Below are 72089 nucleotides of genomic sequence, written 5' to 3'. Positions count from 1 at the left end.
GGGCTGAGAGGGAAAATTGATCAGCCATGATGAAATGGTGGAGCGGTTTCAATGGACTAAATGGTCTAATTCTGTTCTTGTATCTTATATCTTATATCTTATGGTCTTATGATTCTGGGATTGAAAGGTTGATTGTATAAGGAATGTTTGGTGGCTCTGGGCCTGTACATACTGGAATTCAAATGGGGGTGGGCCTCATTGAAACCAATGTTGAAAAGCTTGATAGAGTTGATCTAAAGAGGATGTTTCCTATAGTGGGGAGTCCAGGATCAAAGGATACAGCCTCACACTAGAGGGACGTCCATTTAGAATGGAGATGAGGAGGAATTTCTTTAGCCAGAGAGCAGTGAATCTGTGGAATTCATTGCACAGGTGGCCATGGAGGCCAAGTCATTGGGTATATTTAAGGCAGAAGTTAGTGGATTTTTGATTAGTCAGGACATTTTGATCACCTACTTACGGGAAGATGTAAACAAGGTTGAAAGTTGAATGTTCGGAGATTTATGTGACTGGATGTACATTAGTCTCCTTCAGGTTTTCAGTGTTTTCTTCCTCGTGGCTAATTGGTGGGTGGGTGATCTGTTCCTTGTGTGTCAGGGGGGAGCTGAAGGTTTTTAATGCTACTGTTGCTGTTCTTTTCTGTGATTGAGAGGTTCGGGGATTGCTATTGTCGCTATTTATATTCTCTGCGAGTGGGGATCGTGGATTGTTACTGTCACTGTTTATATTCTCTGTGAGTGAGGGGGTTAGGGATTGCTATTGTCGATGTTTTTTCATGTAAGGGAGGGATTGAGGACGTGTTGCTATTGTCACTCTGTTTTTCTCTGTGATTGAGGGGATCGGGGATTGTTATTATCGCTATGTATATTCTCTGTGATTGAGGGGGGGTCAGGGATTGTTCTTGACAGTGAGGACAATATGAGTGAGGTTGATGTTCTGGAGCATGTTGATATTAAGGCAGAGGAGGTGTTGGAGTTATTAAAATACATTAGGACGGATAAGTCCCTGGGGCCTGATGGAATATTCCCCAGGCTGCTCCACGAGGCGAGGGAAGAGATTGCTGAGCCTCTGGCTAGGATCTTTATGTCCTCGTTGTCCACGGGAATGGTACCGGAGGATTGGAGGGAGGCGAATGTTGTCCCCTTGTTCAAAAAAGGTAGTAGGGATAGTCCAGGTAATTATAGACCAGTGAGCCTTACATCTGTGGTGGGAAAGCTGTTGGAAAAGATTCTTAGAGATAGGATCTCTGGGCATTTAGAGAATCATGGTCTGATCAGGGACAGTCAGCATGGCTTTGTGAAGGGCAGATCGTGTCTAACAAGCCTGATAGAGTTCTTTGAGGAGGTGACCAGGTATATAGATGAGGGTAGTGCAGTGGATGTGATCTATATGGATTTTAGTAAGGCACTTGACAAGGTTCCACATGGTAGGCTTATTCAGAAAGTCAGAAGGCATGGGATCCAGGGAAGTTTGGCCAGGTAGATTCAGAATTGGCTTGCCTGCAGAAGGCAGAGGGTGGTGGTGGAGGGAGTACATTCAGATTGGAGGTTTGTGACTAGTGGTGTCCCACAAGGATCTGTTCTGGGACATCTACTTTTCGTGATTTTTATTAACGACCTGGATGTGGGGGTAAAAGGGTGAGTTGGCAAGTTTGCAGATGACACAAAGGTTAGTGGTGTTGTAGATAGTGTAGAGGATTGTCAAAGATTTCAGAGAGACATTGATAGAATGCAGAAGTGGGCTGAGAAGTGGCAGATGGAGTTCAACCCGGAGAAGTGTGAGGTGGTACACTTTGGAAGGACAAACTCCAAGGCAGAGTACGAAGTAAATGGCAGGATATTTGGTAGTGTGGAGGAGCAGAGGGATCTGGGGGTACATGTCCACAGATCCCTGAAAGTTGCCTGATAGGTAGATAGGGTAGTTAAGAAAGCTTATGGGGTGTTAGCTTTCATAAGTCGAGGGATAGAGTTTAAGAGTCGCGATGTAATGATGCAGTTCTATAAAACTCCGGTTAGGCCACACTTGGAGTACTGTGTCCAGTTCTGGTCACCTCACTATAGGAAGGATGTGGATGCATTGGAAAGGGTACAGAGGAGATTTACCAGGATGCTACCTTGTTTAGAAAGTATGCATTATGATCAGAGATTAAGGGAGCTAGGGCTTTACTCTTTGGAGAGAAGGAGGATGAGAGGAGACATGATAGAGGTATACAAGATATTAAGAGGAATAGATAGAGTGGACAGCCAGCACCTCTTCCCCAGGGCACCACTGCTCAATACAAGAGGACATGGCTTTAAGGTAAGGGGTGGGAAGTTCAAGGGGAATATTAGAGGAAGGTTTTTTACTCAGAGAGTGGTTGGTGCGTGGAATGCACTGCCTGAGTCAGTGGTGGAGGCAGATACACTAGTGAAGTTTAAGAGACTACTAGACAGGTATATGGAGGAATTTAAGGTTGGGGATTATATGGGAGGCAGGGTCTGAGGGTCGGCACAACAATGTGGGCCGAAGGGCCTGTACTGTGCTGTACTATTCTATGTTCTATGATGTTTATATTCTCTGTGATTGAGGGGTCGGGGATTGTTATTGTCAATGTTTATACTCTCTGTGATTGAGGGGGTCAGGATTGTTACTGTTGTTGTTTATATTTTCTGTGAGTGAGGGGGTCAAGGATTGTTATTGTCGATGTTTATATTCTCTGTGATTGAGGGGGTTGGGTTTGTTATTGATGCTGTTTTTTCTCTGTGAGTGAGGGGGTCAGGATTGTTACTGTTGCTGTTTGTTTCTGGGAGGAGGCAGGGGTGGAGATTTGTTGAGCTTTGACCAGTGGCCAATCTGGACATCAGAAGTTTGGAGGGGAGAGGACCTCAATCAGGTCCTCTGCATGAGGATAAAAGGCAAGAAGAGGTGGTGGCAGTGTAATAGAGCTTTGACCAGCGACCAATCCGTGTTTGGGATTGATTAGTAAGAGCAAATTAAAGGAAGGCAGGAGCAAGTGCAGTGGCAGTCATCTGGGTGGACAGAGTCAGAGTGGTGATTTAAGACTTTTTGAGGTTTCAGTGAAGAAAGGCTTCAGTCAGAGAAAGCAAAGGAAAGAAAATCTCAAGTGTTTTCCTTCTCTTCTTAACATTTGCTCAGCTAGGACAGTAGCAATGCCAGGCAGGATAATGAAATGCTCCTCTTGCAGGATGTGAGAAGGTAGGGATGACTACAACTGTGCATCCAACTGCAGCTTCTAACAAATCGTGTTAAGGAGCTGGAACTGGAACCAGAACCGGATGAACTCCCGATCACTCGGGAGGCTGACGGGGTGATATACAGGATATATAGAGAGGTAGTAACACCCAAGGTGCAGGACACTGGAAACTGGGTGACAGTCAGGAAGGGGAAAGGGGTTAAGGAGCCAGTAGAGAGTACCCCCGTTGCCATCCTCCTCAACAGCAGGGAAATCACTTTGGATGCTGTTAGGGTGGTTGACCTAACAGAGGAAAGTCACAGTGGGCGAGCCTCTGGCATTGAGCCTAGCTCTGTGACTCAGAAGGGAAGCGGGAAGAAGAGACTTGCTGTGGTGATAGGGGACTCTTTAGTTAGGGGAATGGACAGAAGGTTCTGTAGGCAAGAACGAGATTCCCGGGTGCAAGGGTCTGGGATATCTCAGATGAAGTCTTCAGTGTTCTTAAGTGTGAGGGTGAACAGCCAGAAGTCGTGGTCCATGTTGGTACCATCGGTAGGTTGAGTAATGAGATTCTGCAGAGGGAGTTCTGGGAGTTCGGTGCTAAGTTAAATGACAGGACTTCCAGGGTTGTGATCTCAGGATTGCTACCCATGCCACGTGCTAGTGAGGCCAGAACTAGGAAGATTATACAGATTAACACATGACTAAGGAGTTGGTGTAAGAGGGAGGGCAGAAGATTTTTGGAATATTGGGTTCTCAGGCATGGTTTGCACCTGAACTGGAGTGGGACTTACATCCTAGGGGAAAGGCTTGTTAATGCTACATGGTGGGGTTTAAACTAGAGCCGCAGTGGGGTGGGAACCAGAGTGGCAGAACAGTTAGTGGAGAGATTGTAAAGACAGATGTTGGTAAGACCTCAGACAAAGTTAGGAATCAAAAGGTTGATCATGGTGTGACAAAATCAAAAAGGGTGAATACAGGACTGAAGGTGTTCTATCTGAATGCACACAGTATACGGAAAAAGTTAGATGAACTTACAGCACAGTTACAGATTTGCAGATTGTGATGTTGTAGCCATCAGGGAATCATGACTGAAAGATTACAACTTAATGTCCAAGGATACAGATTATATTGAAAGAACAGGCCAGAGAGCAGAGAGGACAGTGTTGCATTGTGGATAAAAATGAAACCAAATCATTAGAAAGAAGTGACATAGGGTTGGAATCATTGTGAATAGAGCTAAGGAACTTGATGGGAGTTGTATTAGAGTACAGTAGTAAGGATGTGGCCTACAAATGGAAGAGAAAATGCATGCAAAAGGGCAATGTTACAATAGTCATGGGGAATTTTATCTCCATATGACAGGAGAACACACATCCTAGTACAATAGTCTCTATTACTTTGTGCATGATTATTGCCCAGTATTTCACAGTCTTGCACATTGGTAAATTATTTTCATGTATATTATTATTTTGTATGTTATTTTTTATTAGTTCAGTCTGAACACTACTAAGTGTGTTTTTAAATGTGGCTGCTCTAATGAAATAATTTCCTACTCGGGATCAATAAATTATGATGATGATGATGATGATTATTATTTCAATATGTAGGTAGGTTGAGAAAATCAGGTTGGTGTTGGATTCCAGGAGGGGGAGTTTTTAGAGTGCCGACAAGATGACTTTTTAGAGCAGCTCGTGGGTGAGCCTACTGGAGGATCAGCTATTCTGGACTGGCTGTTGTGCAATGAACCAGAATTGATTATAGAGCTTAGGGTAAAAAAACCCTGATGGGCAAGTAATCATAATATGATTGAATAATTTGAGAAGGAGAAGCTAAGGTCAGATGTATTAGTATTACAGTGGAGTAAAGGGAGAGGAGTTGTCCAGAATTGATTGGAAAAGAACACTGGCAGGGATGATGGCAGAGCAGGAATGGCTGGAATTTCTGGAAGCAATTCGGAAGGTACAGGATGTATACATCCCAAAGAGGACTATGTATTCTAAAGGAAGGTGAAACAGCCTTGGCTAACAAGAGAAGTCAAAGCCAACATAAAAGCCAAAGAGAGGGCATATAATAGAGCAAAAATTAGTGGGAAGTTAGAGGATGGGGAATCTTTTAAAATCCAGCAGGAGGCAACTAAAAAATTTATCAAGGAGGTAAAGATAGAATACTAAAGTAAGCTAGCCAGTAATATTAAAGAGGATACCAAAGGTTTCTTCAGGTGCATAAAGTGTAAAAGGGAATAGAGAGTGGATATAGGACCGCTGGAAAATGATGCTGGAGAGGTAGTAATGAGTGATGAACTGAATAAGTATTTTGCATCAGTCGTCACAATGGAAGCTCTGGGTGTCGGGGGTCATGAAGTGTGTGAAGTTACCAGAACTAGACAGAAGGTTCTTGGGAAATTGAAAGGTCTGAAGGTCTGAAGGTCTGAAGTCACCTGGGCCAGATGGAATACATCCCAGAGTTCTGAAAGAGGCAGCTGAAGACCATAAGAGAAATCGCAAGAGAGGGAGTTTGCTGAATGCCTGTGAGATGGCTTTTTAGATTAGCTTGTGCTTGAGCCTACTCAGGGAAAGGCTATCATAGACTGGGTGTGTGTAATAACTCAGATCTTATTAGGGAGCTTAATGTAAAGGAATCCTTCGGAGACCATGATCATCAAATTATTGAATTCATACTGCAATTTGAGAGGGAGAAGCATAACTCACAAATATCAGTATCACATGGAATAAAGGGAATTACAGAGGCATGAGAAAGGAGCTTGCTCAGGTGGATTGGAGGAGGATACTGGCAGGGATGACAGCAGAGCAGAGATGGCTGAAGTTTCTGGGAATAGTTCACAAGGCACAAGATAGACATGTCCCACAGAGGAAGAAATTCTCAAATGGCAGGGGTAGGCAACCATGGCTAACAAGGGAAGTTAAGAACTGCATAAAAGTCAGGGAAAGGGCATATAAGGTAGCAAAAGTGACTGGGAAGTTGGATGATTGGAAAGCTTTTAAAATCCAACAAAAGGCAACTAAAAAGCTATAAGAAGGGAAAAGATGAAATATGAGGGCAAACTAGCCAATAACATAAAGCAGGATACTAAAAGTTTTTTTCAGTGAGATAAAGAGTAAAAAGGGAGTGACAGTTGATATTGAACCACTGTAAAATGATGCTGGTGAGATATTAACGGGTACAAAGAGATAACAGATGAACTTAATGGGTACTTTGCATCAGTCTTCACTGTGGAAGACTCTAACAGTGGCCAGAAGTCTGTGAGTGTCAGGGAGCAGGAGTGAGAGCCATTGCTATAGCAAAGGAAAGAGTGGTAGACAAACTGAAGGGTCTTAAGTTGGAAAAGACACCTGGACCAGACGGATTATATTCCAGATACCTGAGAGAGGTTGCTGAAGGGATAATAGATGCATTGCTCATGATTATTAAGGACGACGTTTCCAGGTACTTGGAGACTAATGATAAGTCAAAGTCAGTATAGTTTCTGTAAAAGGAAATCTTGCCTGACAAGTCTGTTCTTTGAGGAAGTAACAAGCAGGGTGGACAACGGAGAGGCGGTGGATGTCATTTACATGGATTTTCTGAAGGCCTTTGGTAAGGTGCCACACATGAGGTTGCTTAACAAGATTAAATCCAATGGTGTTAAAGGAAAGATACTGGCATGTATAGAGGAACAACTGACAGGCAGGAGGCAGTTATTAGGAATAAAAGGGGCCTTTTCTGGTTGGCTGCCAGTATCCAGTGGTGTTCCTCAGGGGTCAGAATTGGGACCGCTACTTGTCACGTTGTTTGTCAATAGTTTAGATGGTGGAATTGATGGCTTTGTGGCAAAGTTTGCGGATGATACAAAGATAGGTGGAGGGGTAGGTACTGCTGAGGAAGCAATGCGATTGCAGCAGGACTTAGACAAATTGGAAGAATGGGCAAAAAAAGTGGCAGATGGAATACAGTGTTGAAAAATGTATGATAATGCATTCTGGTAAAAGGAACAGTAGGGCGGACTATTATCTAAATGGGGAGAAGGTTCAAACATCAGAGGTGCAAGGGAATTGGGAGTCTTCATGCAGTGATCTGAAGGTCGCTAGTTTGAGCCTTGGCTGAGGCAGTGTGTTGTGTCCTTGAGCAAGGCACTTAACCACACATTGCTCTGTGACGACACTGGTGCCAAGCTGCCCTTCCCTTGGACAACATCGGTGGCATGGAGAGGGGAGACTTGCAGCAGGGGCAACTGCTGGTCTTCCATACAGCCTTGCCCAGGCCTGCGCCCTGGAAACCTTCCAAGGCGCAAATCCATGGTCTCACGAGACTAATGGATCCCTATAAGATATTGACTTGATAGTCAGGCTCCACTTAGAGTATTGTCAAAAGTTTTAACCATATATAACCATACAACAATTACTGCACGGAAACAGGCCATCTCGGCCCTTCTAGTCCATGCCGAACTCTTACCCTATCCTATTCCCACCGACCTGCACTCAGCCCATAACCCTCCATTCCTTTCCTGTCCATATATCTATCCAATTTAACTTTAAATGACAACAACGAACCTGCCTCAACCACTTCTGCTGGAAGCTCGATCCACACAGCTACCACTCTCTGAGTAAAGAAGTTCCCCCTCATGTTACCCCTAAACTTTTGCCCTTTAACTCTCAACTCATGTCCTCTTGTTTGAATCTCCCCCACTCTCAATGGAAAAAGCCTATCCACGTCAACTCTATCAATCCCCCTCATGATTTTAAATACCTCTATCAAGTCCCCCCTCAACCTTCTACACTCCAAAGAATAAGGACCCAACTTGTTTAACCTTTCTCTGTAACTTAGGAGATGAAACCCAGGCAACATTTTAGTAAACCACCTCTGTACTCTCTCAATTTTATTGACATCTTTCCTATAATTCGGTGACCAGAACTGTACACAATATTCCAGATTTGACCTTACTAATGCCTTATACAAATTCAACATCGCATCCCAACTTCTATACTCAATGCTCTGATTAATAAAGGCCAGCATACCAAAAGCTTTCTTCACCACCCTATCCACATGAGATTCCACCTTCAGGGAACTATGCACCATTATTCCTAGATCCCTCTCTTCTACTGCATTCTTCAATGCCCTACCATTTACCATGTATGTCCTATTTTGATTAGTCCTACCAAAATGTAGCACCTCACATTTATCAGCATTAAACTCCATCTGCCATCTTTCAGCCCACTCTTCTAACTGGCCTAAATCTCTCTGCAAGTTTTGAAAATCTACCTCATCATCCACAACTCCACCTATCTTAGTATCATCTGCATACTTACTAATCCAATTTACCACCCCATCATCCAGATCATTAATATATATTACAAACAACATTGGACCCAGTACAGATCCCTGAGGCACACCGCTACACACCATCCTCCAATCTGACACACAGTTATCCACCACTACTCTCTGGCATCTCCCACCCAGCCACTGCTGAATCCATTTTACTACTTCCATATTAATGCCTAACGATTGAACCTTCCTAACTAACCTTCCGTGTGGAACCTTGTCAAAGGCCTTATAGTCAACATCCACCGTTTTACCCTCGTCAACTTTCTTAGTAACCTCATCAAAAAATTCAATAAGACTTGTCAAACATGACTTTCCACGCACAAATCCATGTTGACTGTTCCTAATCAGACCCTGTCTATCCAGAAAATTATACATACCATCTCTAAGAATATATTCCATCAAGTTATCCACCACTGACAGGCCGATAATTGCTAGGTTTACTCTTAGAACCCTTTTTAAACAATGGAACTACATGAGCAATACACCAATCGTCTGGCACTATCCCCGTTTCTAATGACATCTGAAATATTTCTGTCAGAGCCCCTGCTATTTCCACACTAACTTCCCTCAAGGTCCTAGGGAATATCTTGTCCGGACCCGGAGACTTATCCAGTTTTATTTTCCTTAAAAGCGCCAGTACTTCCTCTTCTATAATCATCATAGTTTCCATAACTACCCTTCTTGTTTCCTTTACCTTACACGATTCAATATCCTTCTCCTTAGTGAATACCGAAGAAATGAAATTGTTCAAAATCTCCCCCATCTCTTTTGGGTCCGCACATAGCCGTCCATTCTGATTCTCTGCGGGACCAATTTTATCCCTCACTATCCTTTTGCCACTAGCATAACTGTAGAAACCCTTTGGATTTATTTTCACCCTACTCGCCAAAGCAACCTTGTATCTTCTTTTAGCTTTTCTAATTTCTTTCTTAAGATTCTTTTTACATTCTTTACATTCCTCAAGTACCTCATTAACTCCAAGCTGCCTATATTTATTGAAGATCCCGCTCTTTTTCTGAACCAAGTTTCTAATATATCTTGAAAACCATGACTCTCTCACACTTTGTACCTTTCCTTTCAACCTAACAGGAACATAAAGTTTCTGAACCCTCAAAATTTCACCTTTAAATGACCTTCATTTCTCTGTTACATCTTTCCCATAAAACAAATTTTCCCAATCCACTCCTTCTAAATCCTTTCGCATCTCCTCAAAATTAGCCTCTCTCCAATCAAAAATCTCAATCCTAAATCCAGTCCTATCCTTCTCCATAATTACACTGAAACTAATTGTATTGTGATCACTGGACCCGAAATGCTCCCCAACACATACCTCTGTCACCTGACCTATCTCATTCCCTAACAGAAGATCCAACACTGCCCCTTCTCTAGTTGGTACCTCCATGTATTGCTGCAAAAAACTATCTTGCACACATTTCACAAACTCCAAACCACCCAGCCCTTTTACAGAATGGGCTTCCAAGCCTATGTGTGGAAAATTAAAATCTCCCACAATCGCAGCCTTGTGCTTGCTACAAATATCTGCTATCTCCTTACAAATTTGCTCCTCCAGTTCTCGGTCCCCATTAGGTGGTCTATAATACACCCCTATAAGCATCACTACACCTTTCCTATTCCTCAATTCCACCCAAATAGCCTCCCTGGACAAGTCCACTAATCTATCCTGCCAGAGGACTGCTGTTATATTTTCTCTGACAAGCAATGCAACACCTCCCCCTCTTGCCCCTCCTATTCTATCACACCTGAAGCAACAAAATCCTGGAATATTTAGTTGCCAATCTCACCCGTCCTGCAACCACGTTTCACTAACAGCTACAACATCATATATTCAGGTATCAATCCATGCTCTAAGCTCATCCACCTTTCTTACAATGCTCCTAGCATTAAAATAGATGCATTTAAGAAACTCTCTACCTCCCACTCTCTGTTTATCCTGAATTGAGCAAACAACTTTGTTATCATTTTCTTCCTTTTCCCCTACATCAACCTCCCAACTCCTAGTCTCCTTGATTTGATTCCCTCCCCCCAACCGTTCTAGTTTAAAGTCACCCCAGTAGCCCTCGCAAATCTCCCCACCAGGACATTGGTCCCCCTAGGATTCAAGTGCAACCCATCCTCTTTGTACAGGTCACGCCTGCGCCAATAGTGGTCCCAATGATCCAAAAACCCGAATCCCTGCCCCATTGCTCCAATCTCTCAGCCACACATTTATCCTCCACCTCATTGCATTCCTACTCTCACTGTCGCGTGGCACAGGCAGTAATCCCAAGATTACTAACTTTGTCGTCTTTTTTCTCAACTCCCTTCCTAATTCCCTATATTCTCCTTTCAGGACCTCTTCCCTTTTCCTACCTATGTCATTGGTACCTATATGTACCACGACCTCTGGCTCCTCTCCCTCCCACTTCAGGATATCTTGGACACGATCAGAAATATCCCGGACACTGGCACCAGGGAGGCAAACTACCATCCGGGTCTCCTGACCTCGTCCACAGAATCTCCTATCTGACCCCCTTACTATCGAGTCCCCTATCACAACTGCCCTCCTCTTCCTTGCCCTACCCTTCTGAGCTACAGGGCCGGACTCTGTGCCGGAGGCACGGCCACTGTCGCTTCCCCCAGGTAAGCTGTCCCCCCCCAACAGTACTCAAACAGGAGTACCTATTGTCAAGGGGCACAGCCACTGGGGTACTCTCTATTACCTGACTTTGCCTCTTCCCCCTCCTAGCCGTGACCCACTTGTCTGCCTCCCGTGGCCCCGGTGTGACCACCTGCCTGTAACTCCTCTCTATCAACTCCTCACTCTCCCTGACCAGACGAAGGTCATTGAGCTGCAGCTCCAGTTCCCTAACGCGGTCCCTTAGGAGCTGCATCTTGGCACACCTGGTGCAGATATGGACGTCTGGGAGGCTTGGAAACTCCAGGGCCTCCCACATCTGGCACCGAGAACAACAAGCTGCCCTCACACTCATACTGTCCCTCTCCGCAAATAACAACAAAAAATGAATATCAAACCCTCTTCACCTCGCCCGTTTCCGCCCGTTTAGCCAAAGTCCTTAAGCCTTCACTCTGCTCCCGGCTCACTCCGCAGCCCGCAAACTACGCTTTTGGGCCCCATTTCCCAGAAAGGATATGTTGTCATTGTTTGAGTCCAGAGGAGGCTTACAAGGATGATTCCAGGAATAAAGGGGTTAACATATATAATACATTTGGCAGCTTTGGGCCTGTACTCACTGGAATTTAGAAGAATGTTGGGGGGAATCTCATTGAAACCTGTCGAATGTTGAAAGGACTAGACAAGGTGGATGTGGAGAGGATGTTTCCTATAGTGGGACTGTCCAGAACTAGAGGGCTCAGCCTCAAAATTGAGAGGCGACCCTTTAGAACAGAGGCAAGGAGGAATTTCTTTAGCCAGAGAGCAGTGAATCTGTGGAATGCCCTATCACAAACTGCAGTGGAGGCTAAGTCCGTGGGTATATTTAAGGCAGAAGTTGATAGTTCCTGATTGGTCAGGGCATCAAAGATCAGGTGTATGGCCTTGAGTGGGATCTGGGATCAGCCATGATGGAATGGAGGAGAAGGTTTGATGGGCTGAATGGCCTAATTCTGCTCCTATGTCTTATATGATAACCTTTTCATTCCTGGAATCCTCCTTGTGAACCTCCTCTGAACCTTTTCCAGTAAGGATTTGGGCCCCTTATCTCAGAAAGGATGTGCTGACACTGGAGAGGGTTCAAAGGAGGTTCATGAAAATGATACGGGATTGAATGGCTTGAAATACGAGGAGTGACTGATGGCTCTGGGCCTGTATTCACTAGAACTCGGAAGAATGAAGGGTCACTTCATTGAAACCAATCGAATGGTGAAAGGCCTTGATAGAGAGGATATAGAAAGGATATTTTCTGTGGTGTGAGAGTCTAAGACCAGAGGACACAGTCTTAGGATAGAGGGGGGTCCTTTTAGAATGGAGATGTGCAGGGTTTTTTTTTAGCCAGAGAGTGGTGAATCTGTGGAATTCTTTGCCACAGGCAGCTACAGAGGCCAAGTCTGTATGTACATTTAAGGCACAGGTTGATGGATTCCTGATTGGTCAGGGCACGAAGTGATACAGGGAGAAAGTAGGAGATTGGGGTTGAAAGGAAAATTGGATCAGCCACGATGAAATAACGGAGAAGACTCGAACAGCCAAATTGCCTAATTCTGCTCTTATGTCTTATGGGCTTATGGTGTATTTTCGCTGTTTTTTTCTGCTGGGGAGGGGTTGGAGGATCTTTCTTGCGGGGGAAGTTGGTTTATGGTCTTTCTGTATTTCATGGCTACCTGGGGAAGACAAATATCAGAGTTGTATTGTACATGCAATCAGAGTTGTATTGTACATGCATACTTTGACAATAAAATGAACCTTTCAACCTTCTGAACGTTTGAAAGATTAGAGAGGAAATTTACAAGGATGTTGCCTGTTCTGGAGTACCTGAGTTACAACGTAAGATTGAATAGGTTCAGACTGTATTCTTTAGAACATAGAAGTCTGAGAGGAGATTTGACAGAGGTTTACAAAATTATGAGGGGTATCGGTAGGGTAAATGCGAGCAGGTTGGTTATGACTACAACCAGAGGTCATGGGTTGAGGGTGAAAGGTGAAAAGTCAAAAGTCTAAGGGGAACATGAGGGTAATTTTCTTCACTCAGGGTGGTGAGATTGTGGAATGAGCTGCCAGCACAAGTGGTGCATGCGAGCTTGATCTCAACATTTAAGAGAAGTTTGGATAGGTACATGATGGGAGGGGAATGGAGGGCCATGGTCCCGGTGCAGGTCGATGCGAGTAGGCAGGTTAAATGGTATCAGAATAGACTAGATGGGCCAAAGGGCCTGTTTCTGTGCTGTACTTCTCTATAACTCTATGAAGGGGTACAGGGAAAAGGCAGGAGATTGTGGTTGAGAGGGAGATGGATCAGCCATGATGAAATGGCCTAGTTCTGCTCCTTTTTCTTATGGTCTTATGAAATCAAGGCTTTACAGAGGAATGTTGTTGCAACGTATGGCTGATTCACGGAATGCTGGACAAGAATTGACAGTATCATTTCTTGCCCTTAAATTGGAACCACAAACTGCAGAGTCTGTAGGAAAGTGAAGCCTGTTTACCTCTGGAGTTCATTATGGCTTCACAGCACAAAACAATCTTCGGGAATGTTGCTCATTTTTGGAAAATGACAGCTATTGAATACCAGTTGGAAATTATTGCTTTTTTATGATCATTTTTACTGAGAGGGGGAATAAAAGCAATGTAAATAATTCATGAGAAAAAATACATGCTTAATTATAAGCACAGGAGATTCTGTAGATGCTGGAAATCCAGAGTAACACACAAAATGCTGGAGGAACTCAGCAGGTCAGGCAGCAGCTCTGCGGGGGTTGAGGGGGAGTAAATAGTCTATGTCTCAGGCCAGGACTGGAAAGAAATGAGGAAGATTCTTGAATAAGAAGGTGGGGGGAGGGGGAGGGGAAAGGAGGACAGACTAAAAGGTCATAGTTGAGACCAGGTAGAAGTCAGTTAAGAAGCTGGGAGGTGATAGGTGGTAAAGATAAAGGGCTGAAGAAGGAGGAACCTGGTAGGAGAGGAGAGTCGACCATGGGAGAAAGGGAAGGAGGAATGGCATGAGGAGCACGTGATAGGCAGCCGAGGAGAAGAGGCAAGAGGCTGGAGTGAGGAATAGGAAACTATTACCAAAAACAAAGATAGCAGAGCACATCTACTTCTGAGAAGAAGAGGTAATAGGCCTGAGTGGGAAAAAGAAGAAGATTTTTTAGGTTATGAGGATACACAGTCCTCTTTTATTGTCATTTAGTAATGCATGCATTAAGAAATGATACAATGCTTCTCCAGAATGATATCATAGAAACACATGACAAACCGACTGAAAAACTGACAAAAACCACATAATTATAACATATAGTTACAACAGTGCAAATCAATACTGTAATTTGATAAAGAACAGACTATGGGCATGGTAAAAAGTTTCAGAGTCTCTCGAAAGTCCCATCATCTCACGCAGACAGTGAACCTCCAGTGCCGCCAACTTGCCGATGCAGCATCCTGGCAGCATCCGTCCACAGTCTGACTCCGAGTCCGTCAGAAAACTCCGAGCCTCCGACCGGCTCTCCAACACCGAGCACCATCTCTGTTGAGCACTTCGACCCTGGCCCCAGCAATAGGCAAAGCCGAGGATCTGGGGCCTTCCCCTCCGGAGATTCTCGATCGCACAGTATATATACTTATCGTAATTTATAGTTGTTATCATTATGCTTTGTACTGTTGCATAGCAACAAATTTCACGACAAATGCCAGAATATTAAACCTGATTCTGATACCTTGATGAAAGAGCATTAAATGTGTTGGACATCGAGCCTGACCCAAGTATCTCCGCAGTTCTACATTGCATGACTTGAGTTTCACATCTGCAAGCACTCAGTGACATGGTGTTCTATGTTTTTGGAGAAATACGCGCTAAAACACACCAGCAAGACTCCAAGCATTTTCTTTCAATTCCCAAACCTACATAATATTTTTAACATGCATGGTGAGCATGCAACTTTTAAAATAAATTACCACACTTCAAAATGTTTTTAAGAAAATTCTTCTTTACTGACTCACAAACTATCATCTTAGATTTGCTGGAAGCAAGTTACTAAATCAGGACTAGAATTCAAGACTCCTAGTGGATTTGAGCTTATGCCCAAATGTACATGCCAGGGTTCCAGAGTCGGAGCTCCATGTAGGCAGGTGGATTGAAGCCTAGTTACCCTGGGTTTGCAAGTCGGTGATTCTGGACTTCCAGGCCTAGTGCTCAGGTACCCATCATCGGCGAGTCCAAGTTCAAGGCCTGGTGTTCCGGGTCCCATCAACGGTGACTTCTGGAGTTTGAGGCCGAGTGTTCGTTGGTTGGCAGGTCCTGAATCGATGTTAAGGATCAAGACCTGAGGGTGGATTCGTATGTCCAGAAGTTGAGGCCTATTGACCAGAGTCGAGGGTCTGTGAATCTCTGTGAGCCCACTGGAATCATCGAAGGCCTATGTCTGCACGTCTGCATCTGAATCTGGGTCCACAGCAGGCTGAAGGATGTAGAAGGCTGCTTGTCTTGCAATTAGACGACTGTGTATAGTATCTGCTTGTGCGGGAGGAATGGGGACATGTTTTGTCGGCTGTTGTGTTCTGTGTTATTCTGCTGAGCAGTGTGAACGTGCTAAGCTGATGCCGGATGGGTTGGTCCTTAATGCAAACGACGCTTTTCAAAGTCAAAGAAGTAGGCAAAGTTCAAAGTAAAATGTATTCTCAGGGTACAAACTTGCCTCCACGCACAACCCTGAGATTCTCCTTCTGCGGGCATACTTAGCAAATCTATAGAACTGTAAACAGGGTCAATGGGCAGCAAACTGTGCAACTGCAGATATAATAAATAACAAGCATGAAATAACAAGATAAAAGAGTCCTTAAGTGAGTGTGGTTACCCTCTTTTGTTCAAGAGCCCAGTGGTTGAGGGGTAGTAACTGCTCTTGAACCTGGTAGTGTGAGTCCTGGGGCTCCTATACCTTCTACCCGATGGCAGCAGCGAGGGACAGCATGGCCTGGGTGGTGGGGATCTCTGACGATGGATACTGCTTTCCTGCTTTCGCTGAATGCTTCACAGTACGTGGATCCAGAGCTGAACAGCACTTTCACCACTGGACACACACCTCCACACGGTCACCTATTCCTTCTCCTTCAAGTGGAAACAAAATTTCACTATACATCCTCACATATCCATCAACAAATATGTTACAAAGTGTATTGTCTGTAATTTGCATATGCAAATTGGCTTCAGACATTTCTAATACTCCTGTAGGAAACAAACAACACGACATGGGGAATTTTATGTTTAAGAAAAACCGTAACAATTCATTTATTGTACTCCAAACACTGAACACAAAGCACGGTAAAAGTATCATGTCAGCATGTCAAACCAGCCTCTTCATGTGAACCCCAACTCAATGTCAGTGGATGTGAATTATGTACATTTCCACCAATTACATTACCCTACACGGGCTCCCCCAGAATTCTCAAAAGCATCATTGTGAGCCTGTCTGGAACTCGGACAAACTACCCAGATCGGGTCTTATGTTCCAGTTGAGTGAACTTGGCCTTTTCTCCTTGGTGGGACGGAGGGTGAGAGGTGACCTGATAGAGATGTATAAGATGATGAGAGGCATTGATCGTGTGGATAGTCAGAGGCTTTTTCCCAGGGCTGAAATGGCTAACACGAGGGGGCACAGTTTTAAGGTGCTTGGAAATAGGTACAGAGGAGACGTCAGGGATTAATTTTTCACACAGAGAGTGGTGTGTGCATGGAATGCACTGCCAGTGAAGATAGTAGAGGCAGATATGATAGGATCTTTTAAGAGACTCTTAGATAGGTACATGGAGCTTAGAAAAATAGGGGGATATGCAGTAGGGAAATCCTAGGCAGTTTCTGGAGCAGGTTACATGGTCGGCATAACGTTGTGATCCGAAGGGCCTGTAATGTGCTGTAGAGTTCTATGTTCTATGTCCATTTGGCATTGTTGCAGTGCAGACCAAGGGTCTGATATTTTGGCCATTGTGTGCATGAGGAGCTTGTGTTTAACAAATGCTATGAAATGGCGACCCTCTAGAAGTAAACAAAAATGGTGGACAGCCAGATAGAGACCGGGAAGCTCTTGGCACTTCCTTACTAGGGGACGGAGCTGTCGCCAAGAGAGGGTGGTGAACGGCTGCCATATGCCTCCAACCAACTGTTTGTGCACAGCACCCGCAGCACAGTCCGACATGGCTATGGGTGTGTTGGAGAGAGGGTGTGGCAGTAGGGTCGCGTTAGAAAGAGCCATTTGATATCATCAAATGCCCTGACCAGTCAAACACTGATCAGGTACTGCCTTTAAAAGCACCATACATGGGGACCAGAAGCTCAGTGGCACGCCAAATGAAGCGGTGATAAAAATTCACCATACCCAAAAACTTTTTATAGTTTTCTAGAAGTGCGGGGTGGTGGGAAATCGATAGTAGTGCTTACTTTCGATGGGATGGGTTTTGTACCTTCTGAGAAGACGTGATGGCCAAATAAGTCAATGGTTGATAACCCATACGAGTGTTTAGCAAGGTTAATAATCTACCCGCATTGGTTTAAGCTCTCAAAAAGTGTGTGGAGCTGAGATACATGTTCAGATTCGGGTGCACTGGCAAGAAGTTTGTCATCCAGATGAACTAAAAGAAAATCTAAATCTTTTAATACAGTATCTACCAGCTATTGGAAAGTCTGTGCTGCATTTTTCACTCAAACGGCATGCCCAGAAACTCGGAAAAGGCCATACTGTACCGGGTTATCACAGCCATGTTGGGAAGGTTCTCTGAGCGCACAGGCACCTAACCAGATCGATTTTGGAAAAAATTAACTTCCCGGCTAAACGGGCTAAGAAGTCTTGGATGTGTGGGAATGGGTAACAAGCGGGAGTGATGAGGTCAATAATTGCCACGTGGGCAGCAGGCACCATCGGAGTTGGCGGGCGAGCTGTGGAAATGTGTTGCTCAAGCCCATGTTTTGTGACTGTAGTGGAGAATGTGGGCTTGGTGAGGTCTGGGAATCACCCGTAGACTCTCATGTGGTGGTGCGTGTGCTTGATAGACTCATTGTGGGGAACGTGATGGGGGAGCAGTGTAATAACCCAAAGTCCTTGACATCTACAAGCTGGCAGTTAAGATTTCGGGCACAAGGCAGATCTGCACTGAGCAGAGGTCTAGCCAACGTTACCTATGTGTAACATTGCCCACTGAAGCAGAGTGTCACCCACCATGTCCCGTAAGTCTGGATCGTGCTGCCAGTGAGGTTTTGTCACTCGTTGCCTTCTCATCAATAGACAGTGCTGGCAGCACACTCACTTGAGCACCCGTGTCACACAGGAAGCGTTGCTCTGAAAGGGTGTCTGTAACTAACAACAGATGACCTTGGCAGCTGGAACCCAAGGTGCTCACAAACCCCTTATGTCCCGATGCACTGGCACTGTCAAAGCTGCAAGGCCGTCGTCACTTCCTAGCATTCGTACCAAAGCAAGTGTGGTAAAAACACAGACCTGGCACTGTCTGCTTCTCAGCTGTGGGCATCCTTGTGCTGGGGGCCTTGCTGTCTGGGCTTACTGAGGAGGGAAAGGAGGAGGAACAGACTATCAGCCATTTCAGTAAGCTCCCTACAGTCCTTCATTAGCGAGGGTTATGCAAACTTGATCAGGTATTTGCTGCATGAAAGGTTCTTTAAAAGTAAATCAAGGATGGTGATTTCCCAGGAGAGGCAGGATGTGGTCCTGTGGACCATCAGCTCCAAAGGCCCAGCGTCGCCAAGGCCAGGTAGGAAAGTGACTGTCTGGCTCGCTCAGACTCCAACAGTCCAAAAGTCTGGAAAGGGTGAGTTTTAGCAATCAGTATTTATCGTGTTCAGGCTCGTGTTCTAGTAGACTCACCACTCTGGCAGCCGTGGATTTGCTGAGTGATACCACCACAATTTAGAATCTGGTGTTGCCAGCGGTGATTTCTCACGGTATGAATTGCATGTTGGATTGTACAAACCAAGTGACAGTGTTTTACTTCTAAACTCTGGCAGTTTCGAAGCGACTGCGTTTGCCGATACGTTCAATAACTCTGGAATTTTCCTAGAGCATCAGGGTCACCAATGTAGATTTTCACAAATAAAATGGCAAGAGATGTTTTGTGCTTAAGAAAAAATGTAGCAACTTATTTATTGTATTCCAAACACTGAATGCAAAGCGCAGTAAAAGTACTTTAAGTCACGACGTCCGACGAGCCACTTAAAGTGAACCCAACTCAACGCTGGTGGCTGTGAATAAGGTACGTTTCTACCAATTCCATTACCCTGCACTCCATTTTTTATTCATTTCGAGAAGATTTGAACACAAAAGCAAGGATGTAATGCTGAGGCTATATAAGACATTATTCAGACCGCACTGGGATTATTGTGGCAGTTTGTATACCCTTATTTAATAAAAAATGTACTGGCATGGAGGAGTGTCCAAAGGATGTTCAGAGGAATGATTCCAGGAATATAAGGGTTAATGTGTGGGGAGCATTTGATGGCTCTTGGGCTGTACTCACTGAAGATTGGAAGAATGAGGGGGATCTCATTGAAACCTTTCGAATATTTAAAGGCCTGGCTAAGAGTCGATAGGGAGAGGATATTTCCTACAGTGGGGGAGTCTAGGATCAGACAGCACAGCCTCAGAATAGAGGGGTATCCATTTAGAACAGAGATGGAGGATTTTTTTTTATCCGGAGGGTCGTGAATCCTGTTTTTTTTTTTTTGTTTTGTTTCTTTTCGGATATATAGAGGGAACAGGTGCTTCTGGCCAACTGAGTCGTGCTGCCCAGGTACACACCCAGCAGCCTAATGACAGGACAGTTTACAATGACTGACCAATTAACCTATTAATTAGTACATCTTTGGAACGTGGAAGAAACTGGAGCATCCAGAAGAAACTCCTGCACTCAGGGCATGAACGTACAAACTTCTTACACAATCGGGTTTATTATCACATGTGACATGAAATTTGTTAACTTAGCAGCAGCAGTTCAATGTAATACATAATCCAGCAGAGAGAGAAAAATAATAAATAAAGCACAATAATGAATAAGTAAATCAATTGCATATATTGAATAGATTTTTTTTTTAAATGTGCAAAAACAGAAATACTGTATATTAAAGTAGTGAGGTAGTGTCCAAAGCTTCAAAGTCCATTTAGGAATTGGATGGCAGAGGGGAAGAAGCTGTTCCTGAATCGCTGAGTGTGAGCCTTCAGGCTTCTGTATCTCCTACCTGATGGTAACAGTGAGAAAAGGACATGCCCTGGGTGCTGGAGGTCCTTAATAATGGACGCTGCCTTTCTGAGACACCTGTCTCTAAAGATGTCCTGGGTACTTTGTAGGCTAGAGCCCAAGATGGAGCTGACTAGATTTACAACCTTCTGCAGCTTCTTTCAGTCCTGTGCAGTAGCCCCTCCATACCAGACAGTGATGCAGCCTGTCAGAATGCTCTCCACCATACAACTATAGAAGTTTGAGTGTATTTGTTGACATGCCAAATCTCTCCAAACTCCTAATAAAGTCTAGCCGCTGTCTTGCCTTCTTTATAACTACATTGACATGTTGGGACCAGGTTAGATCCTCAGAGATCTTGACACCCAGGAACTTGAAGCTGCTTACTCTCTCCACTTCTGATCCGTCTGAGGATTGGTATGTGTTCCTTTGTCTTATCCTTCCTGAAGTCCACAATCAGCTCTTTCATCTTACTGACGTTGAGTGCCAGGTTGTTGCTGCGACACCACTCCACTAGTTGGCATATCTCACTCCTGTACGCCCTCTCGTCACCACCTGAGATTCTACCAACGATGGTTGTATCATCAGCAAATTTATAGATGGTATTTGAGCTATGCCAAGCCACACAGTCATGGGTATACAGAGAGTAGAGCAGTGGGCTAAGCACACACCCGAGGTGCACCACTGTTGAACTCTGATGCCCCAAGCTGTAATAGCATCGCACTAACTACTGGGCAACATCACTGTTGTTATTAGTGTTCCTTGTGTTATTCTGATGAACACTGTGGGAATGTTACATACAAGAGAAAGTCTGCAAATGCTGGAAATTCGAGCAACACACACAAAATACTGGAAGACAGAAGCGGGTGAGTTTATTATGGGGAACATGGAAATGGCAGACGAGTTGAACAGGTACTTCACTAGGGAAGACACAAACAATCTCCCAGATGTAATAGTGGCCAGTGGACCTCGGGTAACGGAGGGACTGAAGGAGATTCACATTAGGCAGAAAATGGTGTTGGATAGACTGATGGGACTGAGGGCTCAAATCCCCAGGGTCTGATGGTCTGTACCCCAGAGTACTTAAGGAGGTGGCTCTAGAAATCGTGGATGCATTGGTAATTATTTTCCAATGTTCTATAGATTCAGGATCAGTTCCCGAGGACTGGAGGGTAGCTAATGTTGTCCCACTTTTTAAGAAAGGAGGTAGAGAGGAAAACAGGGAATTATAGACCAGTTAGCCTGACATCAGTGGTGGGGAAGATGCTGGAGTCAATTATAAAAGATGAAATAGCGGCACATTTGGATAGCGGTAACAGGATCGGACCGAGTCAGCATGGATTTATAAAGGGGAAATCGTGCTCGACTAATCTTCTGGAATTTTTTGAGGATGTAACTATGAAAATGGACAAGGGAGAGCCAGTGGAGGTAGTGTACCTGGACTTTCAGAAAGCCTTTGATAAGGTCCCACATAGGAGATTAGTGGGCAAAATTAGAGCACGTGGTATTGGGGGTAGGGTACTGACATGGATAGAAAATTGGTTGGCAGACAGGAAACAAAGAGTAGGGATTAATGGGTCCCTTTCAGAATGGCAGGCGGTGACTTGGGGTACTGCAAGGCTCGGTGCTGGGACCGCAGCTATTTACAATATACATTAATGATTTAGATGAAGGGATTAAAAGTAACATTAGCAAATTTGCAGATGACACAAAGCTGAGTGGCAGTGTGAAATGTGCAGAGGATGGCGAGATAATGCAGGATGACTTGGACAGGTTGGTTGAGTGGGCAGATGCATGGCAGATGCAGTTTAATGTGGATAAATGTGAGGTTATCCACTTTGGTGGCAAGAACAGGAAGGCAGATTATTATTTGAATGGTGTCAAGTTAGGAAAAGGAAGTACAACGAGATCTAGGTGTCCTTGTTCATCAGTCACTGAAAGTAAGCATGCAGGTACAGCAGGCAGTGAAGAAAGCTAATGGCACACTGGCCTTCATAACAAGGGGAGTTGAGTATAGGAGCAAAGAGGTCCTTCTGCAGTTGTACTGTGCCCTGGTGAGACCACACCTGGAGTATTGTGTACAGTTTTGGTCTCCAAATTTGAGGAAGGATATTCTTGCTATTGAGGGAGTGCAGCATAGGTTCGCGAGGTTAATTCCCAGGATGGTGGGACTGTCATATGTTGAACGATTGGAGTGACTGGGCTTGTATACTCTGGAATTTAGAAGGTTGAGAGGGGATCTGATTGAAACATACAAGTTTATTAAGGGATTGGACACGCTAGAGGCAGGAAACATGTTCCTGATGTTGGGGGGAGTTCAGAGCCAGAGGCCACAGTTTAAGTATAAGGGGTAGGCTATTTAGAACAGAGTTGAGGAAAAACGTTTTCACCTGGAGAGTGGTGGATCTGTGGAATGTTCTGCCTCAGAAGGCAGTGGAGGTCAATTCTCTGGATGCTTTCAAGAAAGAGTTAGATAGAGCTCTTTATGATAGCGGAGTCAATGGATATAGGGAGAAGGTAGGAATGGGGTACTGATTGTGGATGATCAGCCATGATCACAGTGAATCGGAGTGCTGGCTCGAAGGGCCGAATGGCCTACTCCTGCACCTATTGTCTATTGAAACTCAGCAGCCAGGCAGCATCTATGGAAAAAAGTACAGTCAACGTTTTGGTCTAAAAACCTTCAGCAGGACTGGAGAGAAAAAGCTGAGGAGTAGATTTGAAAGGTAGGGGGAGAGAAGAGAGAACCACCAAGTGAAAGGTGAAACCTGGAGGGGAGGATGAAGTAAAGAGCTGGGAAGTTGTTTGGTGAAAGAGACAGAAGGCCATGAAAGAAAAGGGGGAGAAACACCAGAGGGAAGCAATGGCTGGGCAAAGGGATAAGGTGAGAGAGGGAAAAGGGGATGGGAAATGGTGAAGGGGTGTGGGCATCACCACAAGTTTGAGAAATCAATGTTCATGCCATCGGCTTGGAGGCTACCCAAATGGAATACAAGGTGTTGTTCCTCCTCCCTGAGTATGTCGTCATCACGACAGTGCAGGAGGCCGTGGATGGACATATTGGAATGGGAAGTGGAAGATCCACTGGGAGATCCTGCTTTTTTTGGTGGTTAGAGTGTAGGTGCTCAATGAAGCAGTCTCCCAATCTACTTCAGGTCTCACTGATATACGGAAGGCCACACCAGGAGCACCAAACACAGTATATCACAGTATATAACCCCAACGGACTCATCTGTAAGGACTGTTTCGGGCCCTGAATGTTTCAGAAAAAGTGGTATCTCCCAGTGGCCACCCATTTTAATTCCACTTCCCATTCCCATATGTCGATCTATGGCCTCCTGCACTTGCGGGCGATTCCAGCTCATCCATGGGTTGCTAACACAAATGGTACACTTCATCCCGTGCTTCGATGTGCACATGATAGGTAAATCAGGATATAGTGTACCCGGCTGAGTGAACAGGAACCCAGTGGGCATTCAGTTGTCCTGTACTGTAAGGAGATGGTGAGGAACAGCTATTTCCCTCTGCCATCCGATTCCTAAATGGACATTGAACCCTTGGACACTACCTCACTTATTTAATATACAGTATTTCTGTTTTTTGCACAGTTTTTAATCTATTCAATATATGTATACTGTAATTGATTTACTTATTTTTTTTCTCTTCTATATTACATTGAACTGCTGCTGCTAAGTTTACAAATTTCACATCACATGCCAGTGATAATAAACCTGATTCTGATTCTAATTCTGAGCTCTTAACTTGGTAAGCAGCCTCATGTGTGGCACCTCATCAAAGACCTTCTCTAAGTCCAAATATACAACATCCACTGCATTGCCTTTATCAGTCCTACTTGTAATCTCCTCGAAGAATTCCAATAGGCTCGTCAGGTAAGATTTTCCCTTAAGGAAACCATACTGATGTTGTCCTGTCTTGTCCTGTGTCACCAAGTACTCCATAACTTCATCCTTAACAGTTGACTCCAACATCTTCCCAATCACGGTGGTCAGGCAATTGGCCTATAATTTCCCTTCTGCTTCCTTAATCCTTTCTTAGAGAGTGGAGTGACATTTGCAATTTTCCTGTCCTCTGGCATGGTGCCAGAGTCCAAAGATTTTTGAAAGATTATTACTGATTCCTCCACAATCTCTACTGCTACCTCATTCAGAACCCAAGGGTGCAGTTCATCTGGTCCGGCTGCCTGATGTACCCTCAGGTCTTTCAGCTTTTTGAGCACCTTCTCCCTTGTAACAGTAACTGCACTCACTTCTCTTCCCTCACACCCTTCAACATCTGGCACACTGCCAGTGCCTTCCACAGTGAAGACTGATGTTAAGTACTCATTTAGTTCATCTGCCATCTGATATCTGCTATACTCACTCTCATCTCTTATTTTATACATGCTTGAAAAAGCGTTAACTATCCACTTTGATATTGTTTGCTAGCTTGCTTTCATATTTCATCTTTTCCCTAATGATTATTTTAGTTACTCACTGTAGGTTATTAAAAGCTTCCAAATCCTCTGTCTTCCCGTTAATTCTCCCTTTGTAGTATGCCTTCTCTTTCGTTTTTACGTTAGCTTTGACTTCCCTTGTCAGCCACTGTTGTACATTTTGCCATTTGAATATTTCTTCATTTCTGGAATACATCTATCCTGCACCTTCCTCATTTTCCCCAGAAGCTCATGCCATTACTGCTCTGCTGTCATCCCTGCCGGCATCTCCTTCCAATTTACTTTGGCCAGCTCCTCTCTCTTACCACTGTAATCTCCTTTACTCCACTGAAATACTGCTATGTCAGACTTTTCTTTCTCCCCATCAATTTTCACATTGAACTCAGTCATATTTTGATCACAGTCTCCTAAGGGTTCTTTTACCTTAAGCTCCCTAACGTCTCTGGTTCATTACATAACACCCAATCCAGTAAAGCTGATCCCCCAGAAGGCTCAACGATAAACTGCTCTACAAAATCCATCTTGTAAGCATTCAATAAACTCACCCTCTTGAGATCCTGATTTTTCTCAATCGACCTGCATTTTGAAATCTCCCATGACTCGACCATAAGACATAGGAGCAGAATTAGGCCATTCAGCCCATCTAGTCTACTCCATTTCATGAAGGCTGATTGCGGATCCCACTCAACCCCAAACCCTGACTGATCAAGAAACTAGTGTTATTTATTTATTTTCTCTCTTCTATATTGTATATTGCATTGAACTGCTGCTGCTGAGTTTAAATTTCACATCACACGTCGGTGATAATAAACTTGATTCCGATTCTGAGATCACTTGAATCCTTTCTGAATCATTCAAATTCAGGCACTGGTAATTCTCCTTTGGTATGCATTTGAGACCATTTTCAAATCTTCAAAAAAATTGAAATTTGTAAATATATTTTGATTGTCTAACATTGCTGTTCTTTTCAGATATTGCAAAACTAGCCCCCAAGTGTTCAAAAAAAGACCCTCCTTCCGATGTGTGCTGACATCTCAGCAGCATTCCCCAGCTGATTTCTGACTTCATAATATTTAGATGTGTTTTGTTCCATATTACGTCTGTCAGCAGCTATTTGCTTTGCGATCATCCCTGGCCCCTTCCTATATCTTCAGTACTGTGTCTTACCACCATGGCGACCTGCACAGATCTGTAGTTTAGACCATAAGATATAGGAACAGAATGAGGCCATTTGGCCCATCGAGTCTGCTCCGCCATTTCATCATGGCTGATCTGATTTTCCTCTCAGCCCCAACCTCCTGCTCTTTCCCTTCATGGCCTGACTAATCAAGAATCTACCAACTCGGTCTTAAAAACTTGGCCTCCACAACTGCCTGTGGCAATGAATTCTAGATTCACCACTCTCTGGCTGAAGAAATTCTTCTTCATCTCCATTTTTATAGGACACCCCTTTACTCTGAGGCTGTGTCCTCTGGTCTTAGACTCTCCCACCATAGGAAGCATCCTCTCCACATCCATGCTATCAATGCCTCTCACCGTTCAATAGGTCTCAGTTAGGTCACCCCTCATCCTCCTGAATTTCAGTGAATACAGGCCCAGAGCCATCAAACGCTCTTCAAATAACAAGCCATTCAATCCTGGAATCATTTTTATGAATCTCCTTTGAACCCTCTCCAGTTTCAGCACATCTTTCTAAGAAAAGGGGCCAAAAACTACTCACAATTCTTCAAGTGTGGCCCCAGCAGTCTTTATGAAGTCTCAACATTACTTCCTAGCTTTTATATTTTTAGTCCTTTTGAAATGAATTTTAAGATCGCATTTGCCTTCCTCACCACAGACTCAACCTTTAGGGAATCCTGCACAAGGACTCTCAAATCCCTTTGCACCCCAGTTTTTTGCATTTTCTCTCCATTTCGAAAATACTCAACCCTTTCATTACTTCTACCAAAGTGCATGACCATTCAGTTCCCAACAGTGTATTCCATCTGTCACTTCTTTACCCATTTTCCTAATTTTTCTAGGTCCTTCTGTAGCCTCTCTACTTCCTCAAAGCTACCTGCCCTGCATCTATCTTTGTATCATCTGCAAACTTGGCTACAAAACCTTCATTTCCATCATTCAAGTCATTGTGACATATAACGTACAAAGAAGTGGTCCCAACTCAGCCCCTGTGGAAAACCATTTGTCACTGGCAGCTAGCTAGAAAATGCTCCACTCTTTATTCCCACTCTTTGCCTCCTGCCTATCAGCCATTACATTATCCATGCTAGAATCTTTCCTTTGACATCATGGGCAACTTGTTAAGCAGCCTCAGGTGTGGCACCTTGTCAAAGGCCTTCTGAAAATCCAAGTAGACAACATCAACCGATTCTCCTCTGTCTATCCTATTTGTTATTTCTTTAAAGAATTCAAACAGATTTGTCAGGCAAGATTTTCCCTCAAGGAAACCATTCTGACTACAACGTCCAATTACCCCAACATGATATCCTCAATAATCAACTTCAACATCATCCCAACCACTGAGGTCGGAATAACTGGCCTATAATTTCTTTTTTCTCCCTCCCTTCTTGAAGAGTGGAGTGACATTTGCAATTTTCCAGTCTTCCACAACAATTCCAGAATCTAGTGATTCTTGCAATATCATTACTAACACCTCTATAATCTCTTCAGCCACCTCTTTCAGAACCCTGGGTCCAGGTGACTTATCTGCCTTCAGACCCTTTCAGTTTCCCAAGAACCTCCTGTCTAGTTATGGTAACTTCGCACACTTCATAATCCCTGACACCTGGAACTTCCACCATCTTCCACAGTGAAGACTAAAGCAAAATATTTATTCGGTTCATCTGATATTTCCTTGCCCCCAATACTACCTCTCCAGCTTCATTTTCCAGCAGTCCAATATGCTCTCTCACCTCTCTTTTACTCTAAGTATCTGAAGAAACCTTTGGTCTCCTCTTTATTATTGGCTAGCTTACTTTCATATTCCATCTTTAAACTCTTAATTGCTTTTTTAGTTGCCTTCTGTTGGTTTTTAGAAGCTTCCCCATCCTCCAACTTCATACTATTTTTTGATCTATTATATGCCCCCTCTTTGGCTTTTATGTTGGCTTTGACTTCTCTTGTTAGCCAAGGTTGTGTCATCTTTCCTTTAGAATAATTCTTCCTCTTTGTTCTGTATATATCCTGTGCCTTCCAAATCCTATCTAGAAATTCCAGCCATTGCTGCTCTGCCATCATCCCTGCCAGTGTTCTTTTCCAATCAATTCTGGCCAGCTCCTCTCTCACGCCTCTGTAATTTCCTTTACTCCACTGTAATACTGATACATCTGACTTTAGCTTCTCCTTCTCAAATTTCAGGGTGAATTCGATCATATTGTGATTACTTTCCTCTAAGGGTTCTTTTACCTTAAGCTCTCTAATCAATTCTAGTTCATTGCAGAACACCCATTCCAGAATAGCTGATCCTATAGAGGGCTCATACAAAACAGCATAATTAGGCCATTTGGCCTTTCAAATCTGCTGTGCCATTCCATGATGGCTGAATTATTGACCCTTTCAACCCCATTCTCCTGCCTTCTTCCCAAAACATTTGATTCCCTGATTAATCAAGAGCTAATCAGTGTCTGCATTAAATATAACCAATGACCTGGCCTGCACATCCATTTGTGCCAATGAATTCCACAGATTCACCATCCTATGGCTCAAGAAATTCCTCCTCATCTCTGTTCTAAATGGACGTCCTATATTCTGAGGCTGTGCCCCCTAGTCCTAGACGCCACAATATAGGAAACATCCTCTCCACATCGTTTCTATCTGAGCCTCTCAATATTTGATACATTTCAGTGAGATCTCCCCTTGTTTTTCTAAACTCCAGTGAGTACAGACCCACAGCCAACAAACACTCTTCATACATTAACCCTTTCATTCACTGAATCATTCTTATGAAGGTCTGGGACTATTCCCACTGTATCTCAATAAGTAAATAAATAGAATTAAACTTGGCCAATTAGTCTTCAAATCCTTCATCCAAATCATTGATATGTAAAGTAAAAAGAATCGTTCCCAACACTAGCCACTGTGGAACACCACTAGCACCCACAACGAACCAGAATAGGTCCCCTTTATTGCCACTTTTTGCCTCCTGCCAGTGAAATATTCAAAGTTCAAAGGAAATTTATTGTCAAAGTACATACAGTAAATGTCACCATATACAACCACAGTACGTGTGCTTGCAACACTGTGTCTGACAGAGTGATCAACAGCACTGGGGCTCCACAGGGGACTGTCTTGTCTCCCTTTCTCTTCACCATTTACACCTAGGACTTCAACTACTGCACAGAGTCTTGTCACCTTCTGAAGTTTTCTGATGACTCTGCCATAGTTGGATGCATCAGCAAGGGAGATGAGGCTGAGTACAGGGCCATTGTAGGAAACTTTGTCACATGGTGTGAGCAGAATTATCTGCAGCTTAATGTGAAAAAGACTAAGGAGCTGGTGGTAGACCTGAGGAGAGCTAAGGTACCGGTGACCCCTGTTTCCATCCAGGGGGTCAGTGTGGACATGGTGGAGGATTACAAATACCTGGGGATACGAATTGACAATAAACTGGACTGGTCAAAGAACACTGAGGCTGTCTACAAGGGTTAGAGCCGTCTCTATTTCCTGAGGAGACTGAGCTCCTTTAACATCTGCCGGACGATGCTGAGGATGTTCTACGAGTCTGTGGTGGCCAGTGCGATCATGTTTGCTGTTGTGTGCTGGGGCAGCAGGCTGAGGGTAGCAGACACCAACAGAATCAACAAACTCATTCGTAAGGCCAGTGATGTTGTGGGGATGGAACTGGACTCTCTCACGGTGGTGTCTGAAAAGAGGATACTGTCCAAGTTGCATGTCATCTTGGACAATGTCTCCCATCCACTACATAATGTACTGGTTGGGCACAGGAGTACATTCAGCCAGAGACTCACTCCTCCGAGATGCAACACAGAGCGTCATAGGAAGTCATTCCTGCCTGTGGCCATCAAACTTTACAACTCCTCCCTTGGAGGGTCAGACACCCTGAGCCAATAGGCTGGTCCTGGACTTATTTCCTGGCGTAATGTACATATTACTATTTAACTATTTATGGTTTTATTGCTATTTAATTATTTATGGTGCAACTGTAACAAAAAAACAATTTCCCCCAGGATCAATAAAGTATGACAATGACTATACAACCCTGAGATTCGTTTTCTTGCAGGCCTACTCAATAAATCCAACAACCATAATAGAATCAATGAAAGACTGCATCATCAGGGCGGACAATCAACGTGAAAAGACTATACAAATATAAAAATAAAAATAAACTAGATAAGCAATAAATATCGAGAACCTGAGATGAAGAGTCCTTGGGTTGTGGGAGCAGTTCAGTGATGGAGCAGGTAAGCTGAGTGAAGTTGGTTCAAGAGCCTGATGGTTGAGGGGTAATAACTATTCCTGAACACGATGGTGTGGGTCCTAAAGCTCCTGTACCTCCTTCCCGATGGTAGCAGCAAGAAGTGAGCATAACCTGGGTGCTGGGGGTCCTTGATGATGGATGCAAGTTTCCAAAGTTGAGGCACTACTGATTTCTTCATAATTGTCCTTATGTACTGGGCCCAGGACAGGTCCTCTGAAATAGAAACGCAGAGGAATTTAAAGTTGCTGACCCTCTCCACCTCTGATTCCCCAGTGAGGACTGGCTCATGAACCTCTGGTTTACTTCTTCTGATGTCAATATTCAGCTCCTTGCGTCTGCTGGCTATGAGTGAGAGGTTGTTGTATGACACCACTCAGTCAGATTTTCAATCTCCCTCCCATATGCCATTTTGTCCCCACATTTGAATTGGCCTACGACAATGGTGTCATCAGCAAACTTGAATTCAGCATTGGAGCTGAGCTTAGCCACATAGTCATAAATATGAAAGGAGTAAAACAGGGGGCTAAGCACACAGCCTTGTGGTGCACCTGTGCTGATGGAGATTGTGGTGGAGATTTTGTTGCCAATCCAAACTGACTGTGGTCTGCAAGTGAGGAAATCGAGGATCCCATATTATAAATAAATGATGCTGAATCTGACTGATATACTGAGCTGCCATCCCCCAAGCTCTTTGGTTCATGATGTAGTGAGAGTATGAGGCTCCCTGACCCTACTCTCCCACCTCATTACCACTCATCACATCTTCGTTCTCCAACACTCCACAGGGATGTCCTGGATAGTGTGCTTCATGTGAGGATACGGCAGGACACTGAGTCTGGTCCCATTTCTGACCCTATTGCCAACAGGCTGTCTCCTCCCATTTTCCAAAGACATATGGTTAGGGTATGCTGTGTTGGCACTGCCTGTGTGGTGACATTTGTGGCCTGCTCCCACATGATCCTCACTGATTTGATGCACATCACTGTATATTTCAATGTACAGAGAATGCTTTGGGTATATGCAAGTAGTTGTTTTTTTTTTAAAGTGGCGGGTCAGATCAAAAAAAGTTGGTAATATTACCAACAGGATCTTAATCTTTACAAAGAGTCACTGCACACAAGAGTATAGATCTAAGCCCATCACTGAGTTTGCTGATGTCAGTTGCCTCCTCATCAACGACGATAAGTCGGTGTACAGGGAGAATGTAGAGCGGCTTGTGGGTTGGTGTGAACACAACAACTTGAGTTTCAATGTGGACAAGACTAAAGAGATAATGGTGGACTTCAGGAAGGTACAGGCCGACCACTTCTCACTGCATGTAAACTGCACTTCCGTAGAGAGAGTTAGGAGGACCTTTCTTGCCATGCACATCACAGATGATCTCACATGGTCCCTCAACACCAACTCTTTAGACAAGAAAGCACACCTCCCACCCGTCCCACAATCCCTTTGACATCCTATCATCATGGAGAAGGAACCACAGGATGAGAACAAGGCCTGTTAGGCAGGGTAACAGCTTCTTCCCACAGGCTGTGAGACATCTGAACACCGTTACCACCCAGTACACATTATTTATGACAGCGCCAGTAACAGTAAAACTGTTGGTGAGCTGCCAGCACAAGTGGTGATTTAATTTACAAATAAGACAAAATCTGCAGATGCTGGAAATCTAAGTAACATATGCAAAACGCTGGAGGAGCTCATCAGGTCAGGCATTTATGGAAAAGAGTACAGTCAACGTTTCAGGCCAAGACCCTTCAGTAGGATGGGAGAAAGAAAGATGAGGAGTCAAAGTTGAAGAAACAGAGGAGGAGATGAAGAAACACAGGATGATAAGTGAAACCGGGAGGGGTGGGGGAAGTAAAGAGCTGGGAAGTTGACTGGTGAAAGAGATACAGGGCCAGAGAATGGGGAATCTGATCGGAGAGGGCAGAAGACCATGGAAGAAAGAGAAGGGGAAGAGCACCAGAGGGAGGCGATGGGCAGATAAGGGAGGAAAATGAGAATGGGGAATGGTGAAGGAGAGGTGTGGGAGCATTACCTGAAGTTGAAGAAATTGATGTTCATGCCACCAGGTTGGAGGCTACCCAGACCCGAGTGTGCCCTGATCATGACAGTAGAGGAGGAATATTGTGAGCAGAATTATCCAAGAAAGGATGAGCTGACATTGGAGAGGTTCCAGAGGAGGTTCACGAGAACAATCCCAGAAATGAAAGGGTATCGGGAATGTTTGATGGCTCTGGGTCCATACTCACTTGAGTTTAGAAGAATGAGGGGGGATCTCATTGAAATCTATTGGATAAAAATAGACAGGAACTACAGGAAGATAGTTACCCCAGAGCTACAGGAGACAGATAAATGGGTGTCTGTCAAGAGAGGGAAGAGGGAACAACAGATAGTGGAGAGCACCCATGTGGGCATCCCCCTCAACAATAAGTACACCATTTTCAGTACGACTGGGGGGTGGTGGTGGGGGAACCTACCAGGGAAAGCAACAGTGACCATGCCTCTGGCATGGATTCTGGCCCTGTGACTCAGGAGGGAGGATGAACAGAGAGGATGGCAGCAGAAATAGTGGACTCTATGGTTAGGTGGACAGACAGGTCATTCTGTGGATGCAAGGAAACACGGATGGTAGTTTTCCTCACAGATGCCAGGGTCGGCGAGGTTTCTGGACGTGTGCACGCTATCTGGACAAGGGAGGGTGAGCAACCAGAGATCATGGTACGTATTGATACCAACAACATAGGAAGAAAAAGGGAGGAGGTCTTGAAAAAGGAATACAGGGAGTTAGGAAGGAAGCTGAGAAGCAGGACCTCAAAGGTAGTAACCTAGGGATTGCTGCCTGTGCCAAGTGACAGTGAAGATAGGAATAGAATGAGGTGGAGGATAAATGCGTGGCTGGAGAATTGGAGCAGGGGGCAGGGATTCAGATTTCTGGATAATTGAGATCTCCTCTGGGACAGGTGTGACCTGTACAAAAGGGAGAGGTTGCACTTGAATCAGAGAGGGGCCAATATCCTGACAGGCTGTTGGGAGTGGTTTAAACTAATTATGGCGGGAGGATAGGGACCAGTATGACAGAGCTGAGGATAAGCCAGTAGGTTTACAAGTAGATGATGTAATATGTAATATGAACGCAAGGAAGGGCAAGATAATGATTGGGTACAAATGTAGACAGAGCAAAAAGTTAAATTGTATCACAGAGGCAAAATTCAAAACTCAAGAATGCAAGCCTGAAGGTGCTGTAATTAAATGTGTGTAGCATTCAGAAAAAGGTGGACAAACTCGACACAATTAGAGATCGGTTGGTATAACATTGTGGGCATCACTGAGTCGTGGTTGAAAGAAGGTCATTGTTGGGAACTTAACATCAAAGGATATATTTTGTATCAAAAGGACAGACAGAAAGGCATAGGCTGTGGTGTGGCTCTGTTGGTAAGAGATGGAATTACATCTTTAGAAAGAGGTGATAAAGAGTCAGAGAATGTTTAATCTTTGTGGGTGGAGTTAAGAAATTTCAAGGGTAAAAAAACAATTTGGGAATTATATATAGGCCTCCAAGTAGCAGCCAAGATGTGGGGTTGAGATTGCAAAGGGAGCTGGAAAGGGCATGCAGTATGGGTAATGACAGAATTGTAAATGGGGGAATTCAACATGCAAGGTGATTGGGAAAATCAGATTGGTATTGGATGGCAAGAGAACTTTTTTTTGAATGCCTGCGTGATGGCTTTTTAAGAGTAGTTTGTGTTTGAGCCTACATGGGAAAAGGCCATCTTAAATTGGGTGTTGTGTAATAACTCAGATCTTATTTGGGAGCATAAGGTAAAGGAACCCTCAGGAGACAGTGATCATAATGAGATTGAATTCATACTGCAATTTGAGAGGGAGGAGCATAAGTCACATGAGTCAATATCGCAATGGAATAAAGGGAATTACAGAGGCATGAGAGCAGACCTTGCCCAGGTGGATTGGCGGACACTGGTGGGGATGACAGCAGAACAGAGGTGGCTGAAGTTTCCGGGAATAGTTCACAAGGAGCAGGATAGATATGTCTCAGAAGAAGTTGTTCTCAAATGGCAGGGGTCAGCAACCGTGGCTGATAAAGTTAGGGACTGCATCAAAGCCCAGGAAAGGGCTACCTTTGCTACCTTATATAAAATGAGTAGGTGGTTGAATGACTAGGAAGCTTTTAAAATCCAACTAAAGGCAACTAAAAGAGATACAAGGGAAAAGATGAAATATTTGGGCAGACAAGCCAAAAACAAAGCAGGATACCAAAAATTTTCAGTTATATAAAGAATAAAAGGGTGGTGAGAGATGATATTGGAGAACTGGAAATTAACTCTGGTGAGGTAGTAATGGGGGACAAAGAAATGGCAGATGAACTTAATGGGTACTTTGCATCAGTCTTCACTGTGGAAGACACTAGCAGTGTGCCAGAGGTCCATGAGTGTCAGGGAGCAGGAGTGAGTGTCATTGCTATTACAAAGGAGAAAGTGCTAGGCAAACTCAAGAGTCTTAAGGTGGATAAGTTACCTGGGCCAGACCCGGATAGACTTCATCCCAGAGTTCTGAGAGGGGTTGCTGGAGAGATAGCTGATGCATTGGTCATGATCTTTCAAGAATCACTTGATTCTGGCATGGTCCTGGAGCACTGGAAGTTTGGAAATTTAACTCCACTCTTTAAAAAACGAGGAAGGTAAAAGAAAGGAAATTACAAGAGAGTTAGCCTAACCTCAGTGGTTGGGAAAGTGTTGGTGTCTATTGTTAAGGATGAGGTTTCGAGGTACTTGGAGACTAATGATAAAGTCAGTCAAAATCAGGAAATCCTGCCTGACAAATCTATTAGAGGTCTTCGAGAAAGTAACAAGCAGGGTGGACAAAGGACAGGCAGTTGGATGTCATTTACTTGATTTTCAGAAGGCATTTGATAAGGTGCCTCACATGAGGCTGCTTAACAAGATAAAATCTGATGGTGTTACAGGAAAGATACTGGTATGGATAGCAGAATAGCTGACAGGCAGGGGGCAACAAGGGCCCTTTTCTGGTTGCCAGTGGAGACTAGTGGTGTTCCTCAGGGGTCAGTATTGGGACTGCTACTTTTCACATTGTTTGTCAATGTTTGTCAATGATTTAGATAATGGAGGTGATGGTTTTGTGGCAAAGATTACGGATGATACAAAGGTAGGTGGAGGTGTAGGTAGGGCTGAGGAAGCAATGCGATTACAGCAGGACTTGGACAAATTGGAAGAATAGGCAAAAAATGTGGCAGTGTTGGGCAATATATGATAATGCATTTTGGTAAAAGGAATAATAGTGCGGACTACTATCTAAGTGGGGAGAAGATTCAATTATCAGAGGTGCAGAGGGACTTAGGAGTCCTCATGCAAGACTCCCAGAAGGTTAATTCAGAGGTTGAGTCTGTGGTAAAGGCGGCAAATGCAACGTTGGTATTTATTTCAAGAGGAATAGAGTATAAAAGCAAGAAGATAATGCTGAGCCTTTAGTACTCACTGGAATTTAGAAGAATGCAGGGAATTTCACTGAATCCTACTGAATATTGTAAGGACTAGATAGGATGGATGTGGAGAGGATGTTTCCTATGGTGGGGAACAAGAACAGAGAGCACAGCCTCAAAACTGAGGGGGAAACCTTTTACAACAGAGGTAAGGAGGATTTTTTTTTTTTTTTTTTTTTAAAAAGCCAGAGAGCAGTAAATCTGTGGAATGCTCTGCCACAGACTGTGGTGGAGGCCAAGTCTGTGTGTATATTTAAGGTGGAAGTTGATAGTTTAAAACAACACTCACAACACGCTGGAGGAACTCAGCAGGTCGGGCAGCATCCATGGAAAAGATCAGTCGACGTTTCGGGCCGGAACCCTTCGTCAGGACTGTGAAGGTTTCAAAGGTACATTTAATGTCAGAGAAATGTATACAATATAAATCCTGAAATGCCTTTTCTTCTCAAACGTCCACTGTTACGTACCCTGTAACTGGGTTGCCAAACCAACAGAAATGGATCACTCAGTTGGAGTCTGGATTACTGGAACTAAGAAAGTTTTATTAAAGAAATAAGCAACACAGTACTCTAATCAAAAGGATATAAATGCAACAGTTTAGCAATGATAAAACACACATGTACACAGAACTAGGATAATAGGATCAATCAAGCTCTATCGCAGTCTAGGGGTAAATGATCAGTTTCAAGTGATGCAAAGTTCAGTTCAGTTCGCAGTAATCGCTGTTGTGGTGAGGAGGGGAGAGAGAGACAGAGAGACAGAGAGACAGAGAGACAGAGAGACAGAGAGACAGAGAGACAGAGAGACAGAGAGACAGAGAGACAGAGAGACAGAGAGACAGAGAGACAGAGAGACAGAGAGACAGAGAGACAGAGAGACAGAGAGAGAACGAACAAATGAATATGCAAATCGGATTCCAAACAGACCTTCGATATTCCTCGCAGTTAGCTTTCGGGCGAGCCCTTTGTAATGTCTTCTGAGGTCACCGACGGTGACCCCTCCGTTCCAGATACGATCGTTTTTCTGCGGTGAACCAGGCACCCAGGCAAGGGCGGACACACACACCAGGTTCCCACCCGACCGTATCTTTCCACGCTGTGCGTCTATGGCTGGTCCCGCGATCAGACTTCCAAAACTCCCACCAACTTGTGGGGGGGGGGCACACCGCTTCCAAGGTCTCGTTTCCTTGTGGAGTCGTGTGTCTGTTGTCTTAGCGACCCTGTCCCTTTTTATCCCCCTGCTGGGGTATCGCCTGTCCATCAAACTTCAAACAGTTCAGGGTTCAAAGCCACCGGTCTCTGACAATACTCGGAACCGTGTCTCCTTTCGGTAATCTCTCTCGTCTCTCTCTTATTATCACCTTGCATGTTCCCCCATTGTCCTCTTATCGGATCAATCTTCTGATAACTGGCTCTTTTGTCACACCACAAAAACAGAGGAGTGCCCTGAAGGAATGAAGGACCCGAGAGTCTCAACAGGACCAATAACATCAGACTGGTGCAGGCTGGAGATTGGTATCATCACAGGCTGCACCATCTCCGTCATTCTCTTCACCCTGGCAATGAACACGCTGGTAAAATCTGCAGAGCCAGTGTCAAGGCCCGAAATCACCATCTAGGATCCACCAACCACCAATACGAGCCTTCGTGGATGATCTGACTATCACTACGGAGTCAGTGCCTGGTGCTAGGTGGATTCTTAAGGGGCTGGAAAGGTTGATGAGGTGGGCAAGGAGGTCCTTTAAGCCTCCAAAATCAAGATCTGCAGTGCTGAAGGAGGGAAGAGTACAGGAGAGATTTCATTTCTCTACTGAGGACATTCCAATTCCTACCATCTCAGAGAACCCTGTTAAAAGTCTTGGGAAGATGTTTGATGCAACACTCAGAGATAAGGCGGCAATAAGAAACACCTGTGGGGAGTTTGAACAATGGTTGCAGGAGGTTGACAGGATGGGCCTTCCTGGGCAGTTTAAGGCATGGATTTACCAGCACAGTACACTACCAAGAATCCTCTGGCCACTGCTTCTCTAAGAGTTTCCAGTTTCCACTGTTGCTGAATTAGAGAGGATAGTCAGCCGGTTCCTGCGAAAATGGCTGGGTTTACCAAGGAACATCAGCAGCATCGCTCTGTACAGGAATAACTGCAAACTGAGGCTCCCCCTGAAATCCATCGAGGAGGAGTTCAAGGTTTTGTGAGCAAGAGAGGTGCTGCTATTCCGGGAATCTTCAGATCCAAAGGTTGCCAGAGCAGGAGTGGCAGTGAGAACTGGAAGAGAGTGGAGAGCAGGAGCTGTAGTGGAAGAAGCTGAGGCGCGACTACACCACAAAGTGCTGGTGGGGGTAGTCACCAAGGGAAGAGCTGGACCTGGAAGCCTTGAAGTCCCCCATTTTGACAAAGTACAAGGGAAAGAGTGATGAGAACTGGTTCAGAATGAAGTAAGGGCAGCTGTGGAGGAGGAGAGGACCAGCAGAGCAGTGGCAATGAAACAGCAAGGAGCCTGGACCAAATGGGAGCAGGAGATCGAGCGAAAGATCACATGGAACGATCTCTGGAAGGTGGATCCACACCGCATCAAGTTCCTCATCCAGGCTGTTTATGACATCCGTCCTAGCCCATCCAACCTGCACTGCTGGGCCCTGCAGAACGACCAGCTTTCCCCGTGAGAAGACCGGTACACTAGAGCATATTCTGTGCTGCTGCCCCAGAGCTCTTGCCAATGGCCATTATCGGTGGCGGCATGACCAGGTCCTCCAGTCACTTGCTGAGACAATCTGCAGCACCCTTAACATCTGCCAGAAAACAGGTCTGGTCAAGAACACCACCTGCTTTGTCAGAGGGGAAAGACCAACAGGACACCAGAAAGCAACCGGGTTGTTCTTCACTGTGCAGGACCAGAAGCTGAAAGCAGATCTGGGAAAACAGCTGCAGTTTCCTTCCCACATCACAGACTACATTGTGGCCCGACTTTGTGTTGTGGTCCGACTCATCGAAGCACGTTCTCATGTTCGAGCTTACCGTGCCGTGGGAAGAACGGATGGAGGAGGCCTACGAGCGGAAAAGAGCCAAGTATGAAGATCTGAAGAACAACTGCCAAAGAGGCTGGAGAGCAAAGTGTTGGCCCGTGGAGGTCGGGTGTCGTGGCTTTGCAGGCCAGTCGCTCTGCAAGGTATACATTGCACTTGGAATCACGGGAGAGAGAAGGAGAGCCATTTCTACCACCACAGATGCAGCAAGTGTCAAGATGGCTCTGGATAAGGAGAGCAGATCGGTGGGTTGCTGCTAGGGTACAGGCCATGGTCTGATCAACCCTGGTCGGGTCACCTGGGCGAGGGTGTATGATGTTGAAAGACCCGAAACACTTAACAACCCCAGGTAGCATCACTGATGATGCGCCCTAGCTTAGCATCATGCAGATGTTTCTGTAAGAAAAAGAGAAGGTGGAAATTGATAGTTTAGGTTCCAAAGGTACACTTAATGTCAGAGAAATGTATACAATATAAATTCTGAAATGTTTTTTCTTCACAACCATCCACAAAAATAGAGGAGTGCCCCAAAAGAATGAAGGACAGTTAAATGTTAGAACCCCAAAGCCCCCACAGCTCCCCTCCCTCCCAGGCGTAAGTGACAGCAACAATCCCCTCTCCCCCCACCGGCAAAAAAAACATCGGCACCTGCCACCAAGCACTCAAGTGCGAGCAAAGCAACAGCAAAGACACAGACTTGCAGTACTCCAAAGACTTTGCATTTCACCCGGCATTCGACATACCACAGGCTCTCTCTCTCTCGCCCTAATAAGGGAGAAAGGGGTGTCTCTGTTTCACAGCAAGAGGGGAGACATAAACAACTCGCTGGTTTACAAAGTTAAAAGTCCCCCAAAGGCGAGCCGCACTCTCAGGCCGCACCCTTGGCATATTGGATAACAGCCAGTCATGACACCCTGAGAGCAGGTCCCATTGCCGCAAAGAAGCAGAGTCAGCATTTAACTCCAGGTCATGGTCTTCAAAAGAACCCCAAAAAGGAAAAATAGAGCTATTAAAGATAGAAATAGAGCTGTTTACGAAGATGCAAACAAAGGAGTCACCGTTTAGTGCCATCTTGACTAAGCTCCACCCTCTGAATTGCCTGTTCGGTCATGGCATCAAAGGATTTGGTGAGAAGGCAGGTGTATGGCCTTGAGTGGGGTTCACAATCAGCCAGGATGGAATGATAGAGCAGACTCAATGGACTGAATGGCCTAATTCTGCTCCTCTGTCTGATGGTCTAGATAGAGTGGATGTGGAGAGAATGTTTCCTATAGTGGGAGAGTCTAGGACCAGAGGGTGCAGCCTCGGAATAGAAGGATATCCATTTAGAATAGAGTTGAGGAGGAATTTCTTTAGACAGAAGGTGGTGAATCTATGCAATTCATTGTCACGGATGGCTGTGGAGGCCGAGTCATTGGATATATCTAAAGTGGAGGGTCATAGATTCTTGATTAGTAAGGACATCAAAGGTTACGGAGAAAAGGCAGCAGACTAGGATTGAGGGGAATATTGTCAGGACGCTGGAGCAGGGATCAAATCACAGACTCAGTACTGTGCGCACAGTGATATTAATTGAGTAACAAATTCCAAGGTGCAAACAAAGTTGGTATCAAAGTTCAGACAGAGATCAAATCATCCAGAGAAATCCAGAAACCAGAACTGGGAAACAGGCAGAGTTGATATTCAGACAGACAGAGTACAATCCCGAGGCGCAAACAAAGTCAGCATCAGAGTTCAGGCAGAGATCAAAACATCCAGAGAAATCCAAAAGAGACAGACAGACAGAGACAGACAGGAAAGGCTCAGGAAAATTCACTGACACAATCTGGCAACAAACAGCTGAAAACACAGGACTGAAATACACTGACAATAAACAGAGAGGCAGATGATAGGTGGAGCACAGTGAGACACAAGTGGCAGGTAAACAGGTAATAATGAGAAACAGGTGAGAGGCAGAGTACTCAGTAAGACAGGGGCTGGAGTAGAGCAGGAACAGGGACAGGAGCGCATGGGGCATGAAAACAAACGAGCATGTGGCAATACAAAACCACAAAATGACGGCTGGGGGAGAACACACAAAAAGACAAAGTTCAACTGGAGATATTGACAAATATTTATAGTCTTATGGTTAGTCAAATAACCACATGCTACCACAGTGATGTTGAGAAGAGCATCTCCGAATGCACAGTATATCAAAACTTGAAGTGGATGGGCTATAGCAGAAGAACTCACCGAGTTTGACTCTTGTACCTAATAAAGTGGCCACGGAATGTATATTCCACTTCAGATCTTGGTTACATCAGCACATGCTCTCAGTAGCTGTTCTGCTAATATTCAGCCAACAGCTCACTAAATTCAAAAGAGGCTCGCTCTTCAGAACAGGCACCTTGCGTACTGGTATGTGTTATTTGTTGCATGAAACAACTACAGTATCACTCATCTGCCAGGATTAGAGTTAATATTCTATTTCCTCTCCACTGTAGTGACTCTTATTAGTGGGTTCAATTGATAACATATTGTAACTTCAAACTATGTGAGCCAGTAATTTGATGCTGGAGTTATGCCAGCTCTTTGAATCAATTCCCTCAAGCAGGAATGTAAAATTGGTTTAGAGTGTAAACACAGAACATGACAGCACAGAAACATCTAGTTTGTGCCAAACCATGAATCTGCCTAGTCCCATCAACCTGCACTGGGACCATAGCCCTCCATTCCTGTTCCATCCATGTACCAATCTAAATTTATTTAAAATGTTGAGATCGACCTCGCATCCACCACTTCCACTGGCAGCTCATTCCACACTCTCTTCTTTGAGTGAAGTTTCTCCTTGTTCCCCTTAATTTTCCCAAATTTCCCCATTAATCCGTGATCTCTAGTACTCGTGTCACCCAACTTCAGTGGAAAAAGCCTGTTTGCATTGATTGTATTGACAGCAAGATGTCTCTGTTTTAAACACAAAGGACTCAATGGATGCTGGAAATCCAGAACAGCACACACAACTTACTTCAGGAAATCAGGCAGTATCTGTGGAGAGGAATAAACAGTGTATTGCCGATCACCTATCACTCCCCCTGGTGTCCCTCCTCCTTCCTTTCTCCCATGGTCCACTCTCCACTCCTATTGAATTTCTTCTTCTCCAGCCCTTTAGATTTTCCACCTATTGCCTCTTACTGGGAGATAGGGAGGGGTATGGAGAGCTCTGATCCCCATGCAGGTCGATGGGATGGGGTAGATTAATAGCTCAGCATGGACCCAGATGAGCCTAACGGCTTGTTTCCGTACTGTAGCGTTCTATAACTCAATGACTTTGCAATTGACGTTAAAAAAGACTCAACTAAATTTTTGAAGAGGTACCGTGGAGAGTAGTCTAACTGGTTGCATCACTGGTCAGCATGAGTGGGGTCACTGCACAGGGTCAGAAAAAACTGCAGAGGGTTGTAAACTCAACCAGCTCCATCATGGGCACTGGCCCTCCCAGCAGTGAGGAAATCTTCCAAAGGCAATGCCTCAAAAAGTCAGCATCCATCTTTAGGGACCCCATCACCCAAGACATGCCCTCTTCCCATTGCTACCATCAGGAAGGAGGTTAGTACGAGAACCTGAAGACACACACTCAGTGTGTGAGGAACAGTTTCTTCCTCTCTGCCATCAGATTTCTCAACAATGAGCTCATGAACACTTCTTAACTTTTTGCACTAGTTATTTTTTATATACTCTGTATTTCTCATTGTAACTTATTTTTTATGTACTGCACTGTACTGCTGGTGAAAAAACACAGCAGACCCTGACCAATAAATAAGTTTGAATCTCTATCACCAGAAGTTGAATTTCATTTGAATTTCCACCACTATTGGAGCTGTGTAACAGTGAGGGAACGGGAACTTTCCCTGGATGTTTTGTGTGGGCACTGAATGATTTCACCCAGAACAGGCAAGCGGAAATGGACAATTCCTTCTCCTTACAAACTATGGAATCTTCTCAAAGTAAATTTATTATTAAAGCACATACCTGAACACGTCACCAAATGCAACCTTAAGATTCATTTTCGTGCAGACATTCAAAGTATAATGATAGAACACACCTAACAGTACTGACAAACAACCAAATGTGCAAAAGACAACAAACTACAGATACAAAATGAAAGAAAAATAATAATAAGTGAATAAACAAAATAAATATCAAGAACATGAGATGACAGGTCCTTGAAAGTGTGTCCATAGATTGTGGGAACATTTCACTGATGGCGAAGAGTGAAGTTGAATAAAGTTATCCCCCTTGGTTCAAAGCCTGATGATTGAGGGGTAATAACTGTTCCTGAACCTGGTGGTGTGGATCCTGAGGCTCCTGTACCTCAATGTATGGCAGCATTGAGAGGAGAGCTTGACCTGGAAGGTGGGGTCCTTGATGATGGATAACACTTTCCTGTGACAGCACTCCATGTAGGTGTGTGCTTTGGTGGGAAGGGCTTTACCCGTGCTGGAGTGGGAAGTACCCACCACAGGTCCTCTGGAGGTGTACAAAATTATAAAGGGCTTAGGTACAGTAGGTTGGATTTCATCCATGTAAGCTTTAGTCCCTTTGGTTGGGTGAGAATACAAGTAAAGATCATGGGTTAATGGTGAAAGGTGAAATATTTAAGGGGGAACCAGAGGGAATTCTTCACTCCAAATGTGGGGTGACTGTGGAATGAGCTGCAGGTGGAAGTGGTGGATATAAGTTTAGTTGTAACATTCAAGAGAAGTTTTCATACTGTTGTGCTCTATGACTGTAGGTAAACAACAAAGAGCAAGATTCAAGATCCTTACTAAGGATTTTAAGGATCCACAAGAAAAATTTAGACACACTAATACCAACCTACTGTATGAAGCCAACGTGAACAGCATCTCCACCCCGATAAAGCAACACCAACTCCAGTGGATAGGTCTTGTCATCTGGATGGCTTACTCATGTCTCCCCAGACACATTCTTTACTCCCAGGTGATGAGAGGTCAGCAAGTCCCTGGTGGGTAAAGGAAATGATACAAAGATTACATCAAAATTTCAAACAGAGATGAAGAGAAATTTCTTTATCCAGGGGTGGCAAATCTGTGGAATTCAGTCACAGAGAGTAGGATTGTGGTTGATAGATTCTTGATTAGGCAGGGTGTCTGTCACAAAAAACTGTGGGTCAATTGTTTAAGAAAAATAACAAGATGGCTTGAGTCACAAAACTAGATTGAGGTGCTTTCATTTACCTCAAAATAAGACAAAAATTTGGAAAAAAAACTATATATCCACCCTCAGACTAAACACAAAAGAAAACTAACCCCAAAGCCTCTCTCTCTCTGTATCTTGTTTTACAGCAGTTGGCATCCAGCTTAATGGTGCATTACCACCACCCTCTGCTCCAGAATGTGCACTAGACATACATTCTAAATCCCTTCACCCAATCACTCACACGCAAACACAAACCTACACTTCACCCTCCCATCTTTGACCATCCTAGTATCCTATTCCTGTTTATTCATCATATTCTATTAAAAAAAAACCCCTGTACCCCTTAAAAACACTAAAAATACCCAGACATGCTCTCTCACCCAAACCCCAAAGCCTTGGTAACCTGAGGCTTATAACTGCTAAGCCCCTCCCCCTAGACCAACTAAAAGCTAATTAACTCAATTATCCAATTAGCGATGGTATCCTCCACCATCAGCACTCCTGTGCAGGTTGCTGCTGCCTCGATATGAGACAGCTCCATGCAGCAGCTCTGGTTCAGACCCAGTCACTGTTACTGCTGGGGATGAGTGTGCCATGTGCCGTCCATAGTCAGTGATGAGCCGTTGTCACAGTGTCGAAGGTCATGGGGAGAAGGCAGAAAAGCAAGGTAGAGAGGGATAATAAAACAGCCACGATTGAATTTGATGGCCAAACAGCCTAATTCTGCTCCTATGTCTTATGGTCCTCTGATCATAACAAGGTAGAATGTGAGGTCAAGAGCCTATCTGATTGTACTAGGGATCTGCTTAATAATCGTAAAGCAACAGGTGCAAGTAGTTCTTGAGCACGTGTGCAAAAAGCATTTGTTTCCACCATCCTTCAAGGAGCAGTTACAAGAAATTTTAGAACAATATTTTCTGCAGAGTGCTGTGATGATTATAATTGTCCAAAAACAGCACTGCAAATGAAAATTATGCAGGCAGATGGTGCTGTCAGCCGTGGTTGGCAGCACATTTAGGAGAAGGAAACTCCAATCTCAAATATCCGCTGCCTTGCAGCTATACCCACTCATGGGGAAGGCTTCAGGAGAAAACCCCGAAGAAAATTCCAGAGCTGGAGACCCTAAAGCAGTCCTACTTTCAGTTCAATGATGACTGGCAACTCCTGCGATGTCACTGGTGCCAGACTGTATTGGCCACAGCCATTGCTTTGGATTCATCAGCTGCAGGGAGTGGGGGAGCCTGCTGCACGGGCAACAGCTCGCTCCCCATATCGTCCTGGCCTGGCTTGTGCACTAGACAACGAGGACACAACAGCCAATGTTGACTCCAACCTAGGAGGGCCTCTGGATGTCCTGAAGGAGGGGCTGAATGTGAGCTATCTAAGTTCACCAATGTCACCAAAATATGAGGGGTGGCTCACGTTGTCTTGAGAATGTTTGCATTCTTCACTTGGATATACAATTGGTTGGTTGAGTGAGTGGGTGGAAACATGGCAAATGGAGTGACAGAGTGAGTTGTGCACTTTGGTAAGAGGAATCGCTAGTCAGAATCAGGTTAATATCACTGGCGTGTCTCGTGAAATTTGTGGTTTCGCAGCAGTACATTGCAACACATAAGCAATTACTTTAAGTTACAATAAGAAATATACAGTATATAAAAAATAAGTATGTAGAGCAAAAGGGGAACAAAAAGTTAAGAAGCATGCGTGGGTTCACGGTCCGTTCAGAAATCTGATGGTGCAAGGGAAGAAGCTGTCTCTGACAGGTTGAGTGTGGGTCTTCAGGCTCCAGTACCTCTTCCTTGATGGCAGCAATGAGGAGGATATGTCCTGGGTGATGGAGCTCTCTGAAGATGGATGGTGACTTTTTGTGGCATTGCCATTTAAAGAACTCCTCGATGCTGGGGAGGCCAGTGCCCATGATGGGGCTGGCTCAGCTTACAACGCTCTGGAGCCTTTTCTGATCCTGTGCAGTGGCCCCTCCCAGACAGACGGTGATGCAACCTGTTAGAATGCTCTCCACGGTACACTTGTAGAAATTTACTGGCGCCTTTGGTGACAAAGCCTGCTCTACATATCGTACTGCCCTGCTGTGTGTACTGGCTTTCGTATCAAAGCTGTGACACAACATTCATGGTTCACCTGGACCAACGGATCGCGCAAGAATGAAGAATGAAAGATAAAGGGTGCTGTTCTAGAAGAAGAGTGATTGCTGAAACGTCAGAACACAGAATGGGAGATGTAGAGGTTCAGCCAAAGGTGACAGCATGAAGTTAAATATTAATGAAAACCAAAACAGACCCTGAAACCTCGTGAAAGGAGTTATTTTTGTAGTGATGCATATTGTGAAGAAAATGGATGGTAGAAGGCTTTCCATTTCATAGATCTCTGGATGTTATTAAGATAGATACTGATCTGTTATTATACAGTGAGGAATTACAACAATTCTCAGAATATTTTGGCTTTGTCACAGCAGGATAACTTCATCTTGGCAAGAAGTCAATAAGTTATAGAATAACTGAATCAGAGAGGATGCAGTGCAGAGAGTGTTGTCCCTGTGCCTGTGAACAACCTGCTTAATGAACCCCATTCCACCACCCATTATTAATAACCATGTCATTTTCCTACAAGTATTTGTTTTTAGGCAGCTATGATTCAACCTGCTTCCTCAGACATTACATTTCAGATCATAACGATTCATTTTACAAACATTCTCCTTGCCTCACTTCACATCTGTATGCCAGTTATCTTAAATATCTTTCTTGTTTAAAAACATTGATATATTTCTCTTGGTGAAAAATAAAATCAAATCCTTAGAAAGATGTATCATAGGATTGGAAGATGTGGAATTGTTGTGAATTGAGATTGAATTGTTTAGGATTCAGTTAAGAAATTACAAGGGTAAAGAGACCCTGGTAGGAGTCATATACAGGACTCAAGTAGTCATGATATGGGGTACAATTACAATGGGAGATGAAAAAGACATGTCTAAAAGTCAATATTACAATATTCATGGGGATTTCAATTTACTTGATTATTAGATTATGAGGACCCACAGTCCTCTTTTATTGTCATTTAGTAATGCATAATATGACCATCATATGGTGGAATTCTTCATTAAGATGGAGAGTGACATAGTTAATTCAGAAACAAAGGTTCTGAACTTAAAGAGGGGTAACTTTGAAGGTATGAGACGTGAATTAGCTGAGATAGACTGGCAAATGACACTTAAAGGATTGACGGTGGATATGCAATGGCAAGCATTTAAAGATTGCATGGATGAAGTACAACAATTGTTCATCCCAGTTTGGCAAAAGAATAAATCAAGGAAGGTAGTGCACCCGTGGCTGACAAGAGAAATTAGGGATAGTATCAATTCCAAAGAAGAAGCATACAAATTAGCCAGAAAAAGTGGCTCACCTGAGGACTGGGAGAAATTCAGAGTTCAGCAGAGGAGGACAAAGGGCTTAATTAGGAAGGGGAAAAAAGATTATGAGAGAAAACTGGCAGGGAACATAAAAACTGACTGTAAAAGCTTTTATAGATATGTAAAAAGGAAAAGACTGGTTAAGACAAATGTAGGTCCCCTACAGACAGAAACAGGTGAATTGATTATGGGGAGCAAGGACATGGCAGACCAATTGAATAATTACTTTGGTTCTGTCTTCACTAAGAAGGACATAAATAATCTTCCAGAAATAGTAGGGGACAGAGGGTCCAGTGAGATGGAGGAACTGAGCGAAATACATGTTAGTAGGGAAGTGGTGTTAGGTAAATTGAAGGGATTAAAGGCAGATAAATCCCCAGGGCCAGATGGTCTGCATCCCAGAACGCTTAAGGAAGTAGCCCAAGAAATTAGTGATAATTTTTCAAAACTCTTTCGATTCTGGACTAGTTCCTGAGAAATGGAGGGTGGCTAATGTAACCCCACTTTTTAAAAAAGGAGGGAGAGAGAAACCGGGGAATTATAGACCGGTTAGCCTAACATCGGTGGTGGGGAAACTGCTAGAGTCAGTTATCAAAGATGTGATAACAGCACATTTGGAAAGCGGTGAAATCATCGGACAAAGTCAGCATGGATTTGTGAAAGGAAAATCATGTCTGACGAATCTCATAGAATTTTTTGAGGATGTAACTAGTAGAGTGGATAGGGGAGAACCAGTGGATGTGGTATATTTGGATTTTCAAAAGGCTTTTGACAAGGTCCCACACAGGAGATTAGTGTGCAAACTTAAAGCACACGGTATTGGGGGTAAGGTATTGATATGGACAGAGAATTGGTTAGCAGACAGGAAGCAAAGAGTGGGAATAAACGGGACCTTTTCAAAATGGCAGGCAGTGACTAGTGGGGTATCGCAAGGCTCAGTGCTGGGACCCCAGTTGTTTACAATATATATTAATGACTTGGATGAGGGAATTAAATGCAGCATCTCAAAGTTTGCGGATGACACGAAGCTGGGCGGCAGTGTTAGCTGTGAGGAGGGTGCTAAGAGGATGCAGAGTGACTTGGATAGGTTGGGTGAGTGGGCAAATTCATGGCAGATGCAATTTAATGTGGATAAATGTGAAGTTATCCACTTTGGTGGCAAAAATAGGAAAACAGATTATTATCTGAATGGTGGCCGATTAGGAAAAGGGGAAGTGCAATGAGACCTGGGTCTCATTATACACCAGTCATTGAAAGTGGGCATGCAGGTACAGCAGGCGGTGAAAAAGGCAAATGGTATGCTGGCATTTATAGCGAGAGGATTCGAGTACAGGAGCAGGGAGGTAGTACTGCAGTTGTACAAGGCCTTGGTGAGACAACACCTGGAGTATTGTGTGCAGTTTTGGTCCCCTAATCTGAGGAAAGACATCCTTGCCATAGAGGGAGTACAAAGAAGGTTCACCAGATTGATTCCTGGGATGGCAGGACTTTCATATGAAGAAAGACTGGATGAACTGGGCTTGTACTCGTTGGAATTTAGAAGATTGAGGGGGGATCTGATTGAAACATATAAAATCCTAAAGGGATTGGACAGGCTAGATGCAGGAAGATTGTTCCCGATGTTGGGGAAGTCCAGAACAAGGGGTCACAGTTTGTGGATAAAGGGGAAGCCTTTTAGGACCGAGATGAGGAAAAACTTCTTCACACAGAGAGTGGTGAATCTGTGGAATTCTCTGCCACAGGAAACAGTTGAGGCCAGTTCATTGGCTATATATAAGAGGGAGTTAGATATGGCCCTTGTGGATACGGGGATCAGGGGGTATGGAGGGAAGGCTGGTGCAGGGTTCTGAGTTGGATGATCAGCCATGATCATAATAAATGGCAGTGCAGGCTTGAAGGGCCGAATGGCCTACTCCTGCACCTATTTTCTATGTTTCTATTAAGAAATGATACAATATTCCTCTGGTGTGATATCACAGAAACACAGGACAGACCAAGACTGAAAAACTAACAAAAACCACATAATTATAACGTATAGTTACAACAGTGCAACAATACCATAACTTGATGAAGAACAGGCCATGGCACAGTAAAAAAGTTCAAAGTCTCTCAAATGTCCCACATCTCACACAGACAGGAGAAGGAAGAAAACTCTCCCTGCCATGCCCGACCACAGTCCGACTCTGAGTCGTCCGAAAACTTCGAGCTCTGATCAGCCCTCTGACACTGAGAACCGAGCGCCATCTCTGCCGAATGGTTCAACCTCAGTCTCGGTCGCCAGCAGCAGGCAAAGCCAGGGATTTTGGGGCCTTCCCTCCGGAAGATTCTCGATCACACAGTAACAGCGGCAGTGAGCCGGTATTTCAGAAATTTCTCCAGATGTTCCTCTGTGCTTTCACATCCGTCTCCATCAAATCAGAATTGTAACGGCCCCTATTTAACAGAAACGATATCATTTCACTGGAGAGCTGCGCGTGCTGCATTGTGCTGCCATCTTCTCCTCCCGCTAATTTACAGGTAGATTGGGAAAATCAAGTTGGTGCTGGGTCCCTGTAGGGGCACTTGTAGAATGTGTATGAGATGGGCTTTTTAGATCAGCTCATGGTTGAGCTGACTAGGGGATCAGCTATTCTGGATTGGGTGTTGCATAATGAAACCGATTTGATTAGAGAGCTTGAGATAAAGGAACCCTTAGGAAGCAGTGATCATAATATGATAGAATTCACCCTGCAATTTGAGAGGAAGAAGCTAATGTCAGTGGTATCAGTATTATATCTGAGTTGGACTGCAATCAATCGCTGAGCAGGAGTACGTGAAGAGAGCTATTTTTTGAATCAGGCCCGCAATCAAGATTAAAAAGGCAGAACTTTGTTGCAGTTTCTCAGAGTTGGACTGCAACCAGTCGCTGAGTAGGATTCAATAGAAAGGGTGAATAAGAATAACACAAACGCGAGTGGCGTGGCCATTGTTGTGAGGGGGTCAGTGTTAAGAGTGGCTTTGGCTCATCAGGCTTAGGCAAGACCAGGCTTGGGTGAGGTGAAGTGTCTGGTAAATTTCTCTCTTTGTTCTTAATTCTTCATCCCTCGTCTGTTAGAGCATAGCAGTGTAGTGAGAATGGCTCCGGGGCAGTGTTCTGTATTGTGCACGTGATGTAGGAGTTCTGGGAGATCTCCAAACTCACCGAACTGCAGTTCCTGAGAGAAGGTGTTAAGGAACTGGTGACCTTTGACTCTTACGGGAGAATGAGGTGTACATCCCAGGATTCTGAAAGAGGTGGCTGAGGAGTTTGTGGAGGCATTAGTAATGATCTTTCAAGAATCACTAATTTTAGACTGATTCCGGAAGAATGGCAAATTGGAAATGTTACTCCACTCTTTAAGTAGGGAGAGAGGCAGAAGAAAGGAAATTATAGGCCTGTTAATCTGACCTCAATGGTTTGAAGGATGTTGGAGTCAATTATTAAGGATGAGGTTTCAGGGTACTTGGAAGCGCATGATAAAATAGGCCCTAGTCAGTATGGTTTCCTCAAGGGAATATTTTACCTAAAAATTTTGTCAGAAATCTTAGAAGAAATATCAAGCAAGATAGACAAAGGAAGATTGGTTGATGTTGTATATTTGGATTTTCCGAAGGCCTTTGACAAGCTGCCACACATGAGGCTGCTTAACAAGCTATGAGCCCATGGTATTACAGGAAAGATCCTAGCATGGATAAAACAGTGGCTGATTGGCAGGAAGCTAAGAGTGGGAATGAAGGGAGCCTTTTCTGGTTGGCTGCCAGTGACTAGTGTTGTTCCACAGGGGTCTGTGTTGGAATTTTTTTATGTTATAAGTCAATGCCTTCGACGATGGAATTGATGGCTTTGTGGCAAAGTTTGCAGATGATATGATGATATGCAGAGGGGCAGGTTGTTTTGAGGAAGTAGAGAGACTACAGAAGGACTTAGACAGATTAGGAGACTGGGAAAAGAAATGGCAGATGGAATACAGTGTCAGGAAGTGTATGGTCATGCACTTTGGTAGAAGACATGAAAGAAGAGAAAATACAAAAATTTGAAGTGCAAAGATGTTTGAGAGTCCTTGTGCAGGATTCCCTCAAGGTTAACATACAGGTTGAGTTGGTGGTGAGGAAGGGAAATGCAATGCTAGTATTCATTTCAAGAGGACTAGAATATAAATGCAAGGATGGAATACTGTGGCATCTTGATATTGTCCTGGGTTGAAGGGGGGAGGTGCATCATGTCGGGAGATGGAGAGGAGGTTTGACCCAAAAGCAAAGCAGTGGAGATGATTCAGCAGTGAATGATCATGTTGACAGTAGACTACAAGAGGTAACAAGCAACAAGCAGCCACAAAACAAGAGATAACAGAAACTGGCAACAAGGTGACTGAAGGCTGGCAGCAGCTGGCCGAAGCCGGCTGGTTTGATGAGTGAACAAGTACTGGGGATGAGAGATGGGTTTAGATAGGCTGCAGGTGTTGAGACAGAAATGAGTGCTTGTTGATTTCAGTTAGCTGAGTAGAGATTGGGAAGAGCTTGCACGTACATGCCTGACATCGAGCAGCATGTGAAACTCATGTGCATTCAGTAGCAGAGAACCATTCACAGTCTTCACCAAGTGTGTAAGATAACTGAGCTTTTCCTTGGACAGTGAGAACTTGAGAGGAGCTCAGTTACTGTCTCTCCCTCTTACTGTTTCACCATTTGCCTTTAGAAAGTTCAAAGTTCAAATTTCAAAGTACATTTATTATTGAAGTATGTATACAGTCTTGAGATATATAAATAACACAGAACATGAATCACAGAGTCCCCTGTAAGTCCACAGCCACACAGCCAGTTCAGTGCCGATGTCTGCGGGCCACATCTACAGTCAGTTCAGTGTTGAACGAGTAAATTTTTATGGTGTAGTGACTCATCTCATCAGAATCCATCTCATGTGGACAAATGATTTCTGTCCTCTTCACCAAGGCCATCACTGGCACCAAAATGAAGTATCTTGTTGTCCGTCGTCTACTGTTATCATCTACAGATTTCTACAGATTGGCTTCTGTTGCTGGATCCAGCCATGAAGCACTTCCTCCATAGAAGGTCCAGGCATGGCTCTACTCAGCCTCAGGGTAAACTATCAGTTACTGCTACTCCCTCCACTCCTCACCTCCCTCACCACCATTTAGGGCCCAAAACATTCCCTCCATACGAGGCAACACTTCACCTGCAGGTCTGTTGGGATCAGCTCCTGTATCTGGTGTTCCACGACATGACGTAGATTGGGGGACTGTGTTGTCAATCACCTTTGCTCTGTCTGCTACAAAAGGCCAGATTCCTGGTGGTCACCTATTTTAATTTCATTCTGACATGCCAGCCCATAGCCTCCTGTACTTCCACAATGAAGCCACTCTCAGTTTGGAAGAACAACACCTCTTATTCCATCTGAGTAACCCCCAACCTGACAGCATGAACATGAATTTCTCTAACTTCTGCTAATTTCTCCTCCGAACCACTGCTCTCTTTGTCACTCCACATCCCGATTCACCTCTTACCTCTTCTCCATTCCTCACCTGCCCATCACATCCTTTTGGCGCCCTTCCCTTTCTCACATGGTCCACTCTCCTCTCCCATCATATTCCTTCTTCAGTACTTTACCTCTTCCATCCATCACTTCTTACTTCATCCCCACTCCCCCATCCACCTGGCTTCCTCTATCACATGCCAGCCTGTAATCTTTACCCTCCCACCACCTTCTTATTCTGGCTTCTGCCCTCTTCCTTTCCAGTCCAGAAGAAGTGTCTCGGCTCGAAACGTCAACTGTTTATTCATTTCCATAGATGTTGACTGACCTGCTGAGTTCCTCTGGCATTGTGTGTGTGTTGCTCTGGATTTCTAGTGTCTGCAGAATCTCCTGTGTTTATGTTAGTAACTGCTTATGAGATGGAGTTGTGGCAGTCACTAGCTGTCTGATGATGGAGATGACATTAATAAAACAGCAGTGCTATAATTTTTTACTTTTATCACTCGTCACACTGGGGCAGGTTAATCACAGACTGAAACCTATTGGGTACTTCCTGGAGTTTTGGCTCCATATCTTCCTGCTTCCAGAATTCCCACAGCAGAATAAAATAAACAGGATATAAATTATATCTGCAATTTCTATGGATGCCTGAATTACACAAAATCAAAATAAATTTGAAGGATTATTAATGCTGTTTAAGGATCGTCATATTGCAAGTTCCAAATATAGAACATAAAATATAGAACACTACAGCACAGTCCGGGCTCTTTGGCCCATGATACTGTGACAACCTTTTAATCTACTCCAAGATCAGTCCTACCCTTTCCTCCATGGGATCATAAGACATAGGAGCAGAATTAGGCCATTCAGCCCATCCAGTCCGCTCCGCCATTCAATCATGGCTGATCCCTTTTCTCTATCTCCTCCTTATCCCCAGTTCCCAGCCTTCTCCGCATAATCTTTGATGCCATGTCCAGTCAAGAACCTATCAATCTCTGCCTTAATACTCCCAACGACCTGGCCTCCACAGCTGCATGTGGAAACAAATTTCACAAATTCACCACCCGTTGGCTAAAGAAATTTCTCCGCATCTCTGTTTTGAAAGGGTGCCCCTCTATCCTGAGGCTGTGCCCTCTTGTCCTAGGCTCTCCCGCCATGGGGAAACATCCTTTCCACATCTACTCTGTCTAGACCTTTCAACATTCAAAAGGTTTCAATGAGATCCTCCCTCATCGTTCTGAATTCCAGCAAGTACAGACCCAGAGCCATCAAACGTTCCTCGTATGATAACCCTTTCACTCCTGGAATCATCCTTGTGAACCTCCTCGGGACCCTCTCCAATGCCAGCACATCTTTCCTAAAATGAGAGGCCCAAAACTGTTCACAATACTCAAGGTGAGGCCTCACCAGTGCCTTATAAAGCCTCAGCATCACATCCCTGCTCTTGTATTCTAGACCTCTTGAGATGAATGCTAACATTGCATTTGCCTTCCTCACCACCGACTCAACCTGCAAGTTAGCCTTCAGAGTGTTCTGCACAAGGACTCCCTAGTCTCCAGCATCTCAGATTCCTGGATTTTTCTCCCCGTTTAGAAAATAGTCCACACATTTATTTCTACTAACAAAGTGCATGACCATGCATTTTCCAACATTGTATTTCATTTGCCACTTTCTTGCTCATTTTCCTAATCTGTCTAAGTCCTTCTGCATCCTACCTGTTTTGTCAACACTACCTACCCTTCTACCAATCTTCATATCATCTGCAAACTTGGCAACAAAGCCGTCTATTCCATCATCTAAATCATTTATATACAACATAAAAAGAAGTGGTCCCAACACCGACCCCTGTAGAACACCACTAGTCACTGGAAGCCAGCCAGTAAAGGATCCTTTTATTTCCACTCACTGCCTCCTATCAATCAGCCAATGCTCCAACCAGGTTAGTAACTTTCCTGTAAAACCATCAGTTCTTAACTTGGTAAGCAGCCTCATGTGTGGCACCTTGTCAAAGGCGTTCTGAAAGTCCAAATATACAACATCCACTGCATCCTCCTTATCTATGCTACTTGTAATCTCCTCAAAGAATTACAACAGGTTCATCAGGCAGGATTTTCACTGAAGGAAACCATGCTGACTTCGTAATATCTTGTCCTGTGTCACCAAGTACTCCATCACCTCATCCTTAACAATTGCCTCTAATATCTTTCCAACACTGAGGTCAGGCTAACTGGTCTACAATTTCCTTTCTGCTGCCTTCCTCCTTTCTTAAAGAGTGGAGTGATGTTTGCACGTAGCCCTCTAAAACTTCCACATTCTTCCTATAAGGCGACCAGAACTGAACACAATATTCCAAGTGTGGTCTAAGCAGGGCTTTATACAGCTGCAACATTACCTCATGGCTCTCGAACTCAATCCCATGACTAATGGAGGTCAACGCACCATGCATCTACACCTTCTTAATAAGCCTATCAACTTGCAGAGCAACACTGAAAGATCTATAAATGTGGATCCCAAGATCCCTCTATTCCTCCATACTACTAGGAATCCTGCCACTGACCCTGCATTCTGCCTTCGATTCAACCTTCCAAAGTTTCTGTGCTGAACTCTATCTGCCACTTCTCAACCCAACTCTGTATCTGCTCAATATCCCACTGTAACCCATGAAAAACTTCTACATTATCCACAACTCCACCAACTTTTGTGTCATTTACAAACTTGCTCACCCACCCTTTTACTTCATTGTCCAACTCATCAGAGTGAAGATGGGGAGAGTTCTCTCCAGTCATCATCGAGCAGCTTACTAACACACCCTTAACTAACCCTCACCAAACTTACTAACCCACCCTTCCACATCCTCGTCCAACTCATCAGAGTGGAGCTGGGGCAGTTTCCCTCTACTCTCCTGGTCAATATTTAAACTCAGCCGATGTCATTAAAGCAGATTGTGTGCTCGTTGTCACACTAACTTCTGCACAGGGCAAATACTCCAAGAGGACTTCATTGGCTATGAAGTGTTCTGGGAATGGCCTGATATTGTGAAGACCCTAATGTAAACACAATACACACAAGATGCCACAGGTCAGGCAGCACCAATGGAAATGAATAAACAGTTGATATTTCAGGGCAGGACCCCTCATCAGGACTGAGAAGGAAGGGGGAAAAACACAATAAGAAGATGGGTGGAGGGTGGCAAGACATGAAGTAAGAAGCTGGGAGGTGATAGGTGGAAGAGCTAATGGGGCTGGAGAGGAAGGAGTCTGATAGGAAAGGAGAGTGGACCATGGGAGAAAGGGAAGGAGGGGGGCACTGGGAAGGTGAATTGAGGAAGAAGGAAGGGAGTTAGGAAAAATTATGGGAAGTTAGAGAAATCCATGTTCATGCCATGAGGATGGAAACCACCTAGATGGAATATAAGGTGTTCCTCCTCTACCCTGTTAGTGGCCTCTTTGTAGCAGAAGAGGAGACCATGGAATACGCCTTCCTTTTAAAGTCACTTCATAAAGCAAGAATTTATTATAACCCTCAGATCTGCAAACTCAAATGACATTTGTCAGGCTATGGCACTCTTGGACATTTTGTGCTTCTATCTGAAGTCTTGTTTTGGCATTTTGTTCATTGCCCACATTTACCATTCTGCGGGGCTCCACAGTGAACAAACTGCCTGGGCAAAGTACTGTACTGTTTTTGAGTATAGGGTCCTGCCCAAATACTTTATTTTAAATGCAGCTGGCCCAAATGCATCACTTCATAACCATCTTTCATATTGTCTTTGTGTTGATTGGATAAATTATATCTGGAAAAGCAGACCTTTGTACAGGACTGGTTTCATATCGGAGACTGGATTAGTCACACACATTATAAAATTCAGATGTCTGTGAGCTGGAACCTGCCAATCAAACTCAGCAGCCACTGCTTATTTTTATTTTTATTTACTCTTTTAGAGATGGTGCATGGTAACAGTGAGTGCACACTGCCCAGTTACACCCAAGTGACCAATTACCCTACAAACCCCTAGGGTTATTTTTTCATTTATTGAGATAAACGTGGAAAAGGTCCTTTTGCCCCTCTGAGCCGCGGTACCCTTCAGCCCAACAATTTAACCCTAACCTAATCACAGGACAATTTACAATGAGCCACCAACCTACCAACAGGTACGTCCTGGGACAGCGGGGGGAAACTGGAGCAGCCGGAGGAAACCCACACGGTCACAGGGAGAACGCACAAACTCCTTACAGACAGTGATTGGATTGAACCCGGCCACTGGCACTGGAATAGCATTATGCTAATCACTACATTATCAACTATTGAAAGGCCCCAGTAGAGTGGATGTTGAATGGATGTTTCCTATAGTGGGGGAGTCCAGGACCAGAGGTGACAGTCTCAGAATAAAGGTACATCTGACAAGAAAGGAGATGGTGAGGAATTTCTTTAGCCAGAGGGTGGCAAATCTGAGGATTCATCACCACAGATGGCTGTGGAGGCCAAGTTCGTGGATATGTTTAAAGTGGAGGTTAATGGGTTCTTGGCATTAAAGGTAAAAACATTAAAGGTTATGGGGAGAAGGCAGGAGAATGTGGTTGAGAGGGATAATAAATTCCTCTTTAGATGTGTAGTGGAGAGTGTATTGACTGGCTGCATAACAGCCTTCTATGGGGACACCAATCCCTTTGAACAGAAAACTCCTACAAAGGTAGTGGATTTTGTTCAGTACATCGGGGTATCAAGTGACCGGCAACAATGAATATAGATTTGAGTCAGGTTTTATTAAAACAGACAAACATTTATTAAATTTTGCTCAAAAATAGTGAAATGTATTTAAACGACTAACTTAACCGGAAGTTAACTACTATACGGCAACTCTGGAACAGTTCTTAAAAGGGTAAATGCAAAAACAGTTCTTAAAGTGGTAAATTCGAAAGTCCAAGAGCTTTATAGAGTCAATTAGGAGAGACTTTCCTGAAGTAAAGAATTCCTCGAAGACTTGTCGTTACTGTTGATCCCAGCCGGAACCTGCCTTGTCTGCAGGATTCACGATGATGGGAGTAAACGGCTTAAAAGGAACTGACTTTTCCCTGGCAAGCGAACCTCGCACGAACTTCCTTGCTCTTTTGGCAGGAGTTATCTTAGATGCAGGTCGCTATCTCTTGACCGAAGAATCAACAAGGTCGATCCTTTACTAAACTGCTGAACGACACCAACTTTACTCGACTCGGCGAATTCCTGAACTTTGGTAAGCTCTTCACTCTCCAATACTACTCATAATAGAAAGTAGGACTCCACTTTAAAACAAAACTGCGTCATCAGCTGAATACGCAGCAAAAACGGAGCATCTAACACAAAACTAAACTGAAAATCCCAACTGCGTCACGTCAGGAGTCTCCCTTTTATATACCGTTGAGAACAGGTCATCATGTGACCTCACTGGCGGGAAAATTACATCATGTGACCTCCACAAGACGATTACATCATCCTCATGAGACAGTCACAAGACATCCATGAAGTATGTAACAAGGGTATAGCCCTCTCAACTATTGAACACATCTACACGAAACGTAGAAAAGCAGCATCCATCATCAGAGATCCCCACCGCTCAGACCACGCTTCCTTCTTGCTGCAGGTAGAAGGTACAGGTGGTTTTGAGTCCTACTGGGGCATAGGCTTCCAATGGCAGCTCTCCAGAGCCCTCTGTCCTGGGCCAGCCTTTCCAGTTGTCGCCAGGTGCAGCCGATCTTCTTAGATCCCTCTTCTCCCAGGGATGAGGTCTTTGGAGCTACTGTTGGTGTTTCTGTAGCTCTTGGTTTTTACAGGATGAGGTTGCTAGCTCTTCTTTCACAGCCGGGGTTGGGACTGAAAATGGCAGAATTTTTCATTTAATTGCTCGTTGAATAGTATAAAGTATTGTACACTTAAATACTGGTTTTGCTTCAATAACAAATCTGCACATTCCTTACTTTTAAGGGCATGGTCTGATATGTTATAGAATAAGATGTTTATTGTTTGAACACAGGAACCATTGAGCTTGTTTGAATAATGACTTAGTATTTGCAATACATTTCTGTGCCCAAAGAAACAGCTGTTAAAATTACTCCATAAACATATGGTTTAAATTTTTATTGCCCTCTAAGCTTTTGTATGTTGTACACATGTTCAGTGAATTTGGCCAGACCAGTACAAGTTGGTTGCTGAACGTCCCTACCACTTGACCAAGGCTGACGATCACAGGGGTATAACTGTAAAACTCACAAATGTTTTAGTAAATTAGCAGAGCATTTTCAAATGTTAACTTTAATTTTAATTGTGGTAGTTCAGTCATCAAACCTGAAATATGTCAGCTCAGGGTGCTTCTAATGAGAGACTTTTGCTTGTTCAGAATCTGAATCCATACCCAAATCCAAATCCGAATCTGAATCAGAATACGAATCCAAATCCAAATCCAAATCCAAATCAATCTGAATCCAAATCCAAATATGAACATGAATCTGAATCAGAATCAGAATCAGGTTTAATATCACTGGCATATACATTGAATTATAGTAAGAAAAAATGTATATAAGGTGGATTAAGTACTGTAACTAGAGCAAAAGGAGAAAAAATAATGACACAGTGTTCATTTGTTCATTGTCCATTCAGAAATCTGATGGCAGAGAGGAAGAAGCTGTTTCTGAAACATTGAGTGTATGTCTTCAGGCTCCTGTACCTCCTCCTTGATGGTAGCAATGAGAAGAGGGCAGGTCCTGGGTGATGGGGACCCTAATGATGGATGCCTCCTTTTTGAGGCATCACCTTTTGAAGATGTCCCCAACGTTGGGGAGGCTAGTGACCATTCTGGAGCTGACTGAGTTTGCAACTTTCTGCAGCTTTTTCTGATCCTGTGCTGTGACCCCTCTGTACCAAATAGTGATGCAGCCAATTAGAATGCTCTCCACAGTAAATTGGTTTCCCAAGTTTGATCCTCTACAACTCATGTTCTCAGTATTATTTGCTTATTTATTTATTTACACAAATTGTCTTCTTAAGACCATAAGATCTTACTTCAGTGGTTAGATTAGATCATGAGGACACGCAGTCCTCATTTATTGTCATTTATTAATGCCCTTGCATTAAGAAATGATACAATGTTCCTCCAGTGTGATATCACAGAAACACAAGACAGACCAAGACTGAAAAACTAACAAAAACCACATAATTATAACAAATAGTTACAACAGTGCAAGCAATATCGTAATTTGTTGAAGAACAGACCATGGGCACGGTAAAAAAAGTCTCAAAGTCTCTTGAAAGTCCCATTATCTCATGCAGATGGTAGAAGGAAGAAAACTCTCCCTGCCATGAGCTTCCAGCGCCGCAAACTTGTCGATGCAGCATCCTGGAAGCACCCGACCACAGTCGGATTCTGAGTCCGTCCAAAAACTTTGAGCCTCCGACCAGCCCTCCGACACCGAGCACCGGGCACCATCTCTGCCGAGCGCTTCGACCCCAGCCCCGGCTGCCAGTAACAGGCAAAGCTGAGGATTTGGGGCCTTCGCCTCCGGAGATTCTCGATCGCACAGTAGCAGCGGCAGTGAACCAGGCATTCCAGACGTTACTCCAGATGTTCCTCCGTGCTTCTCACGTCTGTCTCCATCAAATCAGAATTGTGCACAGCCCCTACTTACAAATACCGACATCATTCACCGGAAAGGCTGTGCACGCTGTGTTGCCATCTTCTCCTCCCTCCTCCACTTATTTATTATCAAAGCATGTATCCATATGCAATTCTGAAATCTGTCTTCTCCAGATAGACACGAAACAAAGAAAAGAACATGAAAGTTATTCAGAGAGAAACGTCAACCTCACCTCATGCACAAAAAAGAACGGCATCCTGATCATCAACCCCCCCAAAAACTTCCTCCCCCCACACAAAACAGAACATCAGCATCAACCCCCAAAAACAAACTGCACAACAAACTAACAAAACACAACCGAACATCAACCCCCAGAAACCCTCCCCTGGCACAACGAAACAGAAAAGGAACCAGTGATAAAATACATAGAATATCACAACCATAAATCTGATAAAAGACCACAGCCATTAAATGCAACAGTCCAATCCATAAACACAGAACAGGGTAATGTCCTCCAACATCACCAGCATTCATCTAAGAGAGAGGGACACCACACAAGGTCGAGGCCTACCCACCTGCCATAGCGAGCCACACAGCGATAGGCCACTGACTGACTCCCTCTCCAGCAGTGATCAAAAGGCAGGCTCCTCTTATTCATTCGTCTCAATGCTTCAATCTTCCTCGACATTTTAATCGGTGATTAATGGCCGCCCTAATAAGCAAAATGCATTTGAACACCGTCTAGTTCACAGCGAGGCCGTCCAAGTAAGCACTGGCTTCTCGGAATCTTCTCGAAGACAGCACTGGATCACCCAGTCTTTCTCCAAACTATAAATCACAGGCTCCGACAGTCTCAGAAACACATTCAAGATTAAAAACAGGTGGAGAAGAAGTAAAATAGACATTTTTCTGGGCTATCTGGAAGATGCTGACTGATAAGTGTTGTACGCTGGCGAATGGTCACACTTATTTGGGACAACTCTTAAAGAATAAACCGATTGTGAAAATAGCCGGGATTCCCTTTGTTTCTTTGGGACACTACCGGGATTAAGAGGAGCAGGAGACTGTTGCCGAAGTTTCTAACTGTTGTGTGCACTTGTATGGCCATGAAACGGTAGACCATGATTAGAGCAAATAGTTTTCGAATGGCATCAGTGGCAAATGCTTGTATTATGGTATCCCTTTGGGCCGACAGACACTGATTCAAAAAACAGTGACTTTTGAATTGCAGGGTTTAACCTTCTACAGAGTGTGATTTTTGTCACTGATTGTTAGCAAGAAATAAGCAGTATGACAATTCAGAACTGGTTTACATGGAACATATAGAATAGTACAGTGCAGTACAGGCCCTTTGGCCCACAATATTGTGCCAACCCTTAAACCCTGCCTCCCATATAACCCCCCACCTTAAATTCCTCCATATACCTGTCTAGTAGTCTCTTAAATTTCACTAGTGTATCTGCCTCCACCACTGACTCAGGCAGTACATTCCACGCACTAACCACTCTCTGAGTAAAAAACCTTCCTCTAATATCCCCCTTGAACTTCCCACCCCTTACCTTAAAGCCATGTCCTCTTGTATTGAGCAGTGGTGCCCTGGGGAAGAGGCGCTGGCTATCCACTCTATCTATTCGTCTTAATATCTTATATACCTCTATCATGTCTCCTCTCATCCTCCTTCTCTCCAGAGAGTAAAGCCCTAGCTCCCTTAATCTCTGATCATAATGCATACTCTCTAAACCAGGCAGCATCCTGGTAAATCTCCTCTATACCCTTTCCAATGCTTCCACATCCTTCCAATAGTGAGGCGACCAGAACTGGACACAGTACTTCAAGTATGGCCTAACCAGAGTTTTATAGAGCTGCATCATTACATCGCAACTCTTAAACTCTATCCCTCGACTTATGAAAGCTAACACCCCATAAGCTTTCTTAACTACCCTATCCACCTGTGAGGCAACTTTCAGGGATCTGTGGACATGTACCCCCAGATCCCTCTGCTCCTCCACACTACCAAGTTTTGCTCACTATGGATTCAAGCATTTCGGCTTGGAGATAGCAGAAATGGCCGGGAGTGAAAATGAAATGATTTCAGTATTTCAGCAAGTTAGGAACTACAAAGAAATTTAAGTGTAACGTCCTGGGAAAGGTTTCACTGCTAATGTAATGGTCTTTCTCTGGAAGAGGTGTTTGGATTATGGTTAGAGATAACGAATGTTTTGGAATGTGAGCTGTCCAATGACGGGAGGGTGTTTTCGTGCCGTGTGCCTGACACTAGGGTGATCTGGGGTATTTTTGGTTCAGCAGAAGATGAAGAGAGACGACACTGGAGACAAGAGGTTTTAGGAATGGACTTGGAGTGGGTCCGGAGTCGACAAAGCCTGGGGGAAATCGATGGAGGATTGGTGAAGGGGAAACCGTGAGCTCCAACTTGTGCACATTAAACAGTTTCATTAAAATGGGCCCCTTTCTTTTTTTTCCTTTTTCTTTACTAAACCTATAGTCAAATTAAGAATTATAAAACTAAATCATTTAATTATATGGGGTGTACTGTCTGTTATTTCGCGGTACGGATTTGTAACAGGGTAACGAATCACGCAGCATCCACACAAGCGGGGGGATTCAGTTGAGCTTACATCTCAATCTCACACGTTTGGCGGGGCCAGAGATTTTCTTCCCTAGACTTACGCAGTCGACAGAACTCAAGGGTTACAATTGTGGGAGCTCATCTGGGATTGATTTTGTTGGCTGCTGTGTGATTGCCCTGAGCATTGACACAGTTGGTTGTGTGTTTAAGTCTGTGCTAAACTATTGTCTGGTAAAGTGATTGCAATATGTGGGTATGGATGCTGCCGGGGTCGAGCTGAGGTCACGGCTGCCAGACAGAATCAAGGAAATAAGAGGCGGTATGATCAAAAGGTTAGGTTCTCCCAACTCATGCCAGGAGACCGAGTCCTCATAAGGAATTTGTGGCTACCTGGGAAGCATAAGATGACCGTTGGGCAGCTACACCCGATGTGATGGAGAGTCAGATGCCAAAAGTACCAGTTTTCTGGGTGAAACCAGAGGATGAGAACGGGCCTGTCCAGATTCTCCATTGAAACCACCTGTTGCCCCTGGGACAGGAGATGCGGGTTGACCCAGAGCCTGACCTGGAGCCTACACCTCGTAAGAGAACTCTGCGGTGACACGGGGTGACTGAAGGACCAACAGCAGGAGAGATTAGACCGGCCCCACCCCTGAATGGGATATTGATTCAGAGGATGAGGAAATGGGGGTGTGGAATATGCTGCCTTTTGCTAACTCCCCACTGATTGAAAAAGAGATTCCCAACCCTTTTCACGCTGAGTCAGGTGAAATCCGGGAAACTATCTGTGGACAGACTGAGGTTTCAGCAGGACATGAAAAGGATGAAGCAGGGCTCAAGCATGGGTCAGAGGGGTCCAAATTGTAGGAGGGCACGAGTGATGGACCGAGGGACAGAGGGGTCCGAGTTTCTGGAGGACATGAGTGATGGACCATGGGTCAGAGGGGTCCGAGTTGCAGGAGGACATGAGTGATGGGCCGAGGAACAGAGGGGTCTGAGTTGCAGGAGGGCATGAGTGATGGACCGAGGGACAGAGGGGTCTGAGTTGCAGGAGGGCACGAGTGATGGACCGAGGGTCAGAGGGGTCTGAGTTGCAGGAGGGCATGAGTGATGGACCGAGGGACAGAGGGGTCTGAGTTGCAGGAGGGCACGAGTGATGGACCGAGGGTCAGAGGGGTCCGAGTTTCAGGAGGACATGAGTGATGGACCGAGGGTCAGAGGGACGGAAGGGTCCAAGTTGTAGGAGGGCACAAATGATGGATTGCGGGACAGAGGGGTCCGAGTTGCAGGAGGACATGAGTGATGGACCGAGGGAGGCCTCGCCAGGTAGACCAGAATTATCCCAGGGAGTGTCCGAACCTGAAGAAGTAGATGACGGGGTAAGGAGGTCTCAAAGAATCAGGAGACCACCGGATAGGCTGGCCTATGTAGCACTGGGGGAACAGAATGTGGCACCTGTTGCCTTGGTGAGCTGTGTCACTGTCATTTACAGCTGGGTTGGACTTTGTGCTTTGCAGTAAGGGTTGGCAAATTACCTCAATGTCATGAGGACATGACTAACTTTGGTGGGGGGAGAGTGTAACACCCTGGGAAAGGTTTCACTGCTAATGTAATGGTCTTTCTGTAGAAGCAGTGTTTGGGTGATGGTTAGAGATAACGGGTGCCTTGCAATGTGAGCCGTCCAATGACAAGAGGGTATTTTCGTGCTGTGTTCCTGACACCAGAGTGAGCTGTTTTTTTTTGTTTGGTGGTACATGAAGAGAGAAGACGCCAGAGAATAGAGGTCATAGGAGTGGGCTTGGAGCGGGTCCGGAGTCGACGAAGTCCAGGGAAATTAATGGAGGATCGGCAAAGGCGAAACTGTGAGCTTCAACTTGTGCACATTACACAGTTTCATTAAAATGGGCCCTTTTTTATTCTTCCTTTTCCTTTACTTACCCTTCAGTCAAACTAAGAATTATAAAGCTAAATTGTTTAATTGTGTACGGTGTACTGTCTGATACTTCGCGGTAAGGATTTGTAACGGGGTAACGGGGAGGTTCAGGTGAGCTTACATCTCAATCTCACAGGTTTGGCGGGGCCAGAGATTGTCGTCCCTAGACTTACACAGCCAACAGAGCCCGAGGTTTATATAAGAATTAGCCAATCATCTTGGATGCGACAATGAAAAGAAAGATTTGAAGGATGTAATCATTGAAAGCATTGCATCAAAACAACAAGGCAGGGAGTATGGAGACGTGGAAAGTAAAGTGGATGACACGTTTGAACCTGAACTAGTGACTACACAGAACACCAGGAAATTTACATATAACATATAACCATATAACCATTACAGCACGGAAACAGGCCATCTTGGCCCTTCTAGTCTGTGCCGAACTCTTACTCTCACCTGGTCCCACCGACCTGCACTCAGCCTATAACCCTCCATTCCTTTCCTGTCCATATATCTATCCAATTTAACTTTAAATGACAACATTGAACCTGTCTCAACCACTTCTGCTGGAAGCTCGTTCCACACAGCTACCACTCTCTGAGTAAAGAAGTTCCCCCTCATGTTACCCCTAAACTTTTGCCCTTTAACTCTCAACTCATGTCCTCTTGTTTGAATCTCCCCCACTCTCAATGGAAAATGCCTGTCCACGTCAACTCTATCTATCCCCCTTATAATTTTAAACACCTCTATCAAGTCCCCCCTCAACCTTCTACACTCTAAAGAATAAAGACCTAACTTGTTGAACCTTTCTCTGTAATTTAGGAGATGAAACCCAGGTAACATTCTAGTAAATCTTCTCTGTACTCTCTCAATTTTGTTGAAATCTTTCCTATAATTCGGTGACCAGAACTGTACACAATACTCCAAATTTGGCCTTACCAATGCCTTGTACAATTTCAACATTACCTTCCAACTCCTATACTCAGTGCTCTGATTTATAAAGGCCAGCATAACAAAAGCTTTCTTCACCACCCTTTTTTGTTTTTGGGCATCCGTTAGTCTCGAGAGACCATGGATTTGTGCCTGGAAAGTCTTCACTCTCCAGGGTGCAGGCCTGGGCAAGGTTGTATGGAAGACTGGCAGTTGCCCATGCTGCAAGTCTCCCCTCTGCACAACACCAATGTTGTCCATGGGAAGGGCATTAGGACCCATACAGCTTGGCACCAGTGTTGTCGCAGAGCAATGTGTGGTTAAGTGCCTTGCTCAAGGACACAACACACTGCCTCGGCTGGGGATCAAACTCACAACCTCCAGATTGCTAGTCCAATGCCTTAGCCACTTGGCCACGTGCCCACACTAGTGGGTGGTGGCACACTGGTGCCTTCACCACCCTATTCACATGAGATTCCACCTTCAGGGAACTATGCACCATTATTCCTAGATCCCTCTGTTCTACAGCATTCTTCAATGCCCTACCATTTACCATGTATGTCCTATTTTGATTAGTTCTACCAAAATGTAGCACCTCACATTTATCAGCATTAAACTCCATCTGCCATCTTTCAGCCCACTCTTCCATCTGGCATAAATCTCTCTGCAAGCTTTGAAAACCTACTTCATTATCCACAACTCCACCTATCTTAGTATCATCTGCATACTTACTAATCCAATTTACCACCTCATCATCCAGATCATTAATATATATGACAAACAACATTGGACCCAGTACAGATCCCCGAGGCACACCACTAGTCACCGGCCTCCAATCTGACACACAGTTATCCACCACTACTCTCTGGCATCTCCCATCCAACCGCTGCTGAATCCATTTTACTACTTCAATATTAATACCTAACAATTGAACCTTCCTAACTAACCTTCCATGTGGAACCTTGTCAAAGGCCTTACTGAAGTCTATATAGGCAACATCCACCGCTTTACCCTTGTCAACATTCCTGGTAACCTCTTCAAAAAATTCAATAAGATTTGTGAAACATGACTTTCCACGCACAAATCCATGTTGACTGTTCCTAATCAGACCCTGTCTATCCAGATAGTTATATTATACCATCTCTAAGCATACTTTCCATCAATTTACCCGTTCCATCAATTTATTGTCGAATTACATCATTACTTCATGCACAAAGGTAATGAAGGCAGTCCACTATCTGCTCTAGGTGTCTGCGCTGATTTTGTTCGTTTACAGTCAACCAAAGGCACATGGCAGCGTACACTGGATGAATTCCTTCGCTGATAAGCATGGGCAAGTGTAGCGAGGAGAGGCTGATGATAGGGCAAAATTGCAGACAACAGGATGAGTTACAATGTAAAGCGGGGACAAAATCGAGAAGGGTAAATAGAGGACTGAAGGTGTTGTGTCTGAATGTGCGCAGTATACGGAATAAGGTAGATGAACTTGCAGCACAGTTACAGATTGGCAGGTGTGATGTTGTAGGCATCATTGAATCATGGCTGAAAGAAGTTTATAGCTGGGAGCTTAATTTCCAAGGATATGCTTTGTGTCAAAAGACAAGGCAGGAAGGCAGAGGGGGCAGTGTTACTCTGTTGGAAAAAAATGAAATCAAATCATTAGAAGGAGGTGATGTATGCTTGGAAGGTATTGAATCATTGTGGATAGAGCTAATGAACTGCAAGGGTAAACAGACCACGATGAGAGTTGTATATAGACCCTCAAACAGTAGTAAGGATGTGGCCTACAAACTACAATGGGAGGTAGAATATGAATGCCAAAAGGACAATGGTACAATAGTCATGGAGGATTTCAATATGCAGGTAGATTTGGAAAATCAGGTTGTTGCTGGATTCCAAGAAGAGAAATTTCTAGAATACCTACAAGATGGCTTTTTAGAGCAGCTCATGGTTGAGCCCACTGGTAGATCAGCTATTCTGGAATGGGTGTTGTGCAATAAATCGGAATTGATTAGAGAGCTTAAGGTAAAAGAACCCTTAGGGAAAAGTGATCACAATATGATCAAATTCACCCTAAAATTTGAGAAGGAGCAGCTAAAGTCAAATGTATCAGTATTACAGCAGAGTAAAGGAAATTACAGAGGCGTGAGAGAGGAGCTGGCCAGAATTGGTTGGAAAAGAACACTGGCAGGGATGATGGCAGAGCAGCAATGGCTGGAATTTCCGGATGCAATTCGGAGGGCACAGGATATATACATATATGTTTTGAACGGCTTGTCAAGCCTCATATCACAGCCAGCCTCCCCTCATCACTGGATCCTCTGCAGTTTGCTTATCGTCCAAATTACTCTACGGAGGACCCAATATCCACCACACTGCACACAGTTCTCTCTCACTTGGACAACAAAGACACTTATGCCAGAATCCTGTACATTGATTTCAGTTCAGCGTTCAATACCATCATCCCGCAGAGACTAGTGGAGAATCTGTCACTGCTTGGCCTTAACACTGCCATGTGTCGCTGGATTCTGGATTTCTTGACAGAGAGACCACAGTCAGTCCGTGTTGGCAGGAACATCTCTGACTCCATCACACTGAGCACTGGATCCCCACAAGGCTGTGTGCTTAGCCCATTGCTGTTTACACTGCTAACACATGACTGTGCCGCCAGATTCAAGGAGAACCTGATCATTAAATTTGCAAACGATACCACAGTGGTGAGGCTCATCAGCAAAAATGATGAAACAATGTACAGGGAGGAGGTCAAACAGCTAGAGAGCTGGTGCAGGGATAACAACTTGATGCTTAATGTCACCAAAACCAAAGAGATGATTGTCGGTTTCAGACGGTCTCAGCCTGAGCACACACCCCTCAGCATCAGCGGCTCCACAGTGGAGAGAGTGGAAAACATCAAGTTCCTTGGGGTGCAGATCTCGGACAATCTCACCTGGTCCAGGAACACCACTGGGATTGTGAAACGGGCCCAGCAGAGATTGCACTTTCTGAGGAAGCTTAAACAAGCATCACTCCCCACTAACATCTTAACTATATTCTACAGAGGCGTGGTTGAGAGTGTGCTGATCTTTTGCATCACAACCTGGTACTCCAGCTGCAGTGCTGTCGACAAAAAAGCCTTGCAGAGGGTGGTTAGGGGAGCAGAGAAGGTTATTGGGGTCTCCCTACCTTCTGTCCAAGACCTCTTTCAGAGTCGATGCCCCCAGAAGATACGGTACATCATTAAAGACCCCTCACACCCTCTCCATGAACTGTTTGTTCTTCTGCCATCAGGCAAACGTTACAGGAGCATCAAAACTAAAACCACATGGCTACTAAACAGCTTCCTCCCACAGGCAGTCAGACTGCTAAATAGCTGCTCTACCTGACTCTGCTTTAAACACTTTTAACTTGCACTGGACACTTATAACTTGATTTTAACTGACATGTGGCTGTTGTGTTTTACTATTTATTGTTATGTTTATTATTTAGTGTTGCATTTGTTATGTTATGATTGCACTGCTCCTGGGAAACGCTGTCTCATTCTGCCCTGCAGAGCTGATGTACGGTTAGAATGACAATAAAGTTTTTTGAATCTTTGAATCTTTGAATATATCTCAAAGAGGAAGATGTGTTCTAAAGGAAAAATAACACAACTGTGGTTAACAAGAAAGGGAGACCGCGCCTGTCTGCAAATGGAGTAGCAGCAATCTTGTGCTGCTCTTAGTTTTGTTTCTCTCCCCCTAGTTTAAGCTTCGAATTTAAAATTTTTATTTGCTGATTCTTGAGGGGGAACAATATGTCTATGAGGAGTGGGAAGAACTTGTCTGAACCTAGTGACAAAGGCAGTGGGAAAGGAAAGATGCAAAAGGAACGATCTGATGAAATGCCACCATGGGCTGAAGATATGGTTCGGACACTGAATTCAATTAAAGACCAGAACGGGTCAATCAAAGACCAACTGGAAAAGAATAGTAATGAAATGAATTCATTTCTGGGAAAACTTAAAACTTTTTTTTAGATTAGATTATGAGGACACTCAGTCCTCATTTATTGTCATTTAGTAATGTATGCATTAAAAACGATACAATGTTCCTCCAGAACGATATCACAGAAACACAGGACAAACCAAGACTAAACCTGACAAAACCACATAATTATAACATATAGTTACAAGCAATACCGTAATTGGATAAAGAGCAGACCATGGGCACAGTAAAAAAAAGTCTCAAAGTCCCGATAGCCCCATCATCTCACGCAGACGGTAGAAGGGAGAAACTCTCCCTGCCATGAATTCCAAGCGCCGCAAACTTTCCGATGCATTGGAAGCACCCGACCGCAGCCGATTCTGAGTCTGTCCGAAAACTTTGATCCTCCGACCAGCCCTTCGACACTGAGTACCGAGCACCATCTCTGCCGAGCACTTCAACCCCACCCCGGCCGCCGAACAACAAGCAAAGCCGAGGACTCGGGGCATTCCCCTCCGGAGATTCTGGATCACACAGTGGCAGCGGCAGTGAAGCGGGTATTTCAGAAGTTTCACAGATGTTCCTCCATGCTCTCACATCTATCTTCATCCGAGCCAATTTTATATGTTTGGAGATAAAAATAATAAACTGCTCGCATTTCAATTAAAAACGGCTAGAGCCAAAAGGCAAATTTTGAAAATTCGTAGGAAAGATAGTACCCTGGTTTGGGAATATGAAGAAATTAATAAGATTTTTCAAGATTTTTATACTGAACTTTATAAATCTCAATGTCCAGTAGATTCTTCTGAAATGAATGCTTTCTTATGAAAGATTACTTTTCCTAAAATTTCTGTTAAGGATCAAAAAACTGTTGATGCCCAAATTACTGAAGCCGAAATTCATAAAGCTTTTTTTTCAATGCAATCTGGTAAGGCCCCTGGACTTGATGGCTATCCTGTAGAATTTTATTAAAAATTTGGAAAATTGCTTTCTCCATGTATGTTGGAAGTGTTTAAAGATTCTTTTGTAGAAGGTGATTTACCCTCTACTTTCTATGAGGCTTCTATTTCTTTACTTCTTAAAAAGGATAAAGATTCCACTGATTGTGCCTCATATAGACCTATTTCATTATTGAATGTTGATGCTAAGATTCTGTCAAAGATAATGGCCAATCGGTTAGAGAATATTTTGGGTAAAATTATTTTTAAAGATCAAAGGCTTTATAAAGGGTCATTATTCTTTTTCAAATGTTTGGAGACTATTTAACATTATATATTTGTCCTCTTTTAAAGCTCCACAATGCGTCATCTCTTTGGATGCTGAAAAAGCATTTGATCGAGTCAAATGGAAATATTTATTTAATGTTTCAGAGAAATTTGGCTTTGGTGTTAATTTTAATAATTGGATTAGAATGATATATAAAGTTCCTATTGCTACTGTTGTTACTAACAACCGTAGGTCTCCTTTTTTCAGCTTTCACGGGGGACAAAACAAGGCTGTCCATTAAGTCCTTTGTTACTTAATTTCATATTAGATCTCCTTGCTATTGCTCTTCGTGAAGCTAAAAATATTCATGGGATTTTTGTGAATAAGACCATTCATAAGATTTCTCTTTAAACTGATAATTTACTGGTTTATATATCTAATCCCAACGAATCTATTCCTGCCTTGCTAAAATAATTAAATGAATTTGGAGATTTTTCGGGATATAAAATAAATTTTAGTAAAAGCGAATTGTTTCCTTTAAATGAATCTGTTTCTATATATGATAATATGCCTTTCAAAGTCACGGATTCTTTTAGATATTTAGGTGTTATAATCACTAAAAAATATAAGGATCTTTACAAAAGCAACACACATCCAATTTTCTGGTGGACGCAGCAGGCCAGGCAGCATCTATAGGAAGAGGTACAGTCGACGTTTCGGGCCGAGACCCTTCATCAGGACTAACTGAAGGAAGAGCTAGTAAGAGATTTGAAAGTGGGAGGGGGAGGGGGAGATCCAAAATGATAGGAGAAGACAGGAGGGGGAGGGATGGAGCCAAGAGCTGGACAGGTGATTGGCAAAGGGGATATGAGAGGATCATGGGACAGGGGGCCCAGGGAGAA

This window comes from Mobula hypostoma, chromosome 1, assembly GCF_963921235.1.
Source record: "Mobula hypostoma chromosome 1, sMobHyp1.1, whole genome shotgun sequence".
NCBI lineage: Eukaryota > Metazoa > Chordata > Chondrichthyes > Myliobatiformes > Myliobatidae > Mobula > Mobula hypostoma.
The sequence above is the reverse complement of the archived record's forward strand: the minus strand, read 5'-3'. Positions refer to the sequence as shown.